Source organism: Macaca mulatta, chromosome 4 (assembly GCF_049350105.2).
Source record: "Macaca mulatta isolate MMU2019108-1 chromosome 4, T2T-MMU8v2.0, whole genome shotgun sequence".
Lineage (NCBI taxonomy): Eukaryota > Metazoa > Chordata > Mammalia > Primates > Cercopithecidae > Macaca > Macaca mulatta.
The window spans coordinates 98,576,863-98,640,340 of record NC_133409.1 but is presented as its reverse complement, the minus strand read 5'-3'; the positions used below and the strand labels follow the sequence as shown (position 1 = coordinate 98,640,340).

The window sequence follows — 63,478 nt, the reverse complement described above, 5'->3', positions numbered from 1 at the left end:
GTGGGATCAGGAATGTTCTTGTGTGCTGTATGAAGTCTTTATTTTCGTTTTTGAAAATCGTTATTGGATGCATGCAGATTGAACAATTTAATCAGTATCAATTTTAGATAATTGTCATGGTATAGTGGATAAATTGAGTAACTTGGAGATTACTTAGGGGAACCTAAAATAGTCCAGGAAAAAAATGATGGGAGCCAGAAGAAAGGCCAATGAAGTTGGGAAAGAGACTAATGGATAAGAGAAATACTAATAAGTAATGGCTAAGGCAGCCTGTTTCAGCATGTTTATTATAGTGAGAGTATTGCTGTGATGAAGTTTTCTAGATTGTGTTCTGTACTTCTCTCTCTCTCTCTCTCTCTCTCTCTCTCTCTCTCTCTCTCTGTCTCTCTCTGTCTCTTTTCTTTTTTTGGAGACAGAGTCGCGCTGTGTTGCCCAGGCTTGGTGCAGTGTGGCGTGATCTCGGCTCACTGCAACCTCTGCCTCCCTGGTTCAAGTGATTCTCCTGCCTCAGCCTCCTCAGTAGCTGGGACTACAGATACATGCCACCACACCCAGCTAATTTTGTAGTTTGGGCACAATCTCTGCTCAATGCAACTTCCACCTCCCAGGTTCAAGTGATTCTCCTACCTCAGCCACCCCCAAGTGGGTGCATACCACCACACCCGGCCAATTTTTGTATTTTTACTGGAGACGGTCTCACCATGTTGGCCAGGCTGGACTTGAACTCCTGACCTCAAGTGATCCACCTGCCCCCACCTCCCAAAGTGTGGGTATCACAAGCATGAGCCACCACACCTGGCCTCTCTTAAAGAATTTAATGCGTGTTTGCATATTAAAGACAAAAGTTCTGTAAATATGTAAAAAGTTAAAAGTCAGACTTAATTGACTGTGAGAGCATTTTTCTTCTTTTAATGTTAATACTTAGTTATATCCCACTGAACTGGCATTCTAAAGAACACACTTTGAGAAATGCTGATCTTAAACAGCGTTTATTCAACCAGAACTGATAAATCAACATGTCTACACCAATTCAATTGTATCAGCTGTTTGCAAATGGTGATTTTTCTGACTGTTAATTTATATGTCCCAATCGGTTGATTCCTTTGCTGTTTTGGTTGTTAATGTTTTGAATATTTCCCGGTATTCAAGTAATATTCATTGAGTTTCAAGTAATTGTGATTAAACGGGTATTCAAGTAATATTCATTGAATTTCAAGTAATTGTGATTAAACGTTGATTAAAATCCAGTTGTCATACTTACCAGAAGCCCCTGCCTCTAAACATTCTTATCCTACTTCCCATTTCCCACTCTTCTCATTTCATTGAACACAGTAACCTTCCTTCCTCACTTCAAAGCCTATCTGGAATGCTTATTCCTCTTAATTCTATGGCTGACTTCATATACATCAGTTCACAGCTTAAATGTCACCTCATCGGAGGGACACCCGGATCATAAAGTTTCACATGCCCATTCTTTACAACAGATTTTTAAAAAATACTTTGTATCTTCAACACTACCAGTCAATGAAGAAAATAATACCTGTGTTCTTCAATGACTTTGCAACAATCAAACCCCATATCACTTCCAAATCTTGAATTCAATTAATTTTTCTAGCCACAAACTTGGAGCTCACCTGCTCAAGATATCTCCGCTAAAAAAATACTTCTACCTTTTACTACCACTTGCTGACTATTCATCAGCTCACTCCTGTCCTCAACTTGTTCAGCTTAGAAACTAGATCCCATTGTTACAAGCACTCCTTTGCAAATATCCTCAGACCATACACCTCTCCCTCTGTCATGATCTGGAAGAATCCCCAAACATTCTGTCTACTCTTGAGCAGTGGAATGGAAGAAAATTATTCCGGGAGATAGGTTGGTAATCTCAAAACTTAAGTAGACTCAGCACTACCTGGCAGTTTTTCTGTAGTTTTCTGGTAACTTGCTTCCACAAGCTTAAATGACATACAGCCCTCATTTTGTGATCATTTAACCACATTTTGCTGAGGAAAAAGAAAAATGACATGAACTTTTTCAACTTTTCACCACCAAATCAATAAACCTGCTTGTATTTGCACTCTTCTACTTAGCAAAAACCAGTTTCCTCTTCTGGATTCCACCCCTCGCCCCCCCACCCCCACCCCCCATCTCCTTAAGAACTTTCTGTTGCTCTCTTGTTTGATCAGTATTTCTTTTACTTGGTCCTTTCTAACAGTTTATGAATAGACTCTAGTAACTACTATTCTTGAAAACATAGGCGGGAGACAGTTTATTTCATCCAGCTATAACCCTATTTGGTCCCAGTTACAGCCAGTGTGACTTGTCTGCTCATATATGCTCCATTTCCTCACTTCTCACTTAACTGCCACTTTCTGTGTTCCCACAACTCTCTTAAAATTTTTTCTTGTCAGGATCACCACTGTCTTCCATGCTGCTGTATGTATTGTTTGGTTTTCTGCCCCCACTCACTGCCTCAGGAGCATGCAGAAAGGTTGATGACTCCTTGAAATATTCTGTTGGTTTTCTCCTTACCTATTCTGGATGCTCCATTTCTGATTCCATCCCTAGCTCCACTTCGAGTACCTGACCTCTGGGTCACTGTTTCTCTCTACACTCTCTTTGCATTGTTCTGTGGAGTTCAGTATCATCAATGTATCTATCCTACCCGTATTTATACCTCTGAAGACCAGAGTTTTCATAATTCTCTGCTTGTATGTTCAACTGCCTACTTCATAGTTAAGTATATCATGTCCAAACCATTATGTCCTTCACCCTACTTTCAATCTGTTCCTCTCCCTATATTTCTTATCTTGATAAGGGAAGTCACTACCTGGTTTTCTGAAGCTAGGATTTTAGATGATGTCATCGTACTAATTCATGTTCTTTCTCTTTGTTTAGTCACAATTGTCATTTTTACCTTCTGATTTTTTTATTTTATTTTATTTTTTTATTTTTTTTTTAGACAGAGTCTTGCTCTGTCACCAGTCTGGAGTGCAGTGGCATGATCTTGACCCACTGCAACCTCTGCCTCCCGAGTTCAAGCGATTCTTCTGCCTCAGCCTCCTGTATAGCTGGGACTACAGGTGCACACCACCACACCCAGCTAATTTTTGTATTTTTTAGTACAGATGGGGTTTCACCACTTTGGCCAGGATGGTCTTGATCTCCTGACCTCGTGATCCACCCGCCTTGGCCTCCCAAAATGCTGGGATTACAGGCATGAGCCACCACACCCAGCCATCATTTCTACCTTCTAAGTAGGAAGGAACCTTTCTTGTCATCATAACTAATCTAAATCACCATCATACTTTGCCTAAATTGCTCTAACAGCCTCCCTACTGGCTTGCTTTCAGAATATTCCCCACCAAGCAGATAGATTGGTTTTTGGTTTTTTTTTTTTTTTTTTTTCCCAAGTAATTTCAAAGGGAGGAAAACTCATGATTTTCCCACAGCACTTTGAATAAAATATGTTTATTTTTTACTAAGTTCTATAAAGGAATAAGGGTATTCTAAGGATATATAGGGTGAGAATATGATCCTATATACTCTGGTGAGGGACAGCAATAAAGACTTACCTATAAAAGTAGTAATTAGCCAGGCACAGTGCCTCATGCCTGTAATCCCAGCACTTGGGGAGGCTGAGGCAGGCAGATCGCCCAACGTCGGGAGTTCAAAACCAGCCTGACCAACGTGGTGAAACCCCATATCTACTAAAAATGCAGAAATTAGCTGGACCTGTTGGCAGGCGCCTGTAATCCCAGCTACTCGGGAGGCTGAGGTAGTAGAATTGCTTGAACCCAGGAGACGGGGGTTGCAGTGAGCCGAGATCATGCCCCTGCACTCCAGCATGGGTGACACAGCAAGACTTCGTCTCAAATAAATAAATAAAAATTAGGGGAGAGAAGGCAGTGAAAACTCGGGCTAAGGGAAAAACGTGTAAAAAGCTCTGATAAGAATAGCTTTTGGGGAAATGATAGAAAGTTGCTAAGGATAAATTTAAAGTGAAGGAAGATAAGCAAGGGCCAGATCACTTAGTGTCTTAGACCTAATTGTATTGGACTTTATCCTAAGTAATGAGTTCACATTTCGTTTTTAAGTGGAGGAATGAGATTTCTTATACTTGAAGTTTTAAAAGTTTACTCTGGAGGGGAAGCATTCCAATGGGGAATTGAAGAAGACTGGTTAGGAAGCCTGTCCAAGTCATCCAGGAAAGAAGATACCGACTTAAAGTAGATTGGTGTTGGCAGAGAGGGGGAAAAGTTGATGGACTTGAGAGATCTAAAATATTGGACAGGACCTGACCATTAAGGATTATGGGAAAGGAGGGAGAGGAAAGAAATGTGAGGTTTTTCGTTTAAATAAATGGTTGAAGACATACCATTTCTTCAGGTAGCTAAGATGAAGAGGAGCAGTTTTATGAATGGATGGTTGCTTAGGGAAAGAATATAGAAAATGGCTGAATTCAGAAGAACTCAGTACTTAGAAGTAGATTAATAGCAAAATAGGAGAATCATGGCAACAGTAGGATGGAAGTATTTAAAGGAGGCAGGTTCAGCTCTGTTACATTCTGTCAGTGTAAGAATTTAAAGTATCCTTTGGATTCAGTGGTAAGAAAATAACCAGTGACTTTGCAATTATTTAGTGTTAGTGGAAGCCAGAAGAAGGTTGAGACTTATAGGAAGCAAGTTTAAACACCTATTTTTGGAAAGTTTGTGAAGGGGAAGGAAAGATGGACTGGTGGCTGAAAGATGTCGTGGAATTTAATCAAAGTTCTTAAAATGATGGACAAAATAGAATAGATTGAAGTGCCAATGGAAAGGATTTGGTAGAGGTTATGATGTGAGGAATAGCATATCTTATAAAATTCATAAGTTTCTGTCTTTAGTATTTGTTAATGTTGATGCTGTTTACCAAGATAATAATAGAAGGAACTGGATTCGAAGAAAGGATAATGTTGAGTTTGAGATTCATGTAGGTCATCCATGCAGAGATATATAGTGATCAGTTTTGTTTTGCTTTAAGTTCAGAGGTACGTGTGCAGGTTTGTTACATAGGTAAACTTGTGTCATGGGGGTTTGTTTCACAGATTATTTAATAATCACCCAAATATTAAACCTAGTACTCATTAGTTATTATTACTGATCTGTTCCTCGTACCTTCCCCTTCAGTAGGCCACAGTGTCTGTTGTTCCCCTCCCCGCCCCCCGTGTCCATGTGTTCTCATAATTTAGCTCCCACTTATAAGTGAGAACATGCAGTATTTGGTTTTCTGTTCCTGTATTAATTTGCTAAGGCTCATGGCCTCTATCTCCATCTGTGTTCCTGTAAAGGACATGATCTCATTCTTCTTGTGGCTGCATAATATTCCATGATGTGTATGTACCACATATTCTTTATCCAGTCTGCCATTGGTGGGCATTTAAGTTGATTCCATGTCTTTGCTATTGTGAATAGTGCTGTAGTGAACATACACATGCACGTATCTTTGTCACAGAATGATTTATACTCCTTTGGGTATATACCCAGTAATGGGATTGCTGGGTTGAATGGCATTTCTGTTTTTAGGTCTTTGAGGAATTGCCCCACTGTCTTCCACAATGGTTGAACTAATTTACACTTCCATCAACAGTGTATAAGTGTTCCTTTTTCTCAGCAACCTTGCCATCACCTATTATTTTTGACTTTTTGTAGCCATTCTGACTGGTGTGAGATGGTATTGCATTGTGGTTCGGTTTTCATTTCTCTAATGGTCAGTGATACTGAACTTTTTTTCATAGGTTTGTTGGCTGCATGTATGTCTTTTGAAAACTGTTCATATCCTTTGCCCATTTTTTTTAGGAGTTTTTTTTTTTTCCTTGTAAATTTGCTTAAGTTCCTTATAGATGCTGGACATTAGACCTTTGTTAGATGCAAAGTTTTTAAGAATTTTCTCCCCTTTTGTAGGTTGTCTGTTTACCCTGTTGATAGTTTCCTTTGCAATGCAGAAGCTCTTTAATTAGATCCCATTTGTCCATTTTTGCTTTTGTTGCAATTGCTTTTGGAGTCTTTGTTACAAAATCTTTGCCCATGCCTATGTCCTGAATGATATTGTGTAAGTTGCCCTCCCAGAGTTTTTATAGTTTGGGGTTTGACGTTTAAGTCTTTAATCCATCTTGAGTTAAGGAAGGGGCCCCATTTTAATCTTCTGCATGTGGCCATCCACTTATCCCAGCACCATTTATTGAATGGTGTCCTTCCCCCATTAGCTTGTTTTTGTCAGCTTTGTCAAAGATCACATAGTTTTGGTGTGTGCCCTTATTTCTGGGCTCTCTATTCTATTCCATTGGTCTGTGTGCCTGTTTTTGTGCCAGTACCATGCTGTTTTGATTACTGTAGCCCTATTGTCTAGTTTGAAGTTGGGTCGCATGATGCCTCCAACTTTATTCTTTTTGCTTAGGATTGCCATGGCTATTTAGGCTCTTTTTTGTTTCCATATGAATTTTAAAATAGTTTTTTCAAGTACTGTGAAGAAAGTCATTGGTAGTTTAATAGGGATTGCATTGAATCTATAAATTGCTTTGGGCAGTATGGCCATTTCAACGATGTTGATTCTTCTTATCCGTGAACATGGACTATTTTTCCATTTGTATCATCTCTGATTTCTTTCCTTTTTTTTTCTTTTTTTTTTCTTTTTTGAGGTGGATTTTCCCTTTCGTTGCCCAGGCTGGAGTGCAATGGCGCAATCTCAGTTCACGACAACCTCCGCCTCCCGGGTTCAAAGGATTCTCCTGTCTCAGCCTCCCGAGTAGCTGGGATTACAGGCATGCACCACCATGCCCAGCTAATTTTGTATTTTTAGTAGAGACGGGGTTTCTCCATGTTGGTGAGGCTGGTCTCGAACTCCCAACCTCAGGTGATCTGCTTGCCTTGGCCTCCCAAAGTGCTGAGATTACAGTTGTGAGCCACTGCGCCCAGCCCAATCATCTCTTTGGGCAATCATTTCTTTGGGCAGTGTTTTGTAGTTCTCTTTGTAGCAATCTTTCACCTCCCTGGTTAGCTGTATTTCTAGATATTGTATTATTTTTGTGGCAGTTGTGAATGGGATTGTGTCCTGATTTGGCTTTCGGCTTGTTGATGTATAGGAATGCTAGTGACTCTTCTACATTGATTTTGTATCCTGAGAGTATGTCAAAGTTGTTTATCAGCTTAAGGAGCTTTTGGGCCCGGACTGTGGAGTTTTCTAGATATCGGATCATGTCTGCAAACAGGAATAGTTTGACTTCCTCTCTTCCTGTTTGGATGCCCTTTCTTTCTTTCTCTTGCCTGATTGCTCTGGCGAGGACTTCTAATACTATACTATCTAATACTCTAATACAGGAGTGGTGAGAGAGGAGATCCTTGTCTTGTGCCAGTTTTCAAGTGGAATGCTTCCGGCCTTTGACCATTGAGTATGATGTTGGCTGTGGGTTTATCATAGATGGTTCTTATTATTTTGTGGTATGTTCCTTCAATGCCTAGTTTATTGAGAGTTTTTTAACATGAAAGTGGTGTTAAATTTTATTGAATGCATTTTCTGCATCTGTTGAGATAATCATGTGGTTTTTGCCTTTAGTTCTGTTTATGTGATCAATCACATTTTTTGTTTTCAAATGTTGAAGCAACCTTGCATCCCAGGGCTAAAGCCTAATTAGTGATCAGTACTTTATGTGAGACTCTGAAACTACAGTTCTGGATTTTAAATTTCTTGAGGGCAAGTGGCCTGCCTTATCTCCAAAGCATTTAGCTCAGGATCTGGGGTATAGTTAGCGTTTATTACATTTTACTGGAACTGAAGGAAGAAGCAAAATCAGTCTTTAAATCTAATGTACAAGTCTGAGAGTTAGCCATTTTTAACTTAGTTTGAGGAAAATGACAGCATGCCCAGAAAGGACATGGGAAAATACAGCCAAGGCGAAAGTCTTGAGGAACACCAACAGTTAGTATGCAGAAGAAACCAGCAAAGATGACTTGGGAAGGAAGAGTCAGGTGAGAACTAGGAAGGGGGTGAGTGTACAGAGCATTATGGAAGCCAGAGGAGGGAGAATGGTAAAGTGTCAATGGTCATGCCAAATGCCATTGAGAGATCAATTAAGAGTAAGATAAAGACTCTACCAGAATTAACTGTTGGTGGTCATTGATCTTTAGAGAAGTTTTAAATAATGCCAAATACTGTTTATTTTCTGGTTTAATTGAATGAGCCAACTAAGGAAGTAAAAGCAGGTAGTTGTTACTTAGGTAGGTAGGTAAGTCGTGGATGGAACCTGGTCCCAAAAACACAGGTTGGGAGTATTAGCATTACAAAGTAGGAAGGATACCTCTTAGGCTAAGTCTGCTAAGTAGAAATGTTGAGCTCTTTGTCAGGAAGGAAAGAAACAACATTGCTGCTCAACAGCAAGCCTTAGGAAAGTAGAAAATGAAGGTTTGAATGGTGAAAATTTGAAACAAAAGATAGGAGGAAGAGCTGAGTAGGGGATATGAAAGGATTACTGATCAGCTAATATATGCTGTTTCTCACATTCAAGGCCCAGCTGATTTAGGAAAGCATAATATTTTAGTAGCACCCTCTGCATGATTACATGGTATATCTGATAGTGTTCCTCAGTTGGATGGAAGAGGGAGGTGGTTGTGTAGTCCTGGTAGAAGTAACATGTTGATGAATTGAGTCTGGATAGGGGAGGAAACAGCCAAGAGGACACATGAAAAGGGAGTGGTCAAGGAACTGGAGGTCTTAATGGTGACAAAGAGGGGATAGTGGGAATAAGGCTAAAAATTAGGTATGAAAGACTGGGACATTGAAATTTATGATTTTAGGAGTAATACAGCTCACAGTGTCTGGAAATGGCCATACAAATAGATTCCTGAATTCGATGTAGATTTAACTTTGGTCCATTTTATTGGATGGACTGTACGCAGAAGATGCCCTTAGTAGAAACCAGTGTAAGAAGTACTGAAGTCCTAAATTTGTTTCAGCAGGGCTAGGCCTGATGGATCATCCCTGTAATTCCAATGACTTAGGACGCTGAGGTGGGAGAATTGCTTGAGCCCAGGGGTTCAGGCCTGCAGTGGATTGTGATCACACCACTGCACTCCAGGGTAGGTGGCAGAATGAGACCCTGTCTCAAAAAATAAAAATAAAAATAAAATAATTGATTAAGAGCATACCTATAGGCTGTGTGGTACAGGTAAGGAGTTTGGAAAAGCAGCTTCATGAGAGTATCATCTTGGTAGATCCAGGTTCAGTTAAGATGAAATTGCAGTATATAAGTCTGTGAAGCAGTAAAGAACAAGAGTTCTAGAGAGGATAGAGGGAACGCTAGGGAGCATAATGAACAATGTTGGCAGGCATATTTCGAGGAAGTCAGAGAAGAAGAATTGGAATAGTAGGAATGGGAGGATAGGTAACAAAAACTGTGGGTATTTGTGGCCAAAAGAAAAGATAAACTTTACAATTATTCAAGTCCAGGGAATCTGGCCTGCCTAGACCCTGTGCATTGGATCTGCTAGTGATAGTTAACATTTGTTGACTGCTACTATTTGCTAGGCACTGCACTAAGAACTTTTCTTGTATTTCTGCTTATTCTTATACCAACTCTTAAGAGTTAAGTGCTGTTATCCTATTTTAAGATGAGGAAATTGAGTAATATGAGGAAAGGCTACAGGTCTTACCTAAGGGTTATACAGATAGTATGTGGCAGAGCTGAGAGTTGAAACCAGGCAAACAGTCCAGAGCTTAGCCAAATGAGATAATAGGTTGCTCAGTGTTTTTAGCTGTGAGGTTCCATAAAAATTATCCTAGTATCAGAAAAGAATTATCTCTAGGTGATTAGGAAGCAGTGTCAGGAGCTGATTAATAAGTGATTTTTATTTTTTTAAGACCCACAGTTTTATATATATATATAGTGAGAGAGAGAGAGATTATTTGAAAACTTCAAAACTATCCTTAATAACAAGTATTTACTAATATGTATGTGTGCATGTATATATATGTATACCTATTCACCTTCGCTTATGGTTTAGTTAACATTGGTTCCAAAGATAAAAAAGAATAAACTTCTGGAGCCATGAAGGAGGTGGCTGTGTTGATGAAGGTAGGGAGCATAAAACAAAGGGGCTGCACTACTGAAGATCTGCACTGCAGTGTGTACTCTTAAACCAGAGAAGCCAAGAGAGAAATGGAAATGAGAAGCAAGTATGCAGGAGTTTAATGGATTCTGACTAGAGTAGAATTCTCTAGTCAGTTTGTATTTGGAGGGTTATAATTGAAACTTGTAGTCAGAGGTTTTGTTTGCTACCAGGTTGTTTTTTTCCCCAATATAGCTATGAACATGGCAAAAGAATGTTCACTGTGCAAGCTGCACTTACACTGTCTTTAGTGCTACCACCCATAGGTCTCCTGGATCCCCCTGTTCCTCTGGGTAAGTTGGAGAAAAGAAGTGGACACAAGGATGATAATGGCCCTCATGTCCCAAGGTCCCTCTGTAGCAGTGAGGTGTTCAAGAAGCCACTGGGCTTTTAAGGACACAAGTGTGTTTCAAACTATTCAGGAGCAGATCACACCAGGCAGTTCTTCACTGGAAACAGATGTCTGTGAGTCATCCTCACAAGAGGAATGCCCCTTCTTGCCAAGTCAGATTTGCTGCTTTTATATGAAAGCTTTAAGATGTTTTCTTTTTTGTTTTGTTTACAGAAAGAGTCTCGCTCTGTTGCCCAGGCTGGAGTGCAGTGGCGCGATCTTGGCTCACTGCAAGCTCTGCCTCCTAGGTTCATGCCATTCTCCTGCCTCAGCCTCCCGAGCAGCTGGGACTACAGGCAGCCGCCATCATGCCCGGCTGATTTTTTTGTGTGTTTTTAGTAGAGATGGGGTTTCACAGTGTTAGCCAGGATGGTCTCGATCTCCTGACCTCGTGATCCTCCCGCCTCGGCCTCCCAAAGTGTTGGGTGGCGTGAGCCACCGCACCCAGCCAGCTTTAAGATGTTAACCAACACCTTAACACTTAAGATTTGGATGGGAGAAGGATATACAGAGAATCTTTTATGTTTTTTCAGTACACTTTTGCATTATCCAAATGCTTAAGTCATTCTTGGCAATCCTTGTTTGCTACTTCCAACCCTGTTAAAACTGATCAGCTCATTAGATTTACTTATTTGAAGATTTTAAAACCTCAGCTGCAGCATTACAAAATTTTCTCTTAAGCGTGTATACTCTCAAAAGAGAATTTCTGATCAAGTATGGCAGGTGGGTGTTCATTTATGCAGTTTAAAATTTGATCGTCACAACCACCCCTGCCCCATAAGAAGAGGAAAATTAGCAACCCCATTTTATAAAGACAGTAACATGGCAAAATTTAAAGACTCTTAACAGCAAACCTATAAAATAGGTCTCTGGCCCCTAGTTCAGAATGTTTTCTCCATTGTCCTGGTTGATAACTGTATTGCCATTTATTTCAAGGCAGAAGAATAAAGCTTGAGATTGTCAGAAATATATAGAGAAGGTTCTTAGGTTTTCATTGTAAATACAGGAAGTAGTGCAATACAGTTCTCATTTCAGTAAATATGGCAAAATTAGAAGTTATGTCATGTCATACATTGATGTCTTCAGTTTAAAAAGTCTACCACTATAAAATGAGAAACAAGTAATTCTAGTTTCTTTCCACAAAATCTTGTTCCCATAGCAGCTCCCAGCCAAGGCAGACGAGACTGGTATGAAAGGCAACATCTGCTCTGCCAGAAGTGAAAAGACTAGAAACCTAGAATGCTCTGTGTGATAATGATGTGCCCTTAGCAGCACAAAATAGAGGCTGGTTGGTTCTGTGTAATCCTTGAGCTTTAGGTGTGTGTTGTTCGGCCTGCCTTTCTCTAAGCTGATACCCCTGACAATGAGAGAAAAACTGAATTTTGATTTTAAAACTATAACCTGGAACCCGGCATTCATGTGGCCTAGCTACATTGTTTTTTTCTTCTTCTTTTTATTTTTACTGACCAAGCTATAACCTCTAGGTAGGCAGCTTTCCTCAGAAATGCAACATTGAAGCAAAGGGCAGACATGCTCTCTCAGAGTTTTCAAGTCTCATACACAGAATTGGGCCCTCGATTACAAAGTGCTGAGCTCAAAGATCCTGGAAGAGAAGCTTGGGAAGCCCAAGGCTGAGAACTGGCTCTATCTAGATAGAACAATAGGTAATATTTAATAAATCATTATGTGTCAGCAACTGTTCTGAGCTCTTTGTATGGCAATTCATTTCTCATAACTAAGAAAGGAATTAGCTACCACTGGAGGTAACTCAGTCTTATTTGTATTATCACCATCTGACTATTCCAAGAGACCAGTGTTTTCTTGCTGAGTCAGGTTAACAATCCTAGATACTGCTTGAAGGAAAATGTGTATAGTAGTCAATAGCGTGTGTGTGTATATACACACTATATACACACACCTTCAACAAAGCAAACATTGTGGTAGATTTTACAATCCTGTCAGGTTAGTGAGAAAGACCATATCACCATTTGGCAAAATTTACATTCAAATCCTGTTATTACCTTGCTTTCTCTTTATCAGAGGCCATGTTCGTATTGGCTTCGTCAAAAAAGTTAGATACACTCCTTTTCAGCAAACATGTATGCATAATCAATAAATATTCAGATGTTCTTTGAGCATTTTTCTCAGAATATTTTTTAATTAGGTGATTTGCTTCACTTGTAGCTGGAGTTGGTCTGGAGTGAAATTGGAAGTGCAGTAGCTTACATGGCTGCATATGAAGTAGGTTTAAAAGTGGAGGTGTGGCCGGGCGCGGTGGCTCAAGCCTGTAATCCCAGCACTTTGGGAGGCCGAGACGGGCGGATCACGAGGTCAGGAGATCGAGACCATCCTGGCTAACACGGTGAAACCCCGTCTCTACTAAAAAATACAAAAAACTAGCCGGGCGAGGTGGCGGGCGCCTGTAGTCCCAGCTACTCGGGAGGCTGAGGCAGGAGAATGGCGTAAACCCAGGAGGCGGAGCTTGCAGTGAGCCGAGATTGCGCCACTGCACTCCAGCCTGGGTGACAGAGCCAGACTCCGTCTCAAAAAAAAAAAAAAAAAAAAAAAGTGGAGGTGTGTGATGAGCCTATAAAGCTCATCAGTTTCATAGGCTAACTTAGTTACTGAATTGCACAGGATTAAGAGGCCACGAGATGGCAAACTGACACTGGGAAGGAGTATGTACAGTTAAGGTCTGAAAATTGAACCAGAAATTACCGTCCCATTATTTTTTATTTATACTTTACAGGGGACACGGGCTAATATGTGGTAGTCATTTATATTTTTGGGTACTTATAAATTAAACAATTATAGTTTTTTTTTAATTGGGAGATGACTATGACACATTAGCTATTGGTCCATTTTAGGATGAATAGATCAGCCTTCATAATGAAAACAGGCTAAATCCATCATGCTTTGATTATACATATTTAGTTATCTAATAAGGTTTAAAGAAAAGTAACACAGTTGGTCATTATGTGGATATGCCAGTATTCCAAAGATCTTTGAAAAAATGTTTTACAGGAAACTTCTGAAAGACTGAATTTGGAGCTTTTAAAAAACTGAATTCTTGCTCAGTGGCTTCAGGTAACTGGGCAAGTCACTGTATCACTCTAGGTTGTAGTCTGATTTGTAAGTATTTTTAAGATTTCTTCCAATTCCAGAATATTGTGATTTTTTTTTACTTCATACAACACAGTTATGCTGAAAAATTCAGAAATGTGTTCATTGTTTTTGAGCAATTACTGTGGGTTAACCCCTGAAGGTAAAATGATGAAGGACATAGTTCTTCCCTGCATTCAAAATGCTCACCATTTAGAGGGAGATACAAATATATAAGCAAATAACATAGAGATAAGTGATATGATAAAGCCACGTATTGTTAATTACAATACCTAACATTTTAAAATAATCTCTACATGCCATGCTTGGCATGAGTCATATAATCTGTACAGTGGCCCTGTGAGATATGTATTTTACTTATCCTCATTTTACATCACATTTTGCTCTCTGATGAAATATTTGATCCAAGCCTTACAATTTCTCAAGGTGGAGAAAAGAAGAATTAAATTACACAAAATATTAAGTACCTCACAGTTACTAACTATAAAGCCATGATTTTAAAGATGAATCCTATTATAACCAGTTCTTTGGGACTACCTAAATTGTCTATTGTAATGAGCTGTCCTGTCATTACACGTGAAATTTGTTTTTTAAAGATGATTCTGTTCATCAGAGATCTTTCTGTGGACTCAGGTTTATATAGTGATACCGCCAATACAGTGTCTTATTTTGCCATTGCCCAATATTTAGTTACTAGAACCATAGGATCTTGAAGAGTTTAAAAGAACTTTGGAGATCATCTAGCTATACCTTCTATATAATCCAGAAATAATATTGAACACCTCGTTCAATGTTAGGGAATCTCATCACTTTATTTGGCAACCATTTTATTGAGGCAGTTCAAATTAATACAACTTTCCAATATTAGTTAAAAATCTTTTTCTCTTATTTTCAGCCATTGATCCTGGTTCTACAACTTTGAAACACAAAATAAGCTATTTGTCTTTGAAGCATTGGGAAAATAATTCACTGTAGTCTGGACACAAACCTTTGTTAATACAGGTATAAATGAACTTTAAAAAAAGTCTCATACTATACTTTGCTCATGTTAAGGTGGTGGACAGCTAAAATTCCAAGGTATTTAAGTTGTGAACTAATATCATCTCGGTCTCATATTAAAATCTTAAATCTTGGTGCAGAATGATTGCTTGTTCCATTTCACCTGACTTAAATTCTGCACAAAATTCTCCCCTGCTGAGGTTTTATAAATGTTTCAGTTTTAAATGTTTCAATTCAATTTTTTAAATGTTTCAAATACTAGGCATTTCTTTTGTCTTCAGTTGATACAGGCATGCCTTCTGTGTCTTCATCCTAGTCACTAATGTGAATGTACTCTGGAACTGTTTGGAGCAGTAAGTAAAAGAAATTAACGAGGCCGGGCGCGGTGGCTCAAGCCTGTAATCCCAGCACTTTGGGAGGCCGAGGCGGGCGGATCACGAGGTCAGGAGATCGAGGCCATCCTGGCTAACACGGTGAAACCCCGTCTCTACTAAAAAATACAAAAAACTAGCCGGGCGAGGTGGCGGGCGCCTGTAGTCCCAGCTACTCGGGAGGCTGAGGCAGGAGAATGGCGTAACCCGGGAGGCGGAGCTTGCAGTGAGCTGAGATCCCGCCACTGCACTCCAGCCTGGGCGACAGAGCGAGACTCCGTCTCAAAAAAAAAAAAAAAAGAAAAAGAAATTAACGAGTTAGTGACTTACATCGGGTAGGAGTTAAGTTGTCTCTCACATAATAACAAGCAGACAGTAGGAGAATAGGCAGTTCGAGGCTGATAAGGCAATTTCATAATGGCATCAGTGGCCCAGAAGCCTGCCTGTCTTCTTCAGAAGGTCTCACATCCATCCTCAGAGTCACCTCATGGCAGAAAGATGTTCCCGGCAACATTAAGCTATGATGTTTCGGGCAGGAAGGAGTGGGCGTGGGGAAAAAGATGCGTGCAAACTAGGTCAGCACACTTTTACGCAACTTTCCCCGAAGCACCCTGTTGCTTTGACAAGAAGATAGTCACACAGCTATCTCTACATGCAGAGGAGAATTTAAAATATACCTTTTTAGCTGGGCACATTGACATCCCCAACAAAATCAGGGTTAAGTGGAGAGGGAAGAGGAACACAACGTTTTTTTCCAAGAAACTTTTGAGTTCCTAAGCACAAAGGAACCTAACCTATGGGGATATAGGGGTATAAAGAGATGAATAAGACAAAGTCGATCGTAGTCACAGTCATTTTAAATATCAAATTAATGTAATTAGGAGCAATCTCTAAGAGGATTGGTTTATCAGGTTTGCTTATCTTCCACAGAAAGTCAGATCTCAAGTTACTGCACTTTGAGATAAACATGAATGAAAACTCATGGCTAACCTAGTGATTAATACCTTTTTTAATCACAGGAGATTACTTATCTATTTTGTTAACATTTTTATACCAACAATATGGTAGTTGTATTGCTTAATATTTGTCTGCTCTGGCCCCAATCCACAGCACGGAGTTTAATGGTGACCTTTTCCAAAAGAAGAGGAATCAAGTCCACTTTTTCAGTGTCCTGTGATTGATTCATCCCCAATTCTACACAACAACCATTCTCTCTCTTTACTTTGACAGGAGGCATTACTATCTGAAGGTTTTTTGAGATAAAGTATTAACAGAAATTACATATTTCTTCTGAACAACATTTTCCTTTTTTTTTTTTTTCTTGCTCTGTCGCCCAGGCTGGAGTGCAGTGGCACAATCTTCGCTCACTGCAAGCTCCGCCTCCTGGGTTCACGCCATTCTCCTGCCTCAGCCTCCTGAGTAGCTGGGACTACAAGCGCCCGCCGCCACGCCCTGCTAATTTTTTGTATTTTTAGTAGAGACAGGGTTTTACTGTGTTAGCCAGGATGGTCTCAATCGCCTGACCTCGTGATCTGCCCGCCTCAGCCCCCCAGAGTGCTGGAATTACAAGCGTGAGCCACTGCGTCCAGCCCATTTTTCCTTTTTAATAGAAAAAAAATTAAAAATTCTTTGTAGCCGGGGAAGGATTTGATACTTCACCTTTAAATAGATGGGAATATTGACCTATGTCAGTAAAATCCAGAACTCATTTTACTTTGCTTTCAAACAATATTTGGGAACATTATAGAATTTTTAAAAGATATCTCAGAAAGTTGTTAGTTAGACTGTCTAACACTGGGGAAACAAGATGGGTCTGTGGAAAATTCTCAGAGCTCCTCACAGTCACCAATATCTTTTACAGCCAAAGGAAGATTTGCTTTGTGAAAAGAAGCCCGATTTATATTAGAGAAAGTGCTTCTGGCAGATATTTCTAGACCTAGAACACCTTCCTTGGGCTTTTGTCATAAAAATTGAATTGAATTCTGACACGTTTTGCCTCTACGTGCTCCACCACTGCTGCTTTCTTTCCTCATTAGTTTTTGTTTTGTTTAATACAGGGTCTTGTCCAGGCATGGTGGCTCAGGCCTGTAATCCCAGTACTTTGGGAGGCTGAGGCAGGTGGATCAGGAGTTCGAGACCAGCCTGGCCAACATGGCAAACCCCGTCTCTACTAAAAATAAAAAAGTTAGCCGGGTATGTTGGTGGGTGCCTATAATCCTAGCTATTCGGGAGGCTAAGGCAGGAGAATCACTTGAACCTGGGAGACGGAGGTTGCAGTGAGCCAAGATCATACCACTGCACTCCACTCTGGGGGAGAAAGCAAGACTTCATCTCAAAAAAAAAAAAAACAAAAACAAAAAACGGGGTCTTGCTCTGTCACCCAGGCTGGATGCAGTAAGTGGCACGATCATAGCCCACCTCAAGTTTGAATTCCGAAGCTCAAGGGATCCTCCTGCCTTGGCCTCCCAAAGTGCTGGAAATACAGGCATGAGCCACTGCACTTGCCCTCTAATTAGTCTTTTAAAGAGCTATGAAGTGCTCCTCACTTTTGTGCTCTGTGCAGTGTTAAATATACAAACAAACTAGAAACAAATGGCATCAGTATTTAAGAAAAGCATTACATGTATGCGATGAGATATGAGCTAGAATAAGGAGAGGCAGGGTACTATAGGCTTTTAAATTATTAAAATTTTGTATTATACAGGAAATAAATTTATGAAGAATGTGGCTTTATTGGGACTCTCAGTTACAAGACACAGAAATCCAACTTGAACCAGCTTAAGGAAAAAGGAATTTATCTTTCATGTGACTAACCACAGAAAGGTTAGAAGTAGAGCCAGGCTCAGGGACAATGGTATTGAGGAGTTCAAACATCCTCAAGTCTTTGCCTTTTTCCCCCTCCTCTCTCATCTTCACAGTCTTGTTTTTAGATTGGCTTCATTCCACTGGGAAGACTGGAACTACAACCACTTAGAGCTCTGGGCATTCTTTTGTACAAGTGCTTGAAAACATTTCCTGCCAGCTCTAATGAGAACTCCTGTGGCCAGGAACAAGGTCTGTAACTAGAAAGAGTATGGGACAAGTGCGGAGCAGTCAGAATAATCACTGCAAGCTGGGAGTGGCTTAAATGAAATTAGGGAGACCTCTGTTTAGTGATCTGGGAAGACCTATGGTTGATTGCTCAGTCTGCCTGTACTAGTTGCATGTCCCTGAAGAAAAGTGACTGCTTTTTCCTTATCTCCAAGGTTACTGTCTGCTCTATGGGCACCAGAAGGTTTCAGGGTGAAACAGTTGAGGTGGGCCAATGAGACCAAGACACAGGTGTAAGATACTCCATCCTCCATGACCCTTAACAGAAGTGGACATTTTCTTGAGCAGGAATTATGCATTAAATCTTGGGAGGTACATAGCACAGTGTCTTGCTCCTAGGTGCTCAATAAATATTAATTTACCAACAAGAGAAACAATAAATATGATACAAATTAACTGCCAATTTCAATCAAATACTTTGGGTCCTCACTGACCCCAAGAAAGTCATCAGAATGTTCTCATAGGAAACTTACTTGTAAATTAAGGTACTACCAGCAAGACTCAAGGAACAAAAATCACTCACCTTCCTATTTAAACATCTACGCTGCCATTACCCTTGCTCACATTACCTTTCAGTTTCTTTTCTATACAAAGTGGAAATGCAAAGAATATATGGCCAAGCAGTTGGACTTTTTTGCTTAGGCAGAACTTGCCATAACTGGTATGAAGAGACTGAGCTCCCCCAAAACATTTTTGGCATCAAACTCATCCTCAGACTGACAAAATCCCTTGTTTCCATTCCAGTTCTGCATTCTGAAACCCTGTTTTCTAGATTCTGTGCCACGATCAGGGTCTCAAAAACCTTAAATTTCTTCTAACCACCTATTATTGTCACACATACACACACAAAATTCATAATTACCTGCATTCGTGCAGGGTAGATGTTTTCATGTTCAATGATAAAGTACATGGTTGTAAGCTCAAGTCCAGCAGTGACCTGTCTTATAAATTGAAAAAAGGGGTAAACCACAAATTTCACCTTTCTTTCCATTGTCTAGAACACAGTCTTTAAGATAGAGATAATGACCACTGCTGCTGACATAGTCTGTAGACCACGTAATCACCCAAATAACCCTCATTGCGTATGACTTGTAATGAGATTATATTCTGAAGAGGGCAAGGCATGGAAGACATAATTGGTCTTTAGTTTAAATTACATTTTTATGCCCTGATTTTCTGTTAAATTCCCAAGGGAGAAGAAGAATTTCTGAGCTATCTTTACCAAGCAGTGTTGCAAATCCTGTTCTAAAGTTGTCAGAACATGTTTTATTTCACAGAGTAATCATACCCACTACAGTCTAGCAAAGATACCAATGACAGCCAAAGAGCATTGTGAAATACCTTTATTTTTATTCTGAAGAAGTGTATATATGTTAGAGTATTAAATCCAAAGAGAATGTATCTGTGAATTTCTAGAAAAATAAAGAAAAGTAAAGAAAGTTCTAGTCTTCAAAACAGGTGATAAACTTTTTAAACATTTTTGCACCACTGTAACAACATAGTACACATTTTACTGTTTGTCCTAGAGGGAGATATACTACTAAATTATAGGCAAACTGGGACATACATACTATATAGTACATAGGGAATTCCTGATTACGAAAGATTCAACAATATGAATATTTACAAAGTATTTCAATGTTCTTTTGGTTAAATAGAAATCTTAAGTAATTGTCAAGTGGGCACATTCTTTTTCTGTGGCCTCCATTTCCTATCAATGTGTTGCCTTCTGGGGGACCTGCCTTTCTGACTCTAGAGTGACCCTTTTGAACATCTGCTGGTTCAGGCTTAAGTGGGATACCTCCCAGTAATATTTGTACTTAATTTGGAGACCACTGAAATGATAGCTTTCCTCCCTCTCCTCTAGTCCTCTTACATCCAAGGATCCCTGAATCGGAAAAAGGCCTGGAGATCTTCCTGTTGAATGTTCCTCTGTGTGTCTCCATCTGGCTAATGTCCTATCCCACAGTTTTTCCCTACAGAGATTGAGTAGGACAGGGAGTGGGGCCTTGGCTGCCACTTTGGAAAGATTGCCAGTTCCTTCATTTCAGCTCGAAGGCCATCACATTTGTCTAAAGTGTCACTTTTTATGTTTTCCAGTTCATTGTGCACAAATTGTAATGAGATAGTTAGAAAAAACAGAAAACTGACACAGGGTTTCTTTTTTTGTTTTTTGTTAAAAAATCTAAGCTCTTAAAAGAATCCTGTTAGATTTCTTCAGACTAATTTGCAATTACCTATTCTAAAACAACTAATGTTATCCACATACTGGAGAACCCTACAACAAAACAATGAGACCTCTGTCTAGTGCTCATAACTGAAAGCATATTGACAATGTAAAAAAAATCCTCCCAAATGATACTAAGGCTGACATGCTTTGTCTTCCAACTCAGCTTAGGCCTTGCTGAGGAGGGATGCAGGTTTTCTTTGTGTAACCCTCTTGTGTGTCACCAAGTAGCTTTGCTTCAGGTGGTGGGAGTATGTTTATGGCCAAGTGTGAATGATGATTCTGGAGTAGGGTCCCTCTCCTACCACATTCAACATGTCTGAGGCTGTGGCACTCACACACTGAGGAATTGGGGGTTTTTTTGAATATTTTTGGAGACAGCACTTAATAAAGCACTTGAGAACCAGAAAACTCAGTTCAATGAAATTCAACACAATACACAAGCATGAGGTGATGACCAAGAAGAGGATGAAGATCGTCTTCTCAGTGGGTCTAGAGATGAAGCAGTCCACAGTGTTGGGACAAGGCTTCAAATCACACTTTATAAGATAGGGAACACTAAAGCCATCATATAGCTTATAAAATAGAACAAGGAAGCCAATTTCAAAACCGGTTTTAACAATGAGGCTGATAAGATAAGTGTACCATAGACCACCATCCATTGTACCTAGGCTGACATAGAGTTTCTTTCTGTGCCTTTTCTCTCTACTCTCACGATAGGCTACATGTAAAACCACCAGAAGCGAAGGTGTGGAGACCATGATCAGTTGTAAGGCCCAAAGTCTGACTTGGGAAATGGGGAAGAAGTCATCAAAACAAACATTTTCACAACCGGGCTGTCTACTGTTGCACTCAAACTCTTTCTGCTCATCTTTCCACACATGCTCTGTTGCCACCATGTAGACCAGCAAACGGAAGACAAACACGACAGCCAGCCAAATCAGTCCAATCCCAGTGGAGTATTTATTTACTCCACTCAGGAGATCTCTGAGGAACATCCAACTCATGACTTAGGCTCAAAAGAAGGCAAGACTCTGCAAAATAAAACAATTTCATCAGGATTCATTTACTTCTATTCTACAGATCATTTCTACTATTTGAGGGATTATGTAAGATAAATTACAATTTCTGCATTACAACAACTCTGGTGGTTTAGGGCTCTCCAAGAATCCCGAAGGATATGCTTACCTATAAGGAGATGATACAACTGGTCCATGGACATAATTAATCCCATGTCCACTTTAATTTGAGATTTGGTTGGTCATCTACCCCACTGCCCACTACCCCATTTGCAAACAATTCTGTGGTTGGCAAAATCTTTCTGGTTTATTGCTTCCCTCTAAAGATGGATGGGTCATGTTACTCATATGAAGATAATTAGATATGAATATCAAGGTGATCCTGGTATCTTGAGATGTCCTTCACATGCCAGATTGTTGACGCTGTAGTCTCTACTCACTTTCTCTAATTCGTTAATGCCCCTCCCAATCCTTGAGGTTTATTACCTGCTCCTACTTCCTCTTGTTTCGCATATCCCATATCAGCAGCTCAGCTTGCCACCAATTTGATAATGAAAAGTAAAGCTCTCCAATACAAACTTCCTCTCCCTCACCCTCCAGACTGACATATTCACACCCAATTTACCTTCTTTACCCAGTTTGGAGGGACAGTCTCCCTCTTCTTGCCCCAAAATAATCATTCACACTCTATATCCCATTCTTGATCTGTCAGTTTTCCCTGTTTTGTATTCTGTGGTCTTCAATCTCCCTTGTCTCCTTCCTCTCAGCCTACAAATATGCTTAAGTGTCCATTTTTAGTGGGGGAGAGGGAGAATCTTCATAGCTTATCTTGCTGACAGTCTTTCTTCCTTTATCCCTCATTTCTACTTCCTCAACTGTTATTTACTCCTCAACTCATTAAGTCTAGGTTTTCTGTTCATCATGGTACTTAACATTTATGCTAAAGTTAGCACCGTCATGCAACTGCCAAATCTTGTGGACACTTGAATTTTATGTAATTTTCCTGTGACATTTGACACTGTTGCCTGCACTTGTGTTCCTGAAACTTCTTCAGACTTGAGTTCTACACCACTCTACCCTCTCTTCTTGTTTCACTCCTCCTGATTCTTTCATCTTCGTTTTTGTTGTCCAGCTCTTAAGAATTCTGTCCTTTGCTCTTTTCTTACTCTTCATGCTCTCCCTAGAAAATTTCACTCATCCCCATGGATTCGACTTCTGCTTTCACCTTCCTGACTCTCCCTAAACCTACATAGTTCCCTGCCTCGTGGTGATCATCTAAATGTCCCACAAGAATTCTGAACTTGATACATCTACAACTGAATTTGTTCTTTTCCTTGCCCTTCGATTTCATTCTTATTGAATGGCATCACCAACATCAAAGCACCCATCAGAAATCTCATATTCATCCTAGACTTCTCTCTCATAACCCTTTTTTAATTGTCCACAAAGTTCTTCAGATTCCTCCTAAATGCATCTCAAATCCATCTCCAGGTCACTGCTGAAATCTCATCACTCCTACGACTCTGTCACTAGGTTCTATTTCCAGTCTCATCATCTCCTCCCCTCACCTAGTACATCCTCGATGCTATTTAATTCTCTTAAACTTCTTTGCATCTCTTGCTCTTTTCCCAATAAAAGCTAATAAGGATCTGAAGAGCCTTCTTTTTCATTTCAGTGACATTTTCTTTCTGGCACTGACTGCTTCCGTCTTATCATTGAACTCCGTGGGATGGGCCTGATTCATTGTTTGTTGGGTCCATGATATGCTCAGAACTCTGTTCTGTGCTTTTGAATTGATCTCTCAAAACCACTCCGAAAGGTGGTTTTTTGTTTTGTTTTGTTTTTTGTCTTTGTTTGCCTTATGATGGTGGTGGTTTTGTTCTTGCAAATGAAAAGGCAGACTCAGAAATGAAGCCACTTTCTCGAGGTCACAAAGTAAGATGCAGAGCAGGGCTCAAGTCTAATTTCCATTATCTGACAGCAAGGTTTCTTAACATTCGCACCATACACATTTTGGGTTGATTAATTATTTGTTTCAGCAGCTGTCCTATGCATTGTAGGAAGTTTAGCAGCATCTCTGGCTGCTAGCAGCTAGAAACCAGCTCCCCTACCATCTGTGACAACCAAAAATGTCTCCATATATTTCCAAATGTTCCCGGGAGAGAGGAGACAAAATCTTCCCAGTCGAGAGCCACTTTTTAAACTTTCTACCATAACCAGTAGATATGGGCTAGAGCTCCAGGCCTGCCACTAATTTACTTTATAATTTCTCAGGTGAAAGCTTTGCCTTTTCAGCTCGTGTTTCCTATTACAATAATTAATACTACTTGTTTTCTGCATAGACTCAGCCAAAAGAGAATCATGGAAGTGGTGATGTGAGGGGAAACAGGGAGTTAAGAAAACTGAGATGTTCCAACAGCATGCATGTTGGGAGCATAATACATGTTCTCTTACAGAGGAAGCAATATAGAGCAAGCCCACATTCCAGAGCCCTGAGAAGGCACATGAAGGCTAAGAGGTATTTTCAGGGAAAACAAAGCTACATGTACACAATGCCCTATTCAGCAGGGAATAAATACTTCAATGTCCTTGTTTTCAGGACACAAACAAAATTGTATTAAATAAAAAGGATTCTTAAGCCTACCGGAAAGGTTAATGTCTTTATGAATTATTAAAACAAAGCCCCAAAGATTAAAAAGGAAAAAAATATTATGTTTCCCCATGACATGTATCACTGGGCGTTTGTCCATATTACTCAAGAGGATATTTATGTAATCTTACTGAACATTTGAAAGTACCTTGTTGGGCATTTTAGAGGTAGAAGGAAGGTAAGATACTGTGTTGCTAAAAGAAAGGCAACAAAAAAAAGTGACTGATCTTTGAATAGAATCAGAGGATGATGGCATCAAATGTCATAATTATGACTTATCTGATAAATGTCCATCCTATTTAAAAAAAATTTTTTTCAAATGGAGTCTCACTCTGTTGCCCAGGCTACAGTGCAGTGGTGCAATCTCAGCTCACTGCAACCTCCGCCTCCTGGGTTCAAGCGATTCTCCTGCCTCAGCCTCCCGAGTAGCTGGGATTACAGGTGCCTGCCATCATGGCTGGCTAATTTTTGTATTTCTAGTAGAGACGGAGTTTCACCATATTGGTCAGGCTGGTCTCGAACTCCTGACCTTGAGATCTGCCCACCTCAGCCTCCCAAAGTGCTGGGATTACAGGCATGAGCCACCGTTGCTGGCCCCTATTTTCAGATATTTTGCTGATGGAAAGACAATGGCATTCTTATCCTTTACAATAAGAATATAAAAATTAAATCTGAAGAAAACCTAATAAGAAACACTATGAAATCAGAGACCTATCACTCTTTCATACATATATATTTGGTTCTTGTAACAATTGGAGAAAGCTGTTTATAGAATAATGTTTACAAAGCAAGCCAATTAACAGACATCTGGAAGATTACCATGTAGAAAAATCATATAGTGAATCCTTTTAAATCTTTCTTGCCTCTACATATATGTCAATGTTCCCAAATCATGTATCTCCAGTGCAGACCTCTCATCTCTGACTTTCAGCTGCCTTCTTGTCATCTCCACTAGGATGTCATCTCATAAACTTAAAATATTCAGAAGTGAAATCTTGCCAGTACTTTCTTCACTTTCTGCCTCCCAGCCAAAGCAATGATCCTTCTCAGTGTTCTCTGCCTCAGTAAATTGCACCACCATCCACCCAAGTGTCGAACCCAGAAACTTGGAAGTCATTCTTCATCCTTCTCTCTGCCTCAAACCCCACATCTAATCTACATTCAAGGCCAAAGTTTTTACCTTTGAAATACATAGCAAAACTTTTCACTCTTTTCATCTGCACTTGCACCACTCTAATCCAAGCCACCTTCATCTCCTGCCTAGACACCATAGCAGCTTTCTAGCTGTCACTCGTTTTCTCATTCTTGCCCCTCCAACCCATTATCCATTCAGATTAACTTTTAAAATGGAGACTGTGTATTCTCATTTCTCTGCCCTACCATGGTTTTCTGTTGCATTGAGGGTAGGGGGAAAAAGGCCAAACTCTTATCTGGACAACAAAAGCCTGTGTAGTTGTGCCCATGCCTGCATCTCCAACCTTGTCTTGCATATCTCCAAAGGATACTGAATTCCAGACATGCTTTCCTTCTTCTGGTTTCTCCTTTACACAGTACATCCATTCTGTTCCTCCTTCCTACAATACTCTGGTCCCCTTAATCTGAGTCAGAGTGGCTTTCCCTGACCCCACTAATCTAAATTAGGTCTTCCTTGGTATTCTTGTTCATTATGTTGGCTTTTTTCCTTCATGCCACTTGTAAGTTGTAATCATGTACTTGTTTTGTGATTAATGTCTTTACAGACCACATGTTCTTTAAGAGAAGGAACTAGAGTTGCCAGATGAAGCAAATAAAAGTGTAGAATGCACAGGAAATGTTGAATTTCAGATACTACACATAATAATTGATTCTCATTATGCCAATTTAGCAAGCAGCCTTCTGAGTAATAATTTTTTTCTTGCTGAAATGGTTTATGCTGTGCAAGGAAGTCCTCCTGAAATTAGACACAAGAGTTCCAGTTGCTGGAGATGCATTTTATAAATCAGGTCCCTGGGCTTGGCTCATGTGGATGAATCCCTTAGAATAGATTGAACTCTGAGTAAACAATATGCCTGACTTTCTGAACTTTTGGAACTGAGTGCCAGTTCTGATTGTGGTGACACTGTTGAGACCCCTGTTGAGCAACCCACTTTTCTTCTTTTATTGCAGTATGAGCTTTGCCACACCAGCAACTTCTCGCCCAACACTGGAGGCTTTACTTCCTGCGAGGTTCAGGCAATGTCAAGCTGGCCTCTGGGAGGAAGACAGGCAAGGCTACCTGCATAAATACTGTCCAAAAAGCCCTTGCACTGCTGGGAGCCAGAGAGCTGCTTCGTCATTCCCCAAAAGTGCTGGTTTGAAACTTGTGTTTGAGGAGCACTGGATTTCCAATTGCCTTGCAGACGCCAGCGACACTCCCTGAAAAATCCATCAGCCTTCATACCCAGCTCTTTTCACCTCTTAGTAACAATAATGCTCACCCTTGGGCACTTGACCATTTCTGCAGCATTTCACAGCATCTCATCCAATGCTTACCTTCATCTTCAGTAGTGAGCAGGATGTATGGTACAACCTTCAATTCAGTGATGGAAAAACTGAAAAACTCAGAGAGGTAGGAGACTCATCCAACACTCCCAATAAGTCACTAGCAAATCCAGCAGTAGAAGAACCCTAGTTCTACATGGCTAGTCTCTGCTCTCCCCTGAGTGCTGGATTCTCTGGTCCATTCATAACTCTGTTCTGCCTTGCATACAAATCATCTAACCCCTGAAGAAAACTATTTCCTCCCACAGGCATCTTTCCATCTCTGAGTCCTGTTGTGTCAGCTGACGCTAGCAAACTCTAATTCCCTGTTTGAATGAGGCATTTTTATTTTTGAAGATGGCCTATTTGGAAAATCCCTAAAACATTGTTTCCCAATCTGTGGTCCCCTGAGGGTTTGTTGTTATATTCTCAAGTGTCTACAAGAAGTTTATATGTACGTTCATATTCCTAAGCTTTTAAAAAACAAACAGAAAAGCAAAAAAGCTGAATGACCAGCTCGTATTTCAGGACTGCCAGAGGATGTCAGCATTTCTGCACTCATATTTATGAGCATTCTGCAAACTACACAGCACTCAGGCCCAATCCAGTCCACCACCTGTTTTGTAAATAACACTTTTTGAGACTCAGCCATGCCTAAATGTTTACTGTTGTTGATGGCTGCTTTCATGCTAGAACTGCAGTGTGGAGTAGTTGCGACAGAGACAGGATGGCCCTCAAAACCTAAAATATTTACTATCTGGCCCTTTGCATAAAACATTTACATAGTACTTAAAATCATACTGGAACCAAGTACCAGAACTTTAATTATTTCAGCCTATGAGAAACAACACATAATGGGTATGCTCAAGAGAAAGCCAAATAAATGAAGCACGATGGGTAGATGTACAGCAGGAATGAAGCCTGCTAGTAGTTTGATTGGAGACAAGTGGTAGACAACAGACAAGCCATCACCTGGCCCACAGAACAGGTAAGCCCAGCTTCAAAGAATCAGGCTTCTATAGTCAGTAGCTGGTTCTCTCAATGAGTAGTGATTTAGTTTCAGCAACATATCTTCTGTCTGCTAAACTTTATTTTAATTGTATTGGTTTTGTAATGTTCAATTTTTATTTTGTAAATGTAGATGCATAAGAGCCATAAATCTACATGCAGTTTTAGGTTTGATACATGTAAATAATTGTATATTTAAAAAAATAATTTTTGACACTGGGAATCCATGAAATACTGAGTAGAAAGAACAGTACCCACACAGGCTGACATATGTGTATACACACCACTTGCAAGGTTTTTAAATTTCCTGTATAAGCATTGTCATTTTTAGAGAATCCCCTATTAGAAACAGTGCTAAAGTTGCCCTCCATCCACACAGAAAATGTCCCTAGAGGGTCCTGGACTGCTCTTCTGTGCCCCCTCGTCCTGCTCATTCACATCAGCCCTCACACTTTTTGCTCAGGTCCGGCATTCTTTCTTAGCTACCCTCTCTGAAAGCTTTAGAGTCAACCACACATTCTACATAGGCAACCTTACTTCGTGGCAGCTTATCCAGAAAGAGCACATGTGATGCGGCACAAAACTGAACGGCAGTATGATGAGATTTGCAATAATTTGGATAACTTCTGTCACTGAAACTTTTTAAAAAGAAGTAATGACTACCCAATTACAAGAAATGCAATTTTCCCTTTAAATAGACAAAATCTATCGTAAGAAAAATAAGCTTAACTTACCTCTTGACACAGATGTGGAGATTAATAAGAGATCCAGTCAGTTACTCATTTGATTTAAAAAAGCATGAGTTGATTATATTGTTTCCCTGAAAGCAAACTAGTGCTTTAAGCCCGGTGGTTTCCAAGGTAGTATAAGCCAAACAGGTGTAACCTGATCATTTGTTTTGGCACATAACTTAGATAAGAATTCCTGGGTCTCTGCTGTTTTCAATATGTATTGAAAGAGAACTGAAACTGGAAAAAATCCAAAGTCACTCATATACACACAGTTCATTGAATATTCCTTTTTATAAAACCTTGCTATCATCTACACAAAGAAGCTGGAACAATGAGGGTGTGTTTCATCTCTTTAAATGATTTTCCAACATTTTATCAAAAACTACCTACAAAAATTCAATCAACAAAATAACAATTTAAGTTAATTTATCTTTGATGAGCTTAATTTAACTTCACTTCATATGTCCTATTCTTGGAAATCCAGAAAGTAAAAGGGCATAGTTTTCATATTTTTAATAAATGTATGCTATTATTTAAAAAAAATCTAATAGCACAGCAGTAGAGAGAAAAGTAAAAATCACTTTCCCAACCCCAGAAATCACTGGTAACAGACATTTTCTATGTATACAAAAAAACAGATGAGAGAGAGAGTGATTTCAAGTACTTTATCCTTTTATGGAACCATTTCTAGGCGTGAGATTATCTAAAATTAAAGATACGTAGAAATGAAAACAAAATGATTTCCTGCTGGAATGAGAATAGCTTAGAAAGAGAATTTTACAGTTGGAAATGTTTTAGATAGCATGAAATTTAACACCTTCATTCCTTCATTTTAGAGATGAGAAAACATAACCACAGAGAGTGACCTGCTTTAGGACTGAGAGCCAGCATGAAAAGTATAGAAAGAAGCTAGATGAAACCCACGTCTTAGGGCTCTTTTCTTCACATTGTGGTATCCACATCCACAAACCATGTGAGTTTCAGCGCAGGTTCTCTCTGGTTGCTCTTCATATTCACAGCCCTTGGAATTATTCCATATATCCATATACGCAATCCAAAATCCAAAGGAGAGTGTAGTTTATTTTCTTTTATTCTATTTATTTATTTATTTATTTATGTTTTGAGACAGAGTCTTGCTCTGTCGCCAGGCTGGAGTGCAGAGGTGCGATCTCGGCTCACTGAAACCTCCCCTTCCCAGGTTCAAGTGATTCTCTTGCCTCAGCCTCCCGAGTATCAGGGGCTACAGGCACATGCCACCATGCCCAGCTAATTTTTGTATTTTTAGTAGAGACAGGGTTTCACCATGTTGACCAGGATGGTCTCCATCTCTTGACCTCGTGATCTGCCTGCCTCAGCCTCCCAAAGTGCTGGGATTACAGGTGTGAGCCACTGTGCCTGGCCTGCAGTTTATTTTTTTAATCATCAATTTATATTATTAGTTATGTTACTAGGCAATTGCTAGATAAATTTTCTCCATATCCAGTAAAGCAGATATTGCTTTGTTTTCTGAGTTTTTGTTTTGTTTTTGTTTGTTTTGTTTTGTTTTACAGAGATCCCAGGATCCCAGAATATTGATCCAGTTCCCAGTTCCCAAAGGGTTACCATCGTGATAAGATCCCAAAGTCTTGTCTCTGGAATTGTTCGTCCCTTTCAGTTTCCACTCCTTTGTTCATTATTGGCACTCACCAAACTTTATCCGTGAACTTAAAGCATCACCTGTTTGTGCTAAGACACCTTCTGCTAGGAGCAGCGGGGCTAAGGACGTTTGTTGTTGCCACAACCTTGAAGGTTACTGTACTAAAGCCCCAGATGCTGATGATTCAGAGGATCCCAGCCTTCTAAAAATGTCAGCACTAACCCAAACAAAGGTAGCATGCAAGAATCCAGTATGACAGAGGTGTAATTTTCCAGACAAAGATCCCTCCAGTATCTCGCAGTATCGCACACAGAAGCTGGAAGAAGGAGAAATTACCAGGGGCTGGGGGCGATCAGAAGAGGTTCTATGGAGAGCAGGATACAAGTTGGATCTTTATGGAAAGAGAGGCATTAACATGGGCGTGTTATGGACACAGTGCCTCTGCTACACTTTTGACAAAGGGATTTAATTCTTCCACCTCCATCTTTGGTTTGGGAGAAACAAATATAATAATGACCACAGAAACAGTGGAGTATTGTAATAGAAAATAACACCATATTGAAGTCAAAAGGCTAAGGGTAAAGTGAAATAAGAACAGCAGAACTGGAGAAATGCGATGAATATTATGAGCCTCATTCTTCTCTGCCCCTTTTGGATTTCAATTTTAATAGCTGCCTCTTCAGTGTGAATAAGTGACCCTGCAAGATAATCAGAAAGTGCACAGCCCAGAGCAGACAAAGGAAGTGTAAGCCAGAGCCATTGAATGACTAGTGTGTCCCCCTCAATGAACTACACAAGGGTGGGGGCTGCAGGAAGACACATCTGAGTGATCACTCTATTGAGAAAGACCACAGAGTTGTGTTGAATGCAGCTGCCATATGAGAAGAACATGGTCAAGGTTCTAAGCATTAGCACCAGAGCTGGCTGCAGTGATGAAAGTACAAGCACTACTATGCATTGGGAACCATCACACATGTAGAACTGTGCTTTAAACTTGACCTTTATTTCTCAGCAGTATCCCTCCCAAGAGAAACGGGGGGTTCTGGTCTTTTTTGCACTGGTTAGAGGCAGTTGGAGCACTGTGTTTTGTTTTGGCCTGAATAGGGCCTTTGACAAACTCAAGTAGGTCTAAAAGACAGTGACCAGAGGGATGAGGACATCTCTAACTATGTCATAGAAAGAAGGATTGTAGCAATTTGAGATGTTTATCCCGGAGAGGCAAGGTACAGGGGAGTTACTTAATAGAATTTGGTGTCATTTCTAATTCCAGGTTCGTTTGTTTGTTTCCCCCACAATATATATCCATCTATCCATCCCATAGACTCTGAGTTCAAACAAACTGGGCTTGGAATCCTGGACTTATTTCTTACTTTGTAGCCTTGCTCAAGATGCTTGAATTCTCTGAACTTCCATTTCCTTGTCTCAAAATGGGAAAAGGATTCCTTGCTTCACAGTGTTTTTATAATGGTTAAACAAAACAATAGCTGCTCAATAGATGGCAGCTATCATTATCTTTGAAAGCAACACTGACCTTGGGTTGTATAATTTCCTGGCCAAAAAAAAATGGCATAAGAAATGAGAGAAGTATGCATAGATTTGGGGAAAAAAACCACAACTACCTTTTGTACTGGGCAGCAAAACACTTGTGGGGAGGGCTGCCTCCAAATGTCAGAACAATTACTTCTTGGTACAATTTGGAAACATAAGATACCTACATGAAGAAGGAAGTGACTGGCAATTCTCAGTTGTACCAGTAGTAACAGATGATTTGTAGCATCTAGAGCAACTCCAGGAATGCAATAAACATTACTTAGTAATGACTGACATTTGTGACATCAACTCTGTCAAATAACAAGTGTTTTTGAGGTTTCCTGTTCAGGGAAGAATGGGGTGAAGGGCTCTGTGCCTTCAGCTGCTGCCTTTTCTGGTGCCATAGGTGGTTCATCCATCTTCTGACTGATGTAAGAAAGAATGGAGGGAAAATACTCTGTGGGTACAGAATATCTGAGGGGCATAGAAATGTTCACATTTTAGCACGATTTCTATATCTGAAGTGAGTTTTCAGCCTTTTTCCAATGAAAATGTGAGTCCTGATTTCTTGATTTTAATCACAGTTCATTGCTGCCTGGCAACCTAGTGGTGCCAGGCATGGTGAAGGACCTTGCCCCACACCAGAGCTGACCATCAGCAGAGCCGCCACTCTGGTCCCAGCCAGATACCATGTCTCCTCCCCGGTAATAGAATTTCAATATTGCAACATTTTCAATATTTGCACTTAAAGCATTAAATATGTTCTAAGCAATTTCCATGTCCAAGAAATGTTTTGAGATCTTATTTTTCCTAAGAAAGAAGAACTCACATATTCCTAACATCAATTTAGCTACCACTGCCTCAGACCTTTCAGGGTTTGACAGGGTTCTAAGTTGATGAATGCATGTGCCTCTAGCCCTAATTAGTTTTCTGGTTGTTGAGTCAACAAATGAAAAGCCGTATTTCACTCATCAGCATTTTGTGGATCTTAAGAAAACAAGTGTGCAGTATCAGAAAACATTTAGAGCCAACTTATGTATTTGCTGTATATACAGTACAATAGTTATTATAGTCGTGTGATAGATAAATCTAGTATTTTATCTTGCTCCTTCCTTATTTGAATTTGCTTTAAAAAAAACTGTGTGCACATGGATGTTAATGCAGGTGTTGGGAAACAAACAACAAACTGATCTCCACCAACTTTTACCAAATAAACAATTCTTAATCACTTTCACACATACCTCCAAGAAGAATCCTATTTTAAGAGTTAAATTTTATATAAAGACATAAACACAGCCAATAGAATCCTATTCTAGAAAATTTATATAAATCCTTATACTTTAAACATAACCTGTAGATTAATATATGAAACATAAATATGTACATAAGTAATGACCTCCCGTCTACAGTGACTGGAATTGACTCATTGCAACTATACCTTCATTATGTCCTCAGGAATTGTTGCCCTAATTATCTGGCAATAATGTGAAGATATTGGGTAACAGCGTCTGACAGGTAATAGGTATTTGATGAATGTTAGTTCCATTTAAGGTTAAAGAAGCAAAGTATTAAATAATATTACAAGTGTATTGGACTGAAGCCTTGGAGGGAAAGAGAGAAAGGATTTGGGGAATAACTATTGCTCTTTTGTTCCTCCCCTTGGGAAGTCCTATTGATATAAGACTATTAGGGGAAGGGGGTTGATGTGGTACTGAATCTCTCTAAGACCTTATGTATGAATTTATATAAAGGGAAAAGACCTAGCCCTCTTTTCTTGGTCCATGATTATTTCAGAGCCCACATTCCAAATTAGTTAACTCTTTGCAGGGGGTGGTCTTTAATAATATTTAAATGCAAGGTAGATTTACCCTGAAGCTAATGAAGTTTAAGCTTCATGGCCCCCGTAAGGCCCTGGGAAGGGCTCGGGCAGTATGTTCTCATAGTAACATGTTTCTGTAAAATCTGCAAATACATTTTAACCATAATCAGTCAAAACAGCTGTCTGTTTCTACTGTAATTTTTCCTTCATTGCACTTCCCCTCCTGTCAGATAGAGTTGGAGTGGCCACAGGACCTAGCTAAGGGTTTGGGTAAGCTAATTTGGGCTGTTTTGATTTAGTGAGGTGTACTTGTGTGGTTCACATTCATTTATGTTTACAGTTAATTTATGGCTATGTGTTATGGTATAGGGGTGGCTTCTAAGAATCATCCTACCTCCCATTGTGCTGACTCACCCAATGTTGTAACCAAAGGAGCAGAGATCAATGTCGTATTGCAGTTTGAATGTGTCCAGTGATACCCAGCATCAAAAGGATGTGAGCTTGGAAGAGAAATATATCAAGGCAGATATTAGTCTGTGGAAAAACCTTACAAATATGGAGAAACTTAATGGAAGTTTTCCCCAAATTGATCATTTCCAGTGTAAATACTATTAGTAAAAAGTAATCAGAAAAAAGAAATGAATACAAAATTAAAAATTGTTAATAATTAAAAGCACATTTTAAACAACTACAGTAGAGAAATGACTGAATTATCTTTGTTGATTCTCTAGAGAAAATTTAACAAGTTACTGTCACATGAAAAGGCAATTGAATATACAGACAATAAAAGTTCCTTAAGGAATTTAGTCTAGTAAATGATAGAAACATTTCTAGAGTTCCACAAATGATTACAGTGTCATGAGGCAGGAGCTTCTAGTAGGATGAGCACTGAGTTAGTGTTGCTCCTCACTCCACCTGGACGGGCAGGGTCAGGGCAAATGAGGAGACTGGGTTTGAGGACTTAAGGATTTTGTAGAAACAGTTCACTTGACCCTAGAATGCAGGGCCATCTTTCTCTTTGGTTTTCTTATGATGATCCTCCAGAGAAGGGCTTGCCTTGGACAAGGGGAGGAGATAAAGAGTGTTTGAACAACTCTGTCACCAGAATTAAAGAGGTTTTGATCAATCAAAAGTAAGTAAAAGTGTTCTGGTCCTTGAAGGCAGGTATTGGCTGGAGTCAGAGACAGAATCAAAGGGAATGGAGGGGTCTCCTCCTACTGGCTATGACAGACTTGTGGCCAATCAATCCTCTAGCTGAGAACAACTAGAATGGCTAATATAACACAAAAACAAAACAAAGTTAAATTGTCTGAAGGCATCAGAGAGCCACCAGTGTAACCAGGAATTATGGAACCAAGATCACTGAGAGAAAGAAAATTCACTGAAGCCAACCCAACATTGCCCTTCTCTATTTCCCTTAGGTTTTCACTGATATAGAAGCAGCACAGGCCAAGAAGAGGAGAACCAAGAGGAAAGTGAATACTGTCAGGTTGAGAACTGAAGCTGAGCTATTGGCATCTCTTGGTGCTAGTGAGTTAAAATTAGTCTTCAGGATTTGCCAACGTAAAGAATTCCTGGTGTACACCCCAGAATTTCAGTAGGCAAATAAGAAATGAAAGGGCTGAAATCCAACTCTAAATCACACGGAGTCCTTACCAGGTGAAGATGATATGTTCCTACTCTGTGTCTCACAAGCTAAAAACAAAACAAAACAAAAAAATACTTCTCAAGAGGAAAACAGCATTATCTAGAAAGAACTTCCATAGTGTAAAATGCATAATTTCAGCCATTTAATAAAAAACATGGAAATAAACTCATCCCTCACTTGCCACTGATGACCTGCCTCACCGCACCCACGCCCCACTGCCATCCCATAGAAATGCTTCAATTACCCACAGTCTTTTGCCAGATGAGACCGATGTCTAGGGTACTAGCCCCTTATCTCACTTGGGATTTTGCCAAAGATGTAAAATTTGGTGCAGATTCCCAAGCCTTATTTCTTCAAGGTGTAGACTTCTTAGCAGATGCTGTAGCTGTTACAGTAGGGCCAAAAACAATGATTGATCAACTGGGGAAGTTCTAAAGTAACAAAAGATGGTGTGACTGTTGCAAAGTCAATTGATGTAAAGGATAAACATAAAAATATTGGAGTTAAACTTGTTCAAGATGTTGCTAATAACACAAATGAGGAAGCTGGGGAGGCCACCACCAGAGCTATTGTACTGGCATGCTCTTTTGCCAAGGAAGGCTTTGAAAAGATTAGCGAAAGTGCTAATCCTGTGGAAATCAGAAGTGTGATGTTAGCTGTTGATGCTGTAATTGCTGAACTTAAGAAGGTGTCTGAACTGTGACAACCCCTGAAGAAATTGCTCAGGTTGCTATGATTTCTGCAAATGGAGACAAAGAAATTGGCAACATCATTTCTGATGCAAATAAAAGGTTGGAAGAAAGGGTGTCATCACAGTAAAGGATGCAAAAACACTGAATGATGAATTAGAAATTATTAAAGGCATAAAGTTTGATTGAGGCTATATTTCTCCATACTTCATTAATACATCAAAAGATTAGAAATGTGAATTCCAGGATACCTATGTTGTATTGAATGAAATGAAAATTTCTAGTGTCCAGACCACTGTACGTGCTCTTGAAATTGCCAATCCTCACTGTAAGTCCTTGGTCATAATTGCTAAAGATATTGATAGAGAAGTTCTAAGTACACTCATTTTTAATAGGCTAAAAGTTGGTCTTCAGATCATAGGAGTCAAAGCTCCAGATTTTGGTGACAACAGAAAGAACCAACATGAAGATATAGCTATTGCTACCGGTGGTCTAGTGGTTAGTGAAGAGGGGTTAGCCGTCAATCTTGAAGCTATTTAGCCTCGTAACTTAGAAAAAAAATGGAGAGGTCATTTTGACCAAATATGATGCTATGCTTTTAAAAGGAAAAGGTTTTTTTCTTTTAAGGCTCAAATTAAAAAATGTATTCAAGTAATCATTGAGCAGTTAGATGTTACAACTAGTGAATATGAAAAGGAAAAACTGAATGTATGTCTGGCAAAACTTTCAGATGGAGTAGCAATGCTGAAGGCTGGTGGGACAGGTGGTGTCAAAGTAAATGAATGAAAGAGTTATGGATGCCCTTGATGCTGTAAGAGCTGCTGTTGAAGAAGGCATTGTTCTGGGAGGGGGTTGTGCCCTGCTCCAAGGCATTCGAGCCTTGGATTCATTAACTCCAGCTAATGAAGATTTAAAAATTGGTATAGAAGTTATTAAAAGAACACTCAAAAATCCTGAAGTTACTGTTGCTAAGCATGCAGGTGTTGAAGGATTTTTGATAGTTGAGAAAATTATGCAGTTGGTGATGATGCTATGTTATGAATATAGTGGAAAAAGGAAAAATTGACCCAACAAAGATTGTGAGAACTGCTTTACTGGGTGCTAATGGGGTGGACTCTCTGTTAACTACATCATAAGTTGTAGTTATAGAAATTTCTAAAGAAGAGAAGAACCCTGGAATGGGTGCAGTGGGTGGAACGGGAGGTGAGATGTTCTTATTCCTAGAATAGTGCTTTATTAATGAACTGCAACAGGAAGCTCAAGGCAGTGTTCCTCACCGATAACTTCAGAGAAGTCAGTTGGAGAAAATGACTGAAGGCTGATGTTTAAGAAAATCACTATAACCATCAGTTACTGGTTTCAGTTGACAATATATAATGGGTTACTGCTGCCATTGTCCATGCCTACAGATAATTTATTTTGTATTTTTGAATAAAAGGACATTTGTGCATTCCTGATATTGGGTGCAACCACCATGTACCAATGTACTTCTTTCAACTTAAATCACAGAGGTATTTTTACTATTCTATAAGTCAGAATTTTAGTGCTTACTATCACCAGATGAAAAGTTAAGCAGCCTTTCTGTAGAGAGTAAGAATTGTACACAAAGTAGGAAAATATCCAATTATGTGACAACTTTGTGTAATAAAAATTTGTTTAAACTAAAAAAATAAAACAGACTGACAAGCATCCAGATACTGATGTTAGTTGATACAGACTTTAAAATAGCTATTAATGTATTCAAGAAAACACATGACAAGATAGAAAATTTCATCAGAGGATGAAAATACATTTAAAAAATCAATTAGAGATTCTAATTAATGTCCCATAACTAAAATTAAGACTGCAAAAGATAGCTTTAACAGCAGATTAACTGAAAAAAGATTCATTAATCTGGAAAACAAATCAGTAGAAAATGTCTACTGAAGCACTGAGAGAAAATAAGATGAAGATGTATTTAACAAAAAAGAAAAAGACAATTAGGTCATAATGAAAAGTTTAAAATATAAATACTTAGAGTCCCAAAATGAGAGAAAAGAGAAAATAGGGAAAAATAATATTTGATTATTGGCCAAGAATTTTCTAAATCATGCGAAAGTTATCATGACATAAATTCAAGAATCTTTATGAATCCCAAGGAGGATTAATACAAAGGAAAACATACTGAGGTATATCATAATAAGACTACTAAAAACCAGAGACGGAGAAGACCTTAAAGGCAACCAGATAAAAAGATGCATGACTTTTAAAGAAACAAAATAAGACTAACTGCTGATTAAATTAATAAAAACAAAGGACTCCAGAAAACAATGTAATGACATATGTGACGTGCTGAAAGAAAAGAAGTGCAACCTAAAATTCTTTACCCAAATTAAACTAATCGTATAGGGAACACATCTCCATCTCCTTTTCCTGACAAAAAAGACAAAGATATTATGAATCATCTGTAACAAATACTGGAAATGTCCCTCTGGCTGGGCTGAATTCCCTTTCTTGCATGTTTCTGATTGGCATGGACAGTCAGGGAGAGATGTGGGAGGTTTGGAAGACAAGCCACAGCCTTGGCAGCTGACACGTGTTGTTGCTGTCATGCTAATTCACCTTGTTGGTGTGAAGCAGCAACTGGCCTGCAATTGCTCTACGTTCTCCTGGATCCTCCTTCATCTTCCCTGACTCCTGGGTCAGGTACGTGTTTAGCTTTGTAATGAAGGGCACAAGCTTCGGCAGGATACCCTTGTCACCAAGGTCAGAGGCAACAAGACAAAGGTTTCAGTTCTTTGTGGATTTCCAGCTTGTGCTTTTGAGTTCCAGCCTTCCAGAGTCTTCCCTGCCTGACTGCCTGCCTCGTGGACTTTCCACTCCAGTATCACACGTGGAGACAACAGCCTCACAGAGACTGTTCAACCAGCTCCCGCCATTGCACAATCCAATTCTCTGAAAGCTCAGAAACAGACCCACACATATACAGTCCCTTCCGTGGTGAGCAGCTATATGCAAACCTACCCCCAAAGGCCAAGGGAGCTGAAAGGCTGAAGGAAGAGGCTGAAAAAACCAGTTTCTCAGAGAGAAAATATTGATTTTTTTTTTCCTTCTGTTTTGAGATGTATTGATCAGAGAAGAAAAAAGAAAATATTTAATAGGGACTTACAACCAGAAACCATGTTTCTGGTGGCTGTAAGACAATAAATCCCTGCATCCACCCTCTAGAAAGTATCCTTTCTATGGAAGCTTTTATGGTAAGACGTACAGCTGGTCATACCTCAGACTTTCTTGCTGAAACTTGTGACTACTGGAGAGGTCAGAGAAGCAGCTTTATGAGGGGTTGTCTGTGCTATGAGCATTGTTTAGAGACCTTGCTGTAGAACACCTTGGTATGCAAGAGTCAAACATCAGTCATCATGGTAATTTTGCATCAAGATGCATCACTCTTGTCATGCAACAGGCTCGTTTCCTATATAGTTCATAATTTTTTATGTGATGTTGCAGTGTAATTGGGGAGAAAATGGTCTTTTCAATAAACAATGCTGGGCCAATTGGAAATCCATATGGGAAAAAAATTCATCTTGATTGCTAACTCACACGATACACAAAATACAGCTCTAGAAGGACTGTAGATATAATCAAGAAAGATAAAATAATAAAGTTTCTGGATTCTAGAAGATAACAAAGAAGAATATCTTCATTACCAGGGTTTAGGAAAAGAGTTCTTAGATGTGATATGAAAAGCACTAATCATAAGGCCTAATAAATTGAATTTCAGTGTTTCAAGGAATTGATAACTTGAATTTCATTAGAATTAAGAACTTGTTAATCAGAAGACACCATCAGAGAGTAAAAAGGCAATCAGAAGATGGGAGAAGATATTTGCAATACATGTGTCTGACAAGAAAACTGTATCCAGCACCTATACAGAATTCATACAAATTAATAAGAAAATACAACAAGTGTGGGAGGGGGGTGAGGGATAAAAGACTACACATTGGGTACCATGTACACTGCTTGGGTGATGGGTGCACCAAAATCTCAGAAATCACCACTGCAGAACTTAGCCATGTAATGTTCCCCCAAAACATATTGAAGTAAAAAAGGAAAATATAAACAAAACATTCATACAAATCAACAAGAAAAATTTAGAAACTCAATTGAAGACAGCCAAAAAATAGGTAATTTGTAAAAAAGGATACCCAATGGAAAATAAGCATGTAAATGGATACTAATCACCAAACTATTGAACCTTAACCTAAACATTGCACTTTGTATAAGAATTGACTCAAAATGAATCGTCTATCTGGATGTAAAACCTGTTATTTTACTATAAAACTTTCAGAAGAAAACACAGAAACAAATCTTCACAAACTGGGGATACGCAGAGTTCCTAGAGATGATTCCAAAAGCAGGAGCCAAAGAGAAAATAAGGAATAAACTTCTTGTAAGTCTATCTTTATTTCAAAATAAAATGTTTAAAAATAAGCATATGAAAAGAGAATAATTATAATCATCAAGGAAATACAAATTACACCACAATGTGCTACCACTACACAGCCACTAGAATGGCTAATACCAAAAAGACTGGCACTATTAGGTATTGGTGAGAAGATGTAGAAACAAACTTGCATTCGCTTCTGCTGGGAGTATAAATTGGTGCAATCACTTTGGAAAACTATTGAATCTATTAAAATTGAACATATGGTTACCAATGACTTAGAAATTCCGATCCCAAATATATACATATGTGTATCAAAATACAATAATGTTCACAACAGCACTATTCATAATAGCCTCAAACTGGAAATACCCAAATGCCCATCAACATTAGAATGGGTAGATACATTGGGAAATATTCATATTGTCAACCTCCTCACAAAGACCACCAGAAAAACCTGTTGACCAAGCAAAGCTTACAGAGTCTTAGTGTCTCTAAAAAGAGAAATCAGAGAGGAATATATACAGACTTTGGGGTTCTGGATTCACAAGGTTAAGGCAAGTGTTTCCAGGTGGGGAATTGATAGGAATGTGTGAAGTTCATGACACAGTATTTTAGGACTGGTGGGCATAGTAAGGCGACAGTCTGGAGATGAGTTTTATGAAGAGCAAACTATTGTCCTGATTAAGTGAGCTGTTTACCTAAGTAAGCAAACTGATTGTACAAATTGGTTTGCAGAATTTCCCGATACAAATAGTATAGTACTTTATTGTTCTGCAATCACATTTTCCCTGGCAAGACTTTCTTGAGGCATAAAAGCAGTAATATTGACACAGGTGATTTCAGCTCTCAGTCCCATAGTTAAGTTTAGGCTGATGCAAGTACCCTTGATTCTCAATACTGTGGAATACTAGACATCAATGGAAATGAATAATGAACTAATAATACATCAATATGAATAATCGTAAAACCTAAAATTAAAAAAGAACTAGTATGTGGTGATAGAAGTAAAAAAGTCAGTTCCCAGGGGAGGGAATTGATAGTGAGTGGGAGGAGACATGAGAGATTCTAGGATGCTGGTGATATTCCAGTTCCTATTTTGGATGTTGGTTACCTGAGTATGTTCACTTGTGAAAATCCATCAAGCAGTAGACTTGGAATTTGTATGCTTTTCCATTCATAAGTTATACTTCAATTAAACAAAAAGTTTATTGAAAAACTGGAGTTGGTCAAGGCAAAGACCTAAGTTCTAGCACCAGTTTATACCTTAAGTATGTTATTGAAAATAAGTGCAACAACAGTATTAAAGAACATTTTAACAAAAGATGAGAATCTCTCACAAGTATACAATCCAATTATCCCTTTTGCCTTGATTCACCCAGTTTCCATTATTGCATACCTGCTGCCACTTTGCCTTATTTTATCAGACATTCATGGGCAAATGGCAGAGCCTTCTTTACCTGCCTCCCTATTCAAATTGTATTGATCAAAGCTCTACTTTCTTCAGGAAGAAAATGTGTAATATATGATGTTTATGAGCCATGGCTGAAAGAGACAGGGCATTCCTAGTTGCTTGGAGTGAGTGGTAGAAGTTTAGTGATCTGAAACAGAAATAAGGTGAGCATATTGTTCAGATTAGAAAAACCCAAAAGTCCTGTTACCATGTGAGACTGTCCTCTCCTGGAGATTTCAGTCTTTTCACTGTGCATTTTTAACAACTTCTATCATTAATCAAGAAAAGCATTGAGTTATCTTAATTTGCTACATTCACAGCTCTGCTGTGAATAAAACAATGACTGTAATCTAAAAATAACCCTGCCTGTGTGTCATCTATTGTGTAACAACTTCTCAATGATTTGAGGAAAATCTCACAAGTTTTCAAATGAATCAAGGAACAGGAGAAGAAAGGGGATAAAAAGATAGACAAAAATAAAAGAGAAGGAATTCTTCCTACTACTTATTGAACTTAAGACTTTTCGGTTTCGTTTGAGGCATTAGGGGACGCTCTTTTAGGACTGTTACAGTGAGGGACTTTATTATAGCTAATGCATCTAAGTAATTCAGTTATTTGCTTTGTGCCCTAAAAGGATGGAGCTAAAAATAGAGTTTTAATCTCCCCCAAAATCTCTGTATTTCTTCTAAGTCTTGTGAAGTATGTTCTCAGGATAAATGTCACTGTATTCAAATAAAATTGCCCCATTCCTGATCCATAAAGATTTATTATTAACTCTAATCACATTCAGATCTCAACCATCTGAAATGGTTGTTATGTCTGTTGTGCTGGAGGCTTCACTAGGTCAGAAATTTAAATCTTCAGAGAATTCTCTTGAGTTAAAATATCACACATCTCTCTCCCCAAAGTAGAAACTATGTAATAAAAAGTAATTATGTCTTATTTGGCAAATGGAAAAGGAAAAAACTTGCCTTATCATGTAGGTCAGTGTTTCTGAAAGTGGGGTTGGAGGAGCAGCAGCAGCACCTCAGAACTTTTTAAAAACGGAAATTCCCAGGCCCACACTCCAGACTACAGAATCAGAGGCTCTCAGAATGGGATCTTGGAATCTGTGTTTTAACAAGATCCTCCAGGTGATTCTAATGCATGCTCAAGTTTGAGAACTCCTCATGTAGGATAATGTTGAGGAGATGTGGATGTTTTGGACCAATTGACAAGTCTTCAGAAGCACTAAGAAATCTTGTGAGTTCATCTGTTAAGCTCCAGGACATCTCCCCTAAATAGCTATGCATTTCATAATGTACTGCTTTTTATGTCTACATTAAAGTTGTTTTATTTCACAGGCACTGTATGGTGAGCAGCAATTTCTAGTACAACCTAAATGTTTCCATGCTTTTCTAGTATCTGGGTAAATATAAGGCCATTACAACATTGATACTGGCATTTCACTGACTTATTTGCCTCTCCCTGCAGACTTTAGGACCTTAGCCCTCCCTACCCAAGGGTGTGGCTAGTGCAAAAGATCTGCAACAAAGCCTCACGTGGGCCCCTCTCTATCTCAGAGGCCCCCTGTTTTCCCTTCTTTCTGGGAAGTGGGTTTGGGCAAGGGTAGAAGAGTGAGAAGGGTGAGTTTAGGGGTTTCTTTGTGTTTTTATTTCAGTTATGGGATGAAGTTTATGAAGAAATAAGAGACCTGTGCCTCAGTACCTTGAGACAAGTTGTTTCAGTAGCCCTGGGTGCTGTGGGTAGAAGCTACGGCATGTTTTAGGACATGGATAGAGGCTGTAGGCCCATCCTGATCAATTCCATTCTCTTCCACTTGGCCCTCTTTGACATTATCTCACTCCTACCCTCATTCTAGGCAAGTGGCTGGCCCCTCAGGGTCTATGGACTCAAAGTAATGCATTAGTTAACTTCACTTCGCCATGACACCCCGCCTCCTTCCTTAACATCTCCCTAGTCTACTCAACATTCCTTCAATTAATATTTCTGGAACTCTTCAATATATCTGGGAATCCAGCTGTAAGCAAAACTTACACATTTAGGAACGGAGCTTGCATGGAGCTCCATGGAGCTTTCCTGGGGCATCCACGCCTTCACAGAACTGACATTCTAATGGAGAAGATGGACAATAAAGAAATCATATAATGTCAGGAAATGGTAAACTTTTTTTTAAGTCCCTCAGGAATCTCTCTTGTGCACTCAGAGACAATAGCTCTCTCGTGCGCACTCAGAGCAAAGATAGGCCCAGCTATCTTTCCACTCTGGCCTCTTCATTTAATTAGCTGCCATTGGAAGAAGGCATTTCTTTTCCACAAACATGTGGCAAAAGCACCACTCACTGGAAAAGAGCTGTTTTGTGGATGCTGCTTTTCAGGAGTATATTCCTCCCCCCGACCCCTTGTGTGAAGTGGGCATCTGTTGATTTCATCTTCCTAGCATCTGTCTCCCAACCCAACCGCTGGAGAACTGCACCTCCGCAATTTTGATAATATGACCTTAACCCTGGCCTGTCCAGCAGTGATAGCTTTCCTCCTGTCCAAAGCAATTTGCCTGAAAAAGGACACATAACCCAAACAAGGCCGAAAGAGTCGTTGTATGATATTTGATGTATGGATGATAGGGAAAGCTCCCTTTCCACTTGGATGTATTGTAACAGGATAGAAACCTGGAGCTGCCAGCAGGGATGTACCCAATATATGAAATCAGTGTATTTAAGAAACAGAATAGAGGCCAGGTGTAGTGGCTCACACCTGTAATCCCAGACATTGGGTGGCCAAGGCGGGTGGATCACCTGAGGTCAGGAGTTCAAGACCAGCCTGGCCAACACGGCAAAACCCCATGTCTACTAAGCATACCCAAAAAATTAGCAGGATGTGATGGGGTGTGCCTGTAGTTACTATTGCTTGGGAGGCTGAGGCACGAGAATTGCTTGAACTCGGGAGGTGGGGTTTGCAGTGAGCCGAGATCGCACCACTGCACTCTAGCCTGGGTGACAGAGTAAGAAAAAGAAAGAGAAGAGAAGAGAAAGGAAATAGAATGGAGACATGAAACAAGACATTCCTATTGACATGTTCAGATGTCCCATATCTCACTGCTGAAACCTATTTCCTCCGTAGACTTCCCATTATATATGGTAACATAACTCCTTTTGAACTTGAGTTAGTTTCAGTCAAGTTTCTGTCATTTGCAACTGAAATAACAGGTGTGTGCTGAGTCTTCAAGACCCTATATTCAACAAATTCTCTCTTCAGCTTCTTCCTGCTCACCATCCCTTTTGGGGATCAGATCTTGTTTTCAGTTGGCCAAGGAACAGGAAAACTTGCTGTTCTCTATTTCTTCTGCACACATGAGTTGATGTACAACTCTCTTCCCTCCCGCTTAACCAAGAAAGAAATGACCTCCTTTCCTATCAACTCCTACAATAGACACTAGATATTTTGAATGGGTGGGGGCAGAAGTTGCTGGATCCATGTGCCCAATCTCTGCAAGAGCTCAGGATTGTCCTGCTCTAGTCCCCTCCTCATAAAATTATCTCAGTTTCTTAGCCTTTTCTTTTTCTTGCATAGCTCCAGTTCTTCTCCAAAAGTCAGCTCCCAGAAAATATAGTTCCTACACACCAAGCAGGGCTGAGCTGTGGGGGTGATGCCTCCCCTGATTATCCTTGTGAAGGATAAGTAGGAGTGAGGCAAAGGGCAGGTGCAGGAAAGAGTGTTCCATCAGGAAGTGTGAAGCCGAAGAGTGACATGATTAGATGTGTATTCTAGAAAGGAGGACAATAGCTTGTAGGGGAGCTTGGCTGGTGGCAAAGCCGCTGGGGCATTAATTTTCTTAATCATCTTGACTCCTTTGGCTTTCAAGACACTCCTCTTTTTATCTTCCTCACTCTATTCTGACCATTTCTTCTCAAACCCTTTCGTGGTCTCCTTCTGCTCTACTCATTCCCTAAACATGGATGCATACGAGCCTTCCTAGACTGCCCCCATCTGTTTCTCCATTGTCATTTTCTCTTATGTTCCATTTTATTATCCATTCTTTAGCAATAAGAAACACACCACACCACACTATATGGCTTCACGCTTTGAGGTTTGTGTTCATTCTGTCTCCTCTGACCTGAAACATCCTTTCTAACTTCCTTGCCTTGGTTATCACTTTGACTGTGATTCTGGGCTCAGTCATCAGCAACATACCATCCTCTGTGGTATATCCAGGCCAAACAACATATAATTCTCTGTGCTTCCGTAGAACCTTGTGTAAATCACTTTATATTTAAAGTACCTGGCTGGGTGTGGTGGCTCACGCCTGTAATCCCCGCACTTTGGGAGGCTGAGGTGGGCAGATCACTTTAGATCAGGAGTTCAAGACCAGCCTGACCAACATGGTGAGACCCTGTCTCTACAAAAAATACAAAAAAAAAAAAAAAAAAAAATTAGCCGGGCGTGATGATACACGCCTATAATTCCAGATACTCAGAAGGCTGAGGTACAAGAATTGCTTGAGCCTGGGAGGCGGACATTGCAGTGAGTTGAGATCGCGGCACTGTACTCCAGCCTGGGTGACAAAGCTAGACCCTGTCTCAAACAAACAAACAAAAACACAAGATATTATCTGTTTTATATTTGTCTCCCTCACTAATCTTTTTCTTTTTTCTTTTTTTTTTAAAGACAGAGTTTCACTCATGTTGCCCAAGCTGGAGTGCAATGGCGTGATCTCAGCTCAATGAAACCTCCGCCTGCCAGGTTCAAGCAATTCTCCTGCCTCAGCCTCCCGAGTAGCTGGGATTACAGGCATGCACTACTATGCCCAGCTAATTTTTTGTGTTTTTAGTAGAAAAGGGGTTTCACCATATTAGCCAGGCTGGTCTTGAACTCCTGACCTCAGGTGGTCTGCCCGCCTCGGCCTCCCAAAGTGCTGGGATTACAGGCATGAGCCACGGTGGCCGGCCTCCCTCACTAATCTTTAAGAGTTTTAAGGGCAAAGATTATGTCTTAATCATCTTTTAATTCCTGGTGCCCAGGAAAGCATGTGCCACACTGAATGAACCAAAAATTTTCTTGCTAACCTGAGCCTAACTACTCTGATAATAAACTTATGCTTTTTTCAAAAGAAGAACAGTTAGGATAAAAATGTTTTCATCTCATATCTCTTTTAAGGTACTTTAAGACTTTAAATAGGCCGGTGTGGTGGCTCACCCCTGTAATCCCAGCACTTTGGGAGGCCGAGGCGAGTGGATCACGAGGTCAGGAGATCAAGACCATCCTGGCTAACACCGTGAAACCCCGTCTCTACTAAAAATACAAAAACAAAATTAGTCGGGCGTGGTGGCAGGTGCCTGTAGTCCCAGCTACTCGGGAGGCTGAGGCAGGAGAATGGCATGAATCTGGGAGGCGGAGCTTGCAGTGAGCTGAGATTGTGCCACTGCACTCCAGCCTGGGCCACAGAGAGAGACTCCGTCTCAAAAAACAAAAAAAACACACAAGACTTTAAATAATATAGAATAAATTATTATTATTTCCCGTATTTCAAAATGTGAGAGAAGTAAATACAAGATGACCTGACATGAAAAGTATTAAAAACAGTTCTGCTAAAATTATATGGAAGAAAAACAGTAATGAATTGTGATCCTCTAATAATATCAGTTCACCATTCTTTTTTTTTTTTTTTTACTAATTTATATCTCATAGCATTTCATAGATTTCATTTTCTTCCCAGGTCAGACATTCTTGTGATGCCAGACAACTACATAGTTTTCAAAAATAGCAAGATGTTTGTCCTTCTTACAAGCACCACTAGAAAACAGACCGCTCCTTAAACTACCAGGCAAATTCTCTTTGATTCCAAGGAATTTACAATGGAGGGCATATTATCAGTTTCTATTGGCACCATAATGCTGCACAACAACGAACTGAACCTCAGTGGCAAACAAAAATACACATATTTAAGTTCATAAATCTGCAGAGTTCAGCTGATCTGGGCAGGCTTGACTGACCTCACTCAAGGCGTGCACACCTAACTGGTCAATCTTGAGTGGCCTCAGTTGGAATAACTAGGATGACTTGGCTTTGCTCTGTATGTTTTTCATCTCCAGCAGGCTAGCTGGAGTATGTTTATCAGTTCAGGTGTTTTTCCAGCTTATTTCGTGTCACATTTGCTAATATCATGTTAGCAAAAATAAATCACAAGGGTGACCCCCCCAGAGTCAGAGCGGGAGAGCATGGATAAAGGTGGGACATAGGGAGGGGTGAAGGATTAGGAAGATTTTTTTCAAATTACCACAATATGTTTAATTTTTTCATTTGTCAACTAATAATTCATTCAAGGGAGTCAGATATCCTTGGCTCACATTGATCATATCAACTGCTTTGGCTTGGCTTTCTGCTAGGAAAAAAAATAAGCGCCAGCATTTATGTTATTATTAAAAAAAAAAAAAAAAAAAAGAACTGCCTTTGACAAAATACCAGTCATGTATGATTTTTATTAAATATTGTCAGTCAACTATTCTTGCCTGAATTTTAAAAAGCACTAGTGGCATCAGTGATCCCTTGAGAAGGCTCCCAGACCACCAGTGTTGTTCTCAGAGCACACTTTGGGAACCCCAGGTTAAAATAGATATCGTTGGTCCCTTTGAATGTGTTTTCACACAGATTAAACTTTGCTTTATGCAATCCCATCAAATACAAAATCCCCTGGAAATATTATTAAATATTGATGGCCCTGCTCAAAATGAAGATTACAAAAGCCGAATCCGATTGGCATCACTCTTCAAAGTAATTTCTTAAAAGCATCATAAAATGGAATGAATTATAAACAAAATCATTCATATCATTCACATTGTATTCATATCCATGAAATGGGCAAGGCCCTCAGGCTTTTCTCTGTTATCTTTACCTACAGCTTGTGCTCTTTTCTTACACATTTTTATGTTTCTTGTATTCTTTCATCTGATCACTTTCTACTGATCATGACAGTAAAAGTACTTTGTTTCCAAAGTGACATCTGACATGTTACAGATTACTGAGAACCCTAAGGGATAAGAAAAAAGTTTGGGTCTGCTTAGGATACAACATAATAATATTTTGTAGCCTTGCAATTGTTTTTAGCTACTGCAGTAACAGCTTTTTAATTGAAATTTAACTTACTCTGTCAGAAGATTGCCTTGTAATACCAGATGTCAATGAACTTTTAAAAATTAAACTTCAAGCCAGGTATATACCTAAAAGAAAGGAAATCGACACATCAAAAAGATACCTGCTCTCCCATGTTTATTGCAGCACTATTCACAGTAACCAAATTTAGAGGCAATCTAAGTGTCCATCAACAGATAAATGGATAAAGAAAATGTGGTACATATACACAACAGAGTACTATTCAGCCATAAAAAACAATTTGCAACAACATAGATGGAACTGGAGGACATTATTTTCAGTGAAATAAGCCAGGCACAGAAGGACAAATTTTGCATGTTCTCACTTATTTGTGGGAGATAAAAATTAAAACAAAAGAACTCATGGAGATAGAGAGTAGAATGATAGTTACCAGAGGCTAGGAAGGGTAGTGGGGGCGGGAGGAGTGGGAAATGGGGATTTCCAGTGGGTACAAAAGTATAGTTAGATAAAATAAATAAGATCTAGTATTGGATAGCACAACAGGGTGACTACAGTCAGCAATAGTTGATTGTACATTTAAAAATAACTAAGAGTATAATTGGAATGTAACATAAATGATAAATGCTCGATGTGGCTACCCCATTTACCCTGATGTGATTATTATGCATTGTATGCTTGTATCGAAATATCTCATGTGCCCCATAAATATATACACATAAATATTAAAATTTTTAAAAAATTAAACCTCAAATCAAATGTGAAGTTAATTTGGCTTGGGAGAACAAGTTTTAAATTCGAAACATATTTACCAAAACTTTACATAAAGCCATGCCAAAATATGGGTACCTTCCATTCCAACTATTCTGTTCATTTTAATATAACTTGTGTAAACCAGAAAGTCTATGAGATAGGTCTCAATCATTTTAGAGGTTTATTTCTCCAATGTTAAGGACCATGGCCTGTGACACAGCCTCAGACAGTCCTGAGAACATGTGCCCAAGGTGATCGGGCTACAGCTTGATTGTATACATTTTAGAGAAATGGAAGTTACAGGCAAAGACATATATCAATACATGTAAGGTATACATTGGTTTGGCCCATCTCTAAGCAGCGTGCGGGCATGGGAGAGGGCTTCCAGGTCAAAAGTGAATTGAAAAATTTTTCATGTTTTCGGTTAGTTGAAAGAGTTAAGCTCTGCCTGAAGATGTGAAGCCAGCTTGAGCTAAGGTAAGCGGGGGTGTTGTGGCAACCAAGGTTCTCATTATGTAGATAAAGCCTCCAGGTAGCTGGCTTCAGAGAATAGATGTGAACATCTGTTATCAGACCTTAAAAGATGTCAGACTCTCTGGAAAAGACCTAGTAAGGGGCCAGGCGCAGTGGCTCATGCCTGTAATCCCAGCACTTTCGGAGGCTGAGGCAGGTGGATTGCCTGAGGTCAGGAGTTCGAGACCAGCCTGATCAATATGGTGAAACTCTGTCTCTACTAAAAATACAAAAATTAGCCAGGCACGGTGGCATACACCTGCAGTCCCAGCTACTTGGGAGGATGAGGCAGGAGAATTGCTTGAGCCCAGGAGGTGGAGGTTGCAGTGAGCCAAGATCATGCCACTGCATTCCAGCCTGGGCGACAGAGTGACACTCTCACACTCCATCTCAAAAAAAAAAAAAAAAAAATCTAGTAAGGGAAAGTGATTCTGTATAGAATGTAAATTTTCCCCGGAAGAGACAGCTTTTCAAGGCCATTTCAAAATATGTCGAATAAATATATTTTGGGGTAACATATTTTTATTTCTTTCAGGTCCCACTATGTGTCATGTGATGTTATTCCAGAGTCAGGTTGGAATTTTCTTATTGCTACAGTATATTTTATCAGTCTTAAGATCTCCGTTTTAATGTTAATTCTGGTCAGTTGTGTCTAAACTCCAATGGGAGGAGGGTATAATGAGGCATGTCCAACCACCCACCCCTTCCCATCAGGGTCTGAACTCATTTTTCAGGGTTTTTTGAGATTACCTTGGCCAAGACAGAGGTCCATTCCTTTTGGGGGTAGGTGGGTGGTGGTGGTGCTTAGAATTTTATTTTTGGTTTTTGTATTAGTCTCTTCTCACACTGCTAGAAAGAACTACCTGAGGCTGGGTAACTTATAGAGAAAAGAGGTTTCATTAGCTCGCAGTTCCACAGGCTGTACAGGAGGTATGGCTCCAGAGGCCTCAGGAAATTTACAATCATGGCAGAAGAGGAAGCAAGCACGTCCTACCATGGCGCAGGAGAGAGACAGAGAGAGAGAGAGTGCGAAAGGGGAAGTGCTACACACTTTTAAACGAACAGATCTTCTGAGAACTTCAGCATGGGAATGTCAAGGGGAAAGTCTGCCGCATGATTCAGTGACCTCTCACCAGGGCCCTCCTTCAACACAAGGGTGCTATCATTCCACATGAGATTTGGGTGGTGACACAGAGCCAAACCATATCAGTTTTCACGTGTATCCCAACAAACTTAAACATCAGCAAAGTATGTGCAAACCAGCATCCCTATATCTATTCTTGTCTCAACTGCACCTGCATACATCTGCATCTTGGACTCTCAAGGCCCTAACGTAATGGCAGAGTATTAACTCTACACTTAAATGACTGTGCCCCTAAAGTAGGGGTAGGAGGAGATCAGATCTAGCTTTCTTTCCCAAATCAGAATGCTTTTCCACTTTCATGAAATAAACATACTTCTAGGAGATGTCTCCTTTTATTTATACAAACATACACACGGAACTGGAAGGTAATTTGAAGTTGGGAGGTGGAAAACTAAAGGTCAAAAAGGGAAGAAAGCAAAAACGTCCCTTGCAAACTCTAGCCCGCAGACCTCAAGGACGGGCGCGAGGTCCTCAGAACCGGAACGACGAGCGCTGGATGGATTCCTGCAGCCCCGCGCTGCAACCTCCGGAAGATAGGAGACGCTGTGGCGCCAGGCCGGGCGCGCTCTACCGCTCTCTCTCGCAGGTGGGGCGGTGAGGTGGGGCGGGGCGTCTCGGGCGCTGAGAGGACGTGACCCCGCAAAAGGTAAGCGGCGGCGGCGGCTACGGTGCTGAGTGGTTGGGCGCCGGCCTGGAGGGGACCGGGCGGCCGCACCATCACGCTCCCGTCTCTGCCCTTCCTGGCTGCCCTGCGGGCCCCCCAGGGAGGGAGCGTCCTCTCGGGCAGCCCAAATCTTTGCCTCTCGGTGGACGCCCTGTACCCGCACCCCAAGTCGGTGGAGCTTTCTGGCCCCACAGAGCCCATTTCCCGGACTCACCTTGCGGGCGCCAGTCTGTTCGGTACTTCATCCATGGACTCCCCCACCCCTAGAACTCTCTGGTTTCCTCCAGTTTCTTAGTGTCCTGGCTCACCAGACTCATAGTTAGGGGAGCATGGTGGTGTTTTCAGGAGATGCCCCTTTTCTTTTGTCATTGTGCGGACACGCGTACTTGTTCAGCCCTGCCACACAATGTGTAGAACTTAACTGAATGAAGTTTCTTCTGGAGGCTTCCAATGCGTCTTTGAGTAAGCCTTCGGCAGCGAACTGTAGTCCATGACATTGGGGGAAGCCAGATAAGACTCAGATTGTCAGTCCTCAGGCTGTCGCCAGCAAAGCCTTTCTCCTTTTTTCAGGGACCGTAGTACATCCAAGAGATGGAAAGGTGCTTTGTTTTGTTTTGTCTTGTTTTGTTTTGTTTAAGACAGAGTTTCACTCTGTCGCCCAGGCTGGAGTGCAGTGGTGCGATCTGAGCTCACCGCAACCTTCACCTCCTGGGTTCAAGCGATTCTCGTGCCTCAGCCTCCCGAGGACCTGGAATTACAGATGTGCGCCACCACACCCGGCTACTTTTTGTATTTTTAGTAGAGACAAGGTTTCATCATGTTGGCCACGCTGGTTTCCAACTCCTGACCTCAAGCAATCCACCCGCCTCAGCCTCCCAAAGTGCTGGGATTACAAGCGTGAGCCACCCCACCCGGTGGGAAAGATACTTTTTTAAAAAGTATATTTTACCTTAAAAACAACATATATATAATCAGTTTTTAAAACAAGTGATTATAATTTTGTTTCTTAAATATTGTAATAGATATGCAAAGGCCTTTTATCAATTTAAAAGTAAGATGGGGTGAGGTGGTGAAATATTGGTGGGCTGGAGATTGGGAGACCTAGGTGATCGCACCCTCCTGGTAAAGACATCTCCCTGGGTCTGGGTTTCTCAGAAGGGGATGTAGAAGGGGGAGTTAGACAAAGTGGTGAGTACGACAGTAGCTACCATTCATTGAACATCTGCATCCTTTAAAATGTATTCGTCTTATTTAATACACACATTTAGTACCTATCTATGCAATAGATAGTAGTACCCTTTTATAAAGATGGAAACTGAAAATCAGAGTTGGCACCTAAAGACACACAGGTTATAAGTAGCGAAGTGAGAATTTGAGGTTATGCTAATTCCCTCAAGCCATGAAGTCCTCTGATTCTATCCCAAACTTGTTTAAACTAATTTAAATTATTTTTAAGGTTTTCTGCCCCAAACTTCAAGTTAGTTTCTTAAGTATTAAGATAATGTGGCATGTGAAACTATTAAGAAGTGTATTATACTTTCATTAAAATATTTTGCCCATTTTATAATTCTCTGTCTTTTAAAGGAAAGGCTTTCATTATTAATAAGGTTCCTGCTTGTTAACATTTTATGATTCTGGTCATTTTATTTTGTCTTCTATTGAGGTGCTTATTTCTAAAATATATATTTGAAGATTGTTTCCCTTGAAGTAATTCTTATATTCTTTATAGCTTGGTCTAATTTGCATGTACAATATATTAATAGGTAGTCATGTATTCTGGAATAACTCCCTGAGCAAGACTTTTACTGAAGGAGGGAAAATCATTCAAAAATGACTAGTCCTGACTCTCGGCATAGGACCATCTGTACAACCTCTCACATTGTGTGTTACTAATTTCAGGGGCTTACTATTCTTATGCTTTGAGATGTAAATGACTCTCATGGAGTTGGGTAAATAGGCAGTCCTTTATCTTTGCTTCTTTTTCCATTGCACGCTTCCATCACAGGAGGATGGACAGGAGAAAAAGGTAAAGAACACGTTACCGGGGAGAAACAAATGAAGTAAATACAGCTTAGTTTAGACCTTTTTTACAGGCAGCTGTGAAATGTTCTACTCTCCTTTTTTTTTTTTTTTTTTTTTTTTAAGAAAAGATAAATAGCAGTTTCTTAATCATGCATAGAAAAGGGAACAAGAAGTGGGTGATGGAAAAATGAAGAAGAAATAAGAGTGGGGCAGATTACACAGCCAGGGGTGCCTGCTTAATTATTTTGCAGGTAGGGCCTCACACAAATTAATCCCAAAATTACTTAGCCAAGAGCAGTGTAATGCCAGGTTCCCAGCATCCCTACTAATCTGTATGTTTTATGTGATTACTGTTTTAACACAGTAAATGAGGTTTTTAAATCCAGCTTAAAATAAATAGATCTTCAAAGTGATAATAACTAGAGATTGGTCAATATCATCTGTAAGTAAGTGAGTGACAGCTGTAATGGAAACAAAGAGTAAGGGAAGAAGGTGAAGAAACTAGTGGGAAGACTAGTTCTGATGAAAGTGTGCTAGACATTAACTGGTTTTGTCTTAGGTGCAGTTCACCTGAGTGGTAATGTCAGAATAAGTTATTGCCATGCTTTGACCTTTTAAAATTGGAACTTGTATTAGTTTTGTACTTGAAAATAGCTAGTCAACTTAAACTTCAGGATTAAAAGTTTACTTGTTAAAATACAGATTTGTTTTCCCCAAAACAATTTACACATCTGTGAAGAAATGACTTAAGGTTTTGCATTCTACCTGTTTTATTTATTCAACTGGCACGTCTTGAATTTATGCTTCAGTCATACTTGTACAGCTCTGTGGGCCGGCATGTGAACAAATACAGAAGAATTTTCTCCTATGTAGAAAAGGTTGTTGTTGTTGTTGTTGTTGTTAAAATAGTTACATATAACAAATTATTGGCTGCTGAGACCCTTTCTGGTCTCAGTAATCTGAATTTTTTTTTAACAAAGTATAGATGATTGTTAAAAAGTCTTAGTTTGATAGATGGTGTGAATAAGTTCATGCAATTTTGGGAGAACTGTTGTATCATCAGTGACTGTGGCTTATAAAGGAGAAGCAGCAATAAAACTGAGCTGTTTTATCCCACTTCTAATAAAAGAATGATAAATAATAGAAAATGTTACTCTCATACTTTCCAGAAAGTGTCAGTAACAGTGGAAATTGGGGTATATTAAATCTTTTAAAATATACATGTGAGTTTCCAGTCAAAATATTCTTTGTCATTTCTAGCAAAGAGTTTAACATAAACAGTGAATTATTAAGGTAAATTTGGTGTCTGGGACTTGCAATATAACCAATACTACCCTGGTTATTTTATTGATTCATTGTAAAGGAAATATAGGTTCTGCTAAGGAAAAAAGGAGATCAAGCAATCTTACAACTAAAATTAAGTCATCACAATTAGTGTTAGAACACTATATAGTTTTTTACAGACATATTTCATATAGGTTGAATTTCGTAACACTGAGCATCACTGCATCCGTTTAATTTTAAAATAGTGACATTTTTGTTAGCTGTAACTAGTCTCTCTTTCTCTTTCTCCCCCTCTCCTCTCCCCCATATATATATGTAAATGACATATATATATATGTAAATGACAGCAGATCCCTTGTAGATAGATTAATGCCCTCCCTGAGGGGATGATGAACTCACTCCACACCTGAAGTCCAAAATTTTTTTTTTTTTTTTTTTTTTTTTTTTGAGACGGAGTCTCGCTCTGTCGCCCAGGCTGGAGTGCAGTGGCCGGATCTCAGCTCACTGCAAGCTCCGCCTCCCGGGTTCACGCCATTCTCCTGCCTCAGCCTCCCGAGTAGCTGGGACTACAGGCGCCCGCCACCTTGCCCGGCTAGTTTTTTGTATTTTTTAGTAGAGACGGGGTTTCACTGTGTTAGCCAGGATGGTCTCGATCTCCTGACCTCGTGATCCGCCCGTCTCGGCCTCCCAAAGTGCTGGGATTACAGGCTTGAGCCACCGCGCCCGGCCCTGAAGTCCAAAATTATATACAGTGTATAATTTTATATATCCCAGGAGTAGAGTAATAATAATATATGATGTAAATTGTATATTATAATAAATCATTGTTTAATATATAATTTATTATGTTAATATATTACATATAATTAATATATAACAATTTTATTTAATTTTGGGCATCAGGTATGGAGTAGTTCATCATCCTCAATTCCTGGCACATTATCATCCACACAAAGTATATGTAAATAAACTATGCTCTGAGGACCCTTCTGTGCTCTGCAATATGAACTTCTATACCCATCTTTTCCATTACCTTTTCTTCCCAATGAACAACTTTAATCTGTTTTCCACAGGCTATCTTTGTTTTAAATACAGGCAGCTGTTTTCCAATAATAAATGGAAAAATGCTGTTTATGTCAGTTTCTGGTTAGAATGACTTTTACCTTTGTGAATTTGCTTTTTCAGGCCTTTATAGTATTTTTATCTAATGCCTCAGTTTCATGTAGTGGCACACTCTGAGGCTGAGATTCAGTTCTAATAACATGGCCATGGGTTAACTATTTTCTGCTTAATGTTTCTTATAGGTTTGTCTGTTGACAGACTATAATATTCCTTCCACTTTAATGACTGCTTCATTTTGCATTTTCTTTCCCTATTTTAGTCCATTTGTGTTCCTATAAAGGAATACTGAGGCTGGGCAATTTATGAAGAAAAGAAGTTTATTTGGTTCATGGTTCTGCAGGCTGTACAGGAAGCATGGTGTCAGCATCTATTTCTGGTGAGGGGCTCAGGTTGCCTCCACCCATGGTGGAAGGTGATGGTGATCTGGCATGTGCAGAGATCACATGGTAAGAGAGGAAGCAAGAAAGAGAGGGGAGGTGCTAGGCTGTTTTTAACAACCAGCTCTCCAGGGGACTAATAAAGTGAGAACTCACTTGCTCCCCACCCTCCCCCAGGGAGGGTATTAATCTATTCATGAGGGATCCACCCCCATGACCCAAACACCTCCCACTAGGCCTCACCTCTGACACTGGAGATCAGATTTCCACGTGAGGTTTGGGAGACAAATATCCAAACTATAGTACCCACGTTTATAGTCAAACAAGTTTTTAGCACAGGGAGAAACATCACTGACACCTGGTATAGGCACCTGGTGGCCAACATTTGTTACTTAAATTCTAAATACCTTTATAAACACCATCATGGCTAAGAGAAGAAAAATGAAACACCAGCAGTTCTCATTAGAAGAAAAAAATGACGGTAATGGAAGCAGTAGATTGCTGCCACAATAAAGGAGAAATAGCAAAGGAATTTAACACCACGACCCCAACATTGTTCACATTTTTGAAAGATTGAGCCAAGATTGAAGAGAAAATTTAAAAAGGGATTCTGGGACTAAAGCAGAAGTGAATATGAGGCCCCTTTTATCACTGTTTCTGCATGGTATCGGGTTCATGCAAGAAATGGGCATGTAACTGTGCTATAGAAAGCTTTGGATTTTTGTCAACCTTGGGCGTTGCGTTAGTCTCTTCTTGCATCACTATAAAGAAATTCCTGATGCTGTGTAATTTATAAAGAAAAGAGGTTTAATTGGCTCACAGTTCAGCAGACTGTACAGGAAGCATGGTGCCAGCATCTGCCCCTGGTGAGGGCTTCAGGAAGCTTTCAGTTGTGATGGAAGATTAAGTGGGAGCAGGCATGTCACATGGTGAGACAGGAAGCAAGAGGGAGGGGGAAGAAGTGTCACACTCTTAAATAACCAGATCTCACGTGAACTCATAGAGTAAGAACTTGCTCATTACCACAAGGATGGCACCAAAACATTCATGAGGGATCTGCCCCCATGATCCAAATGCCTCCCGCCAGTCTCCACCTTCAACACTGGGGATTACAGTTCAGCTTGAGATTTAGAAGGGACAAACATCCAGAGCTTGTCAGCCATGGTGAGTTTCAAGCAAGTGGGGGCTGCCTCAACAAACTTCGGGCATATTCTGGAATTGTTTCACAAGTTGCCTGTAGTGAAGAAAACACTGTTTTGGTAGAGAAAATTATTAACTTACATGCAGGAGAAACTTAAAAACAAAAACAAAAATTGCTGGTTACAGCTTCAATGGCTTGTTTGTTTGTTTTTGATACAGGGTCTAGCTATGTTGCCCAGGCTGGTCTCAGACTCCTGGGTTCAAGCAGTACTTCTACCTCTTCCTCCCAAAATAGTGGGATTAAGGCGTGAGCCACCTCGCCCAGCCTGAATGGTGTTTTAAATGCTGATGAAACAGATGTTCTTGTTACCTTATCATATGCTTCATGCCAAAGGTAGACTTTGCAAAGGAAATAAACAGATTGATGATTGGTGTATTCTACTGTAATGCATTCTGGAACAATTGTCTTTGGCAAGTCAGCTAACTATCAGTACTTCAGAAATGTTCCCCCCGTGATTACCAAGCCAATACACATGCCTGAATAATGAGAAATGTGTTACTGAATGACTGATAAAGATTGACAAGGGAATGCAAGGAGCAATCCACAGTATCCTCTTGCTGATAGACAATTGCTCTGCCCACAACATACTCCCACACTTGGATCATGTAGGAGTTGAGCTTTTCCCATTGAACTACACAGCCATTCTGCAGCCATTGGATGAGGGTGTAATTGGCACAGAGAAAGCTCACTTCTGAAAGCAGTTTCTAAATATAGAGAATGAAGAGAAAATGGAGAAAAGCAACATGAATAAGCCATTGACATGATTGCAGAGACTTGGTGGTCTATAAAGTTATCTGTAATCATGAAATGTTAGCAAAACACAGGCATGATTCCTGTGGGATCCCCTGAGGTCCTCCTGTAAGGAGGCTGCAACCAAATGTGGTGTTTGAACCAATCTAGCACTCAACTACGACTGTCATTGATGTCTCAAACCAGTTTGATTTTGAAGACTGTGTGGCTACAGATAGCAGTTTATTTCCCAAGTTACCAAATCCTGAAGTTGCTACAGGAGTGCTAACTGATGTAAAAATTGAACCAGAAAGTCGGTGATAATGATGAAGAAGGCAACAATGATAATCATGACGTGCATGAGGAATAAGTGACTGAACCGGCAAGAGTGAACATTTCTGAAGCCTTTGCAAGTGTAGAAAGTGCTTAGAACATTCCTTTCTCTTCAAGCAGATGTTCCTCTTGAGGTGCGTACCTGATCAAGTGGTATAGATGAACATTCAGTGTCTACTGCAACACAATGTATTTTGAAAAGCCAAGTTCCTAGTTTTCTCCTTAACTATGAAGTTGTGAAAATATTGATTTTATAACGTCTATAAAATAGTAAGCTTAATGAATACTTATACTGGCCAGGTGTGGTGGCTCATGCATGTGATCCCAGCACTTTGGGAGGCAGAAGCAGGATTGCTTTGTGGCCAGGAGTTTGAGACCAGCCTGGGCAACATAGTGAGACCTACCAAAAAAAAAAAAAAGCCAGGTGTGGTGGTGCCTGCCTGTAGTCCTAGCTACCTGGGAGGCTGAGGTGGGAGGATCACTTGAGCCCAGGTGTTTGAGGCTGCAGACTGCAGTAAGCTATGATCACACCACTGCACATGCATTCCAGTCTAGGCAATCAAGTAAGACTCTGTCTCAAAAAAAAAAAAAAATTGTACAAACAAAGCCCCAATAACATTTACTGTACAGTGATTGCAGCATTTCCCCCAAATAATTTTACTATATTGTCATTTATGTCTATCTTTGGAAGCTTTCTTTCTCTACCTCCCCTCTTTCAACTCTCACCTCCCATCCCAGCATTAGATGGCAGAGATGATAAACTAAGCTTTTGCCTAATAATACCTAGAAGAGAAAAATATTCCCAAAATGCTGACATTTCAGCTAGGAAAACAAGAAGACAAAAGACACACTTGGATTTAATAGGATAGATTTAGAGTAGCTAAGATAAAAAAGGATATTAAGATTAAGGAGATAGCAGGGCATGTCCTACCCAGAAAGTTGCTAATTGGCAAAGGAGGAGTGAGTACAAACAGCTCCTTATCCTTACTGCTTGGGAAAATGAGTTCGTGGGTGGTCGTGGAGGAAGACAGAGGAGCAGTGGAGGAAACCGGCCAGGAGTGAATCTGTAGGAGAAGATAATGAGCAAAGGAATGCTGATCCTTCCCTCAGGTTAGGGTTCTGCAGGGGCTGTTGAAAGGTGAGGAGGAGTGAAAACAAGGAAATAAAGAAAGGAACAGATAACCTACTGGCCTCACCTACTCTCAGTCCTGGTTTCATGTGATACAACGTGACTCAGACCAACAAACAATTCTCCCGTCTTCTGTAAAAGTAGGAAAACAACCTTTGCCCACAGCTTTTATTTTGAGGTGAAAATTAAAATAATGAATGAAATTAACAAATTAAACTTAAAACACCATTTACAAAGTGCATAATACAAAGTAATAAGATAACTGACAATCACCTTTGGTATGTATCTGGGTTGGAATTCAAAGAAAGAATTTAAGAATGACTTTTTAAAGAAATTTATCAGAGAAGCACAATTATGAAGGGAAAAAATATATTATTTTGTTTTTAGATAATAACTCATCATTGATGAAGATGTCTTCAGCACCTGAGCCTCCAGCATTCAAAAAGGAACCACCCAAAGAGAAAGACTTTCAAAGCCCGGGGCTCAGACGGGTGCGCACAACAACCTTATTTCGTGCTGTGAATCCAGAGCTCTTCATTAAACCTGTAAGAAATATATCCAGGATAAGACTTTATTTTTAATCTAACAAGACTGTCAGGAAGTTCTGATTTTCTTGTAATTGATTTTATCATGGAAATTTTATGTTGACAAGACCTCCCTGTGAATAAAAGCAGGTGGAAGGACGATTGTAAATGCTGTTTCACATATAAATACACATATAAAAATATTTTAAGGGCATTTGAGAGTTATAATGGAAAATGGTTGCACTTTAATGGATTGGCTTCTCAAACTATCTAAAGTACTATTTTAATCGTTGCATTAATTTGAAGACAACTTTTGTTGTTTGATCAAGTACTATTAGGTAAATAAGACCTTCCATTTAAGCAAGGAAACCAAAATGAAAATCTGACCATTCTTACATACTGCAATTCTAGCCTGTAGGTAATATTTTTATCTAAGCAATATTACAGATACTTTGTGAAAAATTCCAAAACATTTGATTTGATGAAATTCATTTATTCATTAGAGGTTCTGTCACCCAGGCTGTAGTGCAGTGGTACAATCATAGCTCACTGCAGCTTCAAACCCCTGGGCTCAAGGGATCCTCGCACCTCAGCCTCCTGGGTGGCTGGGACTACAGGTGCACACCTTCATGCCTGGCTCCTTTTTAAAATTTTTTGTAGAGATGGTGTTTCAGTATATTGCCCAAGCTGGTTTTGAACTCCTGGCCTTAAGCGATTCTCCCACCTCAGCCTCCCAAATTGTTGGGATTACAGGCATGAGCCCACGCCTGGCTGAGTTTATTTTTAAATAAATGTAGATTCTATTTTAAAATAAATGTAAAATCAAGTTAAAATAAAATATGATAAATATTTAAGTGTGTTGAATCTGATTAGAATTTTAGTAACACAGTTACCAGTGTAAACTGTTAAATAGGTCAACTTAATCAGATCATTAAATCAAGGTAAAAATTTTTTTTTTTTTTGAAACCGAGTCTCGCTCTGTCGCCCAGGCTGGAGTGCAGTGGTGCGATCTCCACTCACTGCAAGCTCCGCCTCCCAGGTTCACGCCATTCTCCTGCCTCAGCCTCCCGAGTAGCTGGGACTACAGGCGCCCGCCACCGCGCCCGGCTAATTTTTGTATTTTCAGTAGAGCGGGTTTCACCGTGTTAGCCAGGGTGGTCTCAATCTCCTGACCTCGTGATCCGCCCGACTCGGCCTCCCAAAGTGCTGGGATTACAGGCGTGAGCCACTGCACCCGGCCCAAGGTAAAATATTTTAAAAGCTTTGAAGTAATGTGTTCTTTTAATTGCTTAAAGCATTTCAAGAATTATAAATTTAAACTGCTCTGAGTCCGTGTCCTTTCTTAGGTGTTCATCTAAGTGAAAAAGTTTGACCCTTATTTTGAAATAGAAATGTCACCTAAAGGAATAAACTGAGGCAAATTAATATATGTAGGGAGTTTATTTGGGCCAAGGTTGAGGACTGCAACCTGGGAAACACTTCACAGTAACCTTGCGAAGCACTCTGGAGAACAAAGGAGAGGGTGGAATTTTTCAGGAAAAAAGTGAATCAGGAGAGGGGGCAAGTACAAAAGTTGCTTTTCAGTAATTTTCATTGGTTTGCAGAAATGACATTGATTAGTAATTGGCTATACATTGTTGAATTACAGAGTAGGAGTTATAATGTCTGGTGGATGGCATTGTAAGGTTAATTTATAGCTATTGGTGGTGTCAGTCCAGAGCCCACATAGCAAGGGCTTCAAAATTATTATTTAGCTCAAGACGTGACTACTAGCTCATTCCAGTGCCTCTCTGGACCTGATAATTTAAAGGGGGCTCACATTCCTCAGTTAAAGAGTTTCTTTTATTTCTCAGTAGTGGTATAGCAGGTATGGTGATAGAAGCAGAAACTATTACTTGTATCACTACTGTGCATTTACATTGACCTAAGAAAGGCCAATTCGTTGAGTGTGAACGTGCAAAGAAAATGGTCTAAGGTACAGTTTCAGGAATAACAAAAATGCTTTTCTGGAGTTGTGAACATCTTTCCTGTATTTAAAAGCTTTTTTTTGGGGGGGGGTGTGGGGGTTGGACATCATGACTAATGTCTGCAATCCCAATACTTTGGGAGGCTGAGGTAGAGGGATCTCTTGAGTCCAGGAGTTCAACATACCGAGACTCTATCTCTACAAAAAAATTTAAAATTAGGCTGGCCACAGTGGCTTACGCCTGTTAATCCCAGCACTTTGGGAGGCTGAGGTGGGCAGATCACTTGAAGTCAGGAATTTGAAACTAGCTGGCCAATATGGTGAAACCCCGTATTTATTAAAAATACAAAAAAATTAGCCAGGCATGGTGGTGCACACCTGTAGTCCCAGCTACTTGGGAGGCTGAGGCAGGAAAATCACTTGAGCCCGGGAGTTTGAGACTGCAGTGAGCTATGATTGCACACTGCACTCCAGCCTGGGCGGCAGAGTGAGATCCTGTCTCTTAACATCAACAACAACAACACAGCTTTTCTGTGTGTGTGTGTGAAGCTGAAAACATAACTTTGCCTCTTAGGGTCTTGGATTGTCCAAGAGTAAATCAAGCTTAACAGCATAATAGCTGTTCCAATCACTAAATTTCTTGAGGTTATGGAGTAGGTTCCCAGCGAAGAGTGTATACATCATCATCGTTTCTGTGCCTAATATATAAAAGGTTTTTTGCCAGTTATTCATGACTTGGGCAAGAAGAATAGCGTGTGTACTTGAATCCTCACTTCCTAATAAAATGAACTAATTTGAGGTTTGCAAACGGAGGGACTTGGGCCCAGGACCCAGGAAGTTAAGCAGCTCCTCCACTTCACACAGATAACATTGAAAATTCTGGGTACCAGGCCAGTTTTCCTGCCCCACTCCTTTCCCAGCTGTCACCTTCCTGAGGGTAGAGATCTGAGATGTCCAGGGTGTAGATGGGAGAAAGACTGGAGAGGAGAAGCAAGAGTCTTCTATAATCTCTGGATAATCAGTAGTTTAGCTAATTGAATAAAGAACTGAATAAATGATTATAGTTGAAATATTGCCATGGTAATGCTAGTGTTGTAATAAAGATGTGGCATGTCAGGAGGAAAATGCAACTGATATTTGGGTCTCCTCAAATTGTTAGTCTTACTAAA

The 63,478-nt window shown here is 39.9% G+C and overlaps 2 protein-coding genes, 1 long non-coding RNA gene and 1 pseudogene across 4 annotated transcripts in view; 3 read left to right on the top strand and 1 right to left on the bottom strand.

Moving 5' to 3' along the window:
• Positions 1-2,992: 2,992 nt before the first annotated feature.
• On the top strand, positions 2,993-27,683 carry LOC144340320 (uncharacterized). The gene is made up of 2 exons (XR_013416304.1): positions 2,993-18,077; positions 26,155-27,683. It is a non-coding gene; the product is annotated as an uncharacterized LOC144340320 (long non-coding RNA).
• Positions 19,444-21,614, bottom strand: GJB7 (gap junction protein beta 7). Its single transcript, XM_028847377.2, has one exon. The coding sequence runs from the start codon at positions 21,345-21,347 to the stop codon at positions 20,598-20,600; it is 750 nt and encodes a 249-aa protein (XP_028703210.1). The 5' UTR covers positions 21,348-21,614; the 3' UTR covers positions 19,444-20,597.
• Positions 27,684-34,142: 6,459 nt separating the features above from the next.
• On the top strand, positions 34,143-36,798 carry LOC114677549 (60 kDa heat shock protein, mitochondrial pseudogene; annotated as a pseudogene).
• A 14,766-nt stretch (positions 36,799-51,564) lies between these two features.
• SMIM8 (small integral membrane protein 8) overlaps positions 51,565-63,478 on the top strand; it is a 14,109-nt gene continuing 2,195 nt past the window's right edge. Inside the window, exons 1-3 of one of the 2 annotated variants that reach the window (XM_001088894.5) lie at positions 51,565-51,604; positions 53,628-53,648; positions 60,207-60,364. In XM_001088894.5, coding sequence (XP_001088894.2) covers positions 60,224-60,364 — 141 coding nt within the window. In that variant the 5' untranslated portion in view covers positions 51,565-51,604; positions 53,628-53,648; positions 60,207-60,223. The remainder of the gene's footprint in view (positions 51,605-53,627; positions 53,649-60,206; positions 60,365-63,478) is intronic. The other variant, XM_002803820.4, reaches the window with a different exon arrangement.

Coding starts and splice junctions, on each gene's coding strand:
- GJB7 (XM_028847377.2), bottom strand. CDS start 21,347: ATGAGTTGGATGTTCCTCAGAGATCTCCTGAGTGGAGTAAATAAATAC.